The sequence below is a fragment of the Glycine max genome, chromosome 1 (assembly GCF_000004515.6).
Source record: "Glycine max cultivar Williams 82 chromosome 1, Glycine_max_v4.0, whole genome shotgun sequence".
Taxonomy (NCBI): domain Eukaryota; kingdom Viridiplantae; phylum Streptophyta; class Magnoliopsida; order Fabales; family Fabaceae; genus Glycine; species Glycine max.
Window position 1 is genome coordinate 18,673,132 of NC_016088.4, and position 72,089 is coordinate 18,745,220.

Sequence of the window (72,089 nt, forward strand, 5' to 3'; positions counted from 1 at the left end):
AATTTCAACATTTAGATACACTGGTAATTGATTACCAATATATTGTAATCAATTACACCATTTAAAAATCATTTGGAACGTTGCAAATTCAGTTAAAAGCTTTTTGAAATCAAATTTTATCACTGGTAATCGATTACAGGAAACTGGTAATCGATTACCAGAGAATAAATACTCTGGTAACTTAGAAAAATTTGAGAAAACTCTTTTGTAAAACAAAAATTGTGCTATGTTTGGTTTTTGAAAAATCTTTTTCAATACTTTCCTTTGTGAAATCTTCTTGATTTCTTCTCTTGAATCTTGAATTCATCTTCTCTTGAATCTTGAAATCAACTTCTCTTAAATCTTGAACTTGTTGACTTAATCTTGAAGTCATTCTTTTGGACTTCTTGTCATCATCAAAACTACTTGATTCATACTTGAATCATTATCATGAAGCTTTCTTTTACAATTTGATGTCAAGTTTTTCAATTTTGAATTACTTTATACTTATTTAATACTTTTTGAGTAATTTATTAAATGCATTTTCATGTATATTGACACTATCAAATTCTATTGAAAACAATTATATTTTATCCTCTAAAAATATTATTGAACGATATATTATACAAGTTCTTTTAATATTTTATCTTTAGTAACTAGTTTATATTTCTCATTTTATATATGGTAAAATATTTTAAATTATATTTCTCATTTTATATATTATAAAATATTTTAAATTATCTTTGAATAGAATTTTATTAATTAAAATAAATTTTTACATTTTTAAAATAAAATTTTAAAATGTATTCACTACATGAAATAATTAAAAAAACGTTAGTAATTAAAATGTGTCAATAATGTATAGTGAAATAAAATTTTGATATTTTAAAAATATTTATAATTTTATTATTTTAATTTAATTTAATTTATATTTTAAAATTTGAAAAATATTTAATTTCTAATTTTGTTATTCATTCTTTGACTATTTTCATTCACTTTTATTATTTATAATTTACAATAATTTAAGTATTTTTGGATCATTTATGAAATTCATTTTATTATATATATAGACATTATTAAATTATGTTTACAGATTCTTTTTTGCATTAGAAAATAATTTATTTTTTCCATAATAAAATATTTGTATATTATCTTTAAAATTAAATTTTATTAATTAAATTATTGTTAAAATTTTTTAAATTAAAATTTTAAATGTATATATTTTAATATCTTATGTATTTTCTTATCAGAAAAATAATTTTATTTTGATTAAACTAATTTTACAAAATATTTTTTATTCTCTTCAATGTATTTTCCCATGGAATGAGGCAATTATTTTCAAAGAAATTTAAGTCTTTTTACAAAACAAAATTTAATTTATATGGAGCTTTAAAACTAAGAAAAAGGAAATTATTAATAAACTTCTATTTTATTTTTAAAGATATGATTTTTAATATTTAACTTTGAAGTAGCTTTTAAGAAAAAAGGGGGCCAAATATAACATTAGTGTTTAACCGTGTCTTGAACACAATTATTATTATTATTATATAAAAAAGGGTACCTGTGGCAATTGAAATAAAAAAAATTTATGTTATAGTATTTAAGTGTTCAAATACATTTATCTCAAATTGGTAGAATAGGTTATTTTGAAACGGCATTTTGAAAAAATAAAAATGTTCATTTTGAAAAATGAGCTTAGACCATGTCATTTTTCCAATTTGCGTTAACAAAAAAATCTCATACAAACGGACTCTTATGTATTGGTCTAATATTCAAGCCTAAATATTTAATACAAAAAATTAAAGCATCGGAAATCTTTAATCATGAGTCCAACAACATGAAACTTTCAATTTGCTTTATATAATATTTTTTATTACCGTACATTTGAAGCAATTGATTATTAATTTCTGTCAAGAAAATCTGACTGATCATCTTTAATCGAGTTTTTCTTTTTAATCATGTTTTTTTTCCATTCACAAGATTTAATCTCGAAACTTTACTTAAGGGGATTGAATTCAAGACCACTTAAACTAATGACTGGTTGATTGCTTTATATAATATTAACAAAAACACAAAAAAAATACTTCCTACAATGTGAATCAGCTTTTGAATTAGTAAGAAAAAAAATGTGGTGAGAAAGTTATGTGTAGGTGAAAAAAAAAATGTAATAAAAACGTTATATGTGTAGGTGAGAAAGTTAAGCCCTCATTTATAATGATAATTTTGAAAATGAAATATTATTCATTAATGGAGAGAAATGTTAAAAAATTATCATTTTCAATCACTAACATATGTAAACTCATACATAATCTGTTTATGACAGTGCAATCTTGCAGAAGATATTGTCTAGAGGATGATGAATACCTGAACATGTCTCGTACCTAAAATTCAAACATCTGATTTGTCGTATTCTTTGAAGATAGTGAGGCACAAATCTCTCCGATGGATTAAGCATATTCTTTTAAATTGCCCAGTGGAATATTTTTACTTTGGAGCAATTAATTAAGAACCCGCGCAATTTCCTCGTTAGTTCTCTATAAATACCACACTTGCCATTGCATGTTCCTCACACCATAAATCACACTTAACTACCAACTACCTAAGAAACTAACAAAAATCTTAGTGGTTGTGATAACATGGCTCTTACACTTCAACGTGCATTATCTGAACTACTCACCCTAATAGCTATTCTCTCAATATTCCTAGTGATCCCTTCCTTTTGTTTCAACCCCAAAAAGCTTTATAATGCTTCATATTATTCTCCATCTAGTTCAGATTGGTCACCTGCAGTGGCCACTTGGTATGGACCTGCCAATGGAGATGGAAGTGAAGGTAATAATACAAAAACTTAGTTTTTCTCTTCATGCAAATTAAAGATGTATATTAGAGATCTCACTTTAACTAGTGATATATATGATCAAATTAAAGTATATAAATAAAAGTATTTCTCACCTTATAAATGGGGTTTTCTGGGATTGAGTTAGGTTAAAAATTAAATTTTAGTTTTAATGATTAATATATCTGATATTTATGTATGTAGGTGGAGCTTGTGGATATGGTAACGCTGTTGGGCAACCTCCATTTTCTTCTTTAATATCCGCGGGAAGCCCTCTTATATATGACTCTGGCAAAGGATGTGGTTCTTGTTATGAGGTGCGAATAATGAACATGTATAGTTAAACATCTTTCAGAACAGGAAGGCTCTATCAGCCTATCACACTTCTAACACACTATGCTCTTTATTATTTTCGGACTTGTGAAATGATGTGTAATGAGTCACACTATAATTTTATATGTTTCCTGAATTCCAATCAACAACTAAATTAAAAAACAGTGAGAGACTTTTTATACTATTTTGAAATTATCACAATATAATACTATACATCTCTTAAATAAGGTTTAATTTTGAGTGTTGTAAATAGAAAAAAAATATGATTGAAAAAAAGTTTCACCGAAAAAATTAGTCATGAACACCGTAAGTAAATTGTTCAACTAAATTAAAAAAGAGTAAGAGACTTTTTATACTATTTTGAAATTATCACAATATAATATTATATATCTTTTAAGTAAGGTTTAATTTTGAGTGTTATAAATAGAAAAAAAAATATGATTGAAAGAAAGTTTGATTGGAAAAATTAGTCATGAACAACATAAGTGAATTGTTCACATCAATGTCATGATGACTAAAAAAACTCATTATATGTGACAAGTTCATTGACTTTCTATAATGACTCTTAAGATGATTTCTAATTAATTAGAACTATATAAAACTTTTACATTCACTCACAGTTGTAAAACTCTAACATTATGTTAGATGGAATTCAAAATGATAACAAATACTTCTGGTTTTTGTTTCACTTTCAGGTGAAATGCACAGGGAATTCTGCATGCTCAGGCAACCCCGTGAAAGTAGTCATCACTGATGAGTGTGCTGGGTGTGGCTCAGATGCTCAATATCATTTTGATCTGAGTGGCAATGCTTTTGGAGCAATGGCAATTTCGGGCCAAGATGAGAATCTACGCAATGCAGGAAAAATAAACATTCAGCACAGAAGGTAGGTTCTAAACTTATAATTAATTCCTCCCATAGTCAAATTGACTAATTAATAATATATTCCTAGTGAGACAATTCTTGATTTACAACTTTCCTAATAAATACTTCAACTTTCTTGACTTTCAGTTGTATTTTTTTGACATAAATGGTTTTATGTTTTTGTCCTCAATTACCATATTTTCTTTTTTCAACATTTTGGTTACAATATTGTAACTAACAAAAGTTGATTTTTTTTTTCCTTCGCAGAATTGAATGCAACTATCCCGGTAGGTCAATAGCTTTCCACGTGGATTCTGGCTCAAACCAAGAATATTTTGCTACCTTGGTTGAATATGAGGATGGGGATGGTGACCTTGCCAAGGTTGAACTCAAGGAAGCACTTGATTCAGGGTCATGGGATTCCATGCAACAATCATGGGGTGCAGTTTGGAAATTTGACAAGGGCTCACCACTGAGAGCACCATTCTCTATCAAGCTAACCACACTTGAGTCTGGCCAGACCATTGTGGCCAACAATGTGATCCCTGCAGGGTGGACTCCTGGTCAGACTTACAGATCGATTGTGAATTTTGCAACCTAAGGATGTGTCCATCATTTTGCATCACCAGCTTGTAGCTATACCCTAATTATAATATTATATATGTAGCTGAAGATGTATAATCAAATGTCATCCTATTAGTGGACTTTTGATTGTCTTCTGTAATCAATTATGAATGCATTGTGCTAGTTACTATGTTAATTATTATGTTTATGGGTTAATATCTGATTTTTTTTTATGAAATAAAGGGAAACCACTCCAGAAAAGTACTATAAATCATGCGGAAACACGGTAGACTTTATCTCCGCCATTACGACGTTTAAAAGAAAAGCAGGAACAAAATTTAAATCCTTCAACTGCTTTTGATCTTCTAAAGAATGTCCAAACTTGGACAAAACATCAGCAACTTAATTCCCCTCATGAAGAGAATGCAACTACAAACTAAATATCTGATTTTACCTATGGTGAAAGGAATATCAGTATATCAAATTCATTATTGAATGAATGGACTAATTAATTAATTAAGTAAAATTAAAAAGACTTAATTCTGTAATTGGAAGAATTTATTTTTGTTATATATATATATATATATATATATATATATATATATATAGAGAGAGAGAGAGAGAGAGAGAGAGAGAGAGAGAGAGAGAGAGAGAGAGAGAGAGAGAGAGAGAGAGAGAGAGAGAGAGAGAGAGAGAGAGAGAGAGAGAGAGAGAGAGAGAGAGAGAGAGAGAGAGGACATTTAAGGTGAAAAAAATATTAATATGAGAGATATTGAGAGTGTTGGATAATAATCGTTGGATCTTAATTTACGGTTCAAATTAGATTTCTAACTAAAAAAGGTCACCCCTCTCCTCTAAACCCACGCATGTTGTCTCTTCTTTCACGAACTTCCCTTCCCTTCATTTCACGATTTTGGCTTGACGCACGCACTGCTTCATGTTACGATCGTTGTGGCTTGTTGCGCAGACTGGTGGTGGTGAAGAAAGGAAATTCAAGCACACACGTTCTTCTTCCCTCTTCCCTCTTCTCTCCCTTCCCTTCTTTACCATACAATTTTGTCACACCATCCAGACCTCTTTGTCTAACAAATGATAGTTTCAATATTCTTTTCTTTGCCTATTTTGTTATTCTAATTATTATGTTTACTAGAGGTGCCATGTCATTGGTGGAAAATCAGTTTTGTTAGGTATATTTTGTTTTTATTTTGGGATGGTGTCGTGATTCAAGTATAGAGTAAACAACTACTGGAATTGTGTTGGATTATGCATAACAATCATTGAGGGCGCGGAAAATTGCAAATTGCATATTGCACTTTTTAATAGATATTCTTTAATTATAATATCCAATATATTCATATGCTAATTTTTTTATTTATATGATCATTGTACAGGTCACTGTTATGGAAGAGGTGCAAAATCCTCTGCCCCATGCCACTTCTAACACCAACCCAACAAGTCTTATGTCACCGACATGTGTGGTAACCTCTATCAAACCATTAATCACATGTTATATTGTTATTAACAACATATTAATTTTTTAAAATAATTTTGTTTATATTATGTGTGTTTTTAGGCAAATGATTCGTTACCAAATGCAAATTGTGATGAAGACTAAAGTTGGACAATCACTACTAGAAAAAGTAGTTTTCATAACATAGCAACGACATCGGTCAAAAATAACTGCTGTAGTATAACACGTGGTGGCAGTTTCGTAATTATCAGTTAAAAAATGACAACGGTGCTGTAGATGCCCGTACTCGAATAAGAAAGCTGAAACTTCCACAACGTTTGTTTCATGGAGACCGATGTGGTGTGCACGGCATGTAGATGGTCACGTGACACTCAGTGATCTCACTCGCGTTTCTGTGGACCTCACTCACGTTTCAGACCTCACCGAGGACCTAGCTTCTTCACTCAATTGCCCTACACAACTTTTGCCACTGCTTCAGTCACCTCTTCGGTACTCTCCCTTCCGTGTCGGCCAGCACACCCCGTGACTCAAAGGTGAAACGTATTTGGCCGCTGTTCGTGAGAGGCTTGAGCAGTTACAATAAACCTCGTAATCATTCTCGAAGAAGGCCGGACTAAATCCTAGCCTTCTCATCTTGTAAGGTTTCTTTTTTCTTCTCTTTGATTTTTCTATGTGTTTCATTTTCTACTTTCTTAATAGCTTTATCATAAGTTAGTTTTAGCTTTTGGACAAGTGCATGTGTAGAACCTTATGTTTTAGCTTCTGAATGAGAAGTGTGCAAACCATAAAATGACAGACATTGAGGGTTAGATAAGCTGCAGAAAAATAAAGGCTAAAAGAAGATGTCATTTTCTGTCACTCAAGGACGGGCACTGCCTGTTGCTCTATTTGAGCCCTTGTTTGGTGTTTTCCCTTTGTGTAATCATTCAAAGACACACCATTATGCTCCATTATCCATAGCCATTTGGGTTTCTCAAGCCTCAATGTCTTCAATTTCGTCCTTACCTACTTAGGGCTTCTATCACAATTTCTATCAAAACATCCAACCTCTATCTTCTGCCTAACCATATCTGCATATTTTACGATTTGCTATTATATCTGATTTCTGGATCCGGGTATATTTCCTCTTCCTTAATTTGGTTATGTCATGATGTGTTCTTTTTCTCTTCTTAGTAATTCCCCCTTTCAATGAGATTTATTCCTTTCTGATAAAAATAAAAACTAATTAAAGTATATATAGAAATTAAAGCCCAAAACTGGTTTCAAGTTTTGGGAGGTGGACACCATGTCTGTGTATTGGTAAAGAAGATAACGTTTTCATCATTCATAAGTTTCTAAAGTTGCAGATATAGGTATTTAGATCTGGGGTTGTTTTCGGTTTGATATTTTTATATTATTTTAATTTGCTACATAAAAAAATTTGGATCTCAGTACTTAATCACGCAAGAAAGGGTAAATGGATCTAGCAAGAAAGTTACTAATGTACTATATGTGTAAGAGCTACAGTATGCTACTCTATACTCTAGGATATAGGGCATCAACCCACAGAGTTCCTTTCTCTTGATCCTGTTTGTTGTTGCTTTTCTTTATTTAGAAAAAAAATTAATAAAAACGATAAAACAAATGTCTCAATTTTTTTTTGTGAATTTTATCATATAAGGATTTATGGATTTAGCAGTTAGCACACCAAAGATGTCTTTGACTGGTCTTGTCTGGTTTTGGTTTCTTCATCTCTTTCTCAACGGACATCGACTTAAGCCATTCCTCATGAACCCTTCTTTAGTGGACGTAGTGGTGGAAGAGACTTCCTTACTCCACCCTACTCTTCCTCCACCATGACTTAGGGAGTTTTTCTTTTCCTACCTCCTTCTTTGCTTTTATTACACTTGTCCGATTCTCTTTGATGATTTAATTGTTTTTAATCTTTTAATTGTGCTACATTGAGGACAATGTGTTGTTTAAGTATGGGGGGGAGTGTTCTTTAGGAAAACTGAAACAGAACACACACTAAACAAAATATCAAGATACTAAATGACACTAACACACATACTAACACAATACTAACAATTAAACATAAAACACGAAAGAATTAAACACACAACGCTAGCTATTATGAACCTTTGGACACTGCTCCCCGGCAACGGCGCCAAATTTGATCGAGGCCGTACCCGAATCAAATAAACATGAAAATGCAGTAACTAGGAAGTGATCCTAGGTCGTTTCCCAACGAGCAGTGACAAACCAAATGTTCATAATATACTTGCAGTAACAGTAATGATTGGGGGGGTTTGTTTGTTTTGTGATTAAAGAGCAGAACAAGTAAACTGGAATACGAAACTACTAATATTAAAAACAGGTTGTTTCTTCTGATTTAGAAGTCATTCTCTTATCCTGGGTTATGGAGAATTCGTCCCTAACAGTCAACCACTTAATCCAACCCTATTTCAATTTACTAAGCGAAAATCAACTTAGGGTTTTCAATATGTGATTAGGCACCACATACACCAGTTAGCCCTTCGTCCATTAAGCATGAACGCAAGTTAGGCTCAGAGGCAATTAATCGAACACGAAGCGTGCACTGATTAATATTCACGAATTTAGGATAACTGGTGAAGGGAAAACTGCCAGGAAACCACATTACAAGCGAAACCTCAAAGAGAGTTGGGCTTCATCCTCAAAAGGAAACAACACCAGAAAATCTAGCCTTGCATGGATTCAAACAGAAAACGCAAATGAAACATGAAGCAGAAACGTAAATGAATAGAAACGTAAATGAACAGAAACGTAAATGAACAAAAATGTAAATGAAATAGAAACGTAAATGAGAGTAGAAGAAGAAGCAAGAACGAAATTGTAATTAGAAGCAGAAAACGTAAAATTGCATTACGTGAACAGTAGCATCAAAGCAGAAAATGTAAAACCCTAAAACAAAAGCTCTGAATAATGAATAGCATAACAGAATGGCCTTGCATGAATCCCAAGGCTGCTATTTAAAAAGAGTCACTCAAAGTCACTAGGCCCTATTACAATACTCTGGCCCAAAACGAAATAAACACTGAACAACATAAAATAAAATTGTGAAATTTCCTAATTAGAAATTAACTAAGGTAAGCGCTGCTTTATTTGCCCTCTTCAAGTCCATAACCAAAATCCGGATTAAGCCCAATGTTTCATTAATTCCTGAAATTAGATTAGAAACATCAAATTAGCTAAATGAGCCCAAATAACAAAACTGCCTGATTAATTGACAATTAAGATCAATCAGTAATTAAAATGGTGCAAAAAGGGTTTAGAAAATAGAAGAAAATGATGGCACATCAATAAGAGATCAACATCGTTGCTTAATTTAAAAATGATGTAGAAAATAAGAGATCAACATCGTTGCTTAATTTAAGAACGATGTAGAAAATCTGCCTTCAAAGTCATTGTTGACGTGAGCAGCGTATTTGAAACTAAGGTTTCTACATCAGTCATTAGTATAACATCGATTTAGAAAAAAAACAGCTTACTACAACGTTCGCTTATGGACTGTTGTTGAAATTTTTAAGTTTCAACATCATTATAATCAAAAACGGTCAAGCACCATTGTTGAATCGCGATTCTGACCAATGTAGAATATGCATTTTCTAGTAGTGAATTATTTGTGACTTTAGACGAAGGTAAACAATTTTACATAGATTATATATACCATTGATGTTGGCTTTAGTGTGTGTCGTTTATCGAAGACTAAAGTTAATGAAGGGAATATACTGTGGAAGTATTTTGTTTGCTCAAAAGAAGGTTATAGACCAAATAAGAAAAAAGTGGTGGGCGAAGGCAAATCAACTGTTAAGACTAGAAGAAGGAGTTCTACTAGAGTAAGATGCAATGCAAAGGTTGTTTTCAAATGGGTAGATGAAGGCAAATATAAACTTGACCAATTTCATGAAAGTCATACACATTCACTTTCTTCACCTACGAAGAAACATTTTTTGAGATCAACAAGAATAGTTAATCCTATTCACAAGTGATTATTGTTTGCATTTAATTAATAGAACAAATGTTGGGGCTTCTAAAACATTTTTGTTATTCAAAGAGCAAGTTGGGGGCTATAAAATATTGGGTGTACACAAATGGATCTCCAAAATTATTCAAGAGATTTAAAAACCTTGCTTAAAGATTTTGTTGCACATGTTTTTATTGATAATTTCAAGAGGAAACAAAAAGCAAATCCATCATTCTATTATGCACATAAGGTAGATGGCGAAGGTAGACTAAAATATGTTTTTTGGGTAGATGGTAATTGTAGGAAGAATTATTCATTATTTGTGGATGTGATCTCATTTGATACTACATATAGAGCAAACAAATATTCAATGGTTTTTGCCTCATTTACCGGAGTAAATCACCATAGATAATGTGTTACTTTTGGAGTAGGCTTTTTAGTCGATGAGAAAATTGATTCATTCATATGGTTGTTTGAAAAGTTTTTGGAAGTAATGAGGGGACGTCAGCCAAATCTTATAATAACATATCAAGACCATGCTATGAAAGTTGGTATAGAGAAGGTTTAATTCTTCTTCTCATAGATTTTGTATGTGACATTATGAAAAAAGTTTATGAAAAAGCGGGTGTCACTTTGAATGCTAACAAGGATTTCAATGAGAATTTCAAGTCTTGTGTTTGGAAATCAAAGACACCAGATGATTTTGAGCCAACATGTGAATCTATAATTACTATGTTTAAGTTAGAAAAGAATGATTGGCTCTCACATATGTATGATATTCGAAGCATGTGGATCCCAACTTACTTTAAAGACATTTTTTTGCTGGGGTATTTAGAACAACATCATGATCAGAAAGTGAGAATTCTTTCTTTGGTAATGTTTTGAATCCGTATGTTAGCTTGGTTGAATTTTGGGTGAGGTTTGATTCTAAAATAGAAGCACAAAGGCAAGATTTATTGGCTGACAATAATTTGCTTCATTCCTTGCCGTCACTAAAGTCAGATCATAGTTTAAAGAAGCATACAAGAGATGTTTATACTCATGATAACTTTTATATTTTTCAAGATAAGTTCTGGATAAGATGTTTAAATTATGGAGTTAAAGGTATGAAAGAGGGAGATGGAGAGGAAATATTTCATGTAACTAATAACATTGAAAATAAGGGTAAACTATAAGAAGTTGTTATATAATCCTTCTAATCACACTACAATTTGTTCTTGTAGAATGTTTTAGTCTCAAGGCATACTTTGTCAGCTCATACTTTTTGTCTTGAAAGGGAAAGGTTTAAATGAGATACCAAGTAATTACATTGTGCATAGGTGGACTATGTTGGCGAATAGAAAACCTATTTTTGATATTGCTAACGATTTCCTAGAAAACGTTCTAAGCCAGAAAATGAGAGCAAGATGATTTCAGATGTATGGAACCACTTATTTATGTGTATGGACAAGGCTGGACATTGTAAGGAAAAATTGCTTCTCATGATGAATGGAGCTATGAACATTGAAAAGAAATTGGCTGAGTATGACTAATGATTTGAAGGTCATTATTGGCTACAATATTCCTATAGATGTGGAAATTCTTCAACCACAATTGTCCAAGACAAAAGGAAGTGGTAAGTGAATCAAGGGTGGTGAGGAGAAAGCTATTGAACAAAATAAAAAATAACTCCGCTATGTAAAGCATATGGTCAATATGCATTTCATGATAGTTTTAATTGTCCCCAAAAGTCATCTCCCTATTTTTGGTAAGTTTTCTTGTCAATTTGAGCATGTTGTCAAATTATTGTACATTGTCAACTATGACTTGCTGTCTAATATAACATTTGTTGTCAAAATTTGTGTTTTTATTGTGGATATCAGGTTGGAGGAATGGCATAGGGTGTTCTTGAAGAGGGTTACACAAAGACAATTGCAAAATGTCGCAACCTACCCTTCAACGGGAGGGCGAGGCGAAATAAAATGAGTCGTCTTACAAAAAGGAAAATGCGTGGGAGTCGCCACCAACATTTATTCGAGGAAAATGTTAAAAAAACCAAAAAGAGGTCTACGGATTTTGAAAATAAGGGTTCGAGAGTTGTTTATGCATGGGGAAGGTATTAGCACTCCACGCGCCCATCACAAGGGACGACAACCTTTAATCGATTGTGCAAAACATGACTTCAAAATTGTGTATTTTCCCTTTTTATATATTTTTTTGGGGTCAACAAGGGTGTTGCCCTTACTCCTACATATCCTCAGGTGCGATGAGGAATTCAGACCTACGTAGTTCTTTAAAGAAAGAAAGTTGTGTGTTGAATTGGTTTTAGGCTTTTGAAAGATCCATTTTAATTAACAAAAACAAAAAACGGTCATGAAGGCATTGGACATTGAATGATCTCAAGTAGCTTTAATGGAGATAAATTTGGTTATATATTGATTTTATCTCGGTTTTGTTTATTAACTTTCAATCTCTTTAAAAGATGACTCGCGACATTAATTATCGGTTACAATTTACTTTACAAAAGAAAAGAGATTACCGATGATAGAAGAAGAAGATGAAGATGCACAAAACAACAAAGAGGACCCCTAAGGTTGCATAGATCATGTTCAAATCTCTAAAAACAAATACTAACCAAATGACGAACGCAGAACACGGAGCGGTAAACGGCGTAGGGATTGATTACGATTGTGATTCGGCAGTGCCTCGACCTTGTTTTCCTCTTCTTTCTTCTTCTTCTCTCTTATTTCTCTCAATTTCTTCCTTCCTCAATGTTGGAATGCCTCCTCAACCTCCCTAGCATGCCAATTTATAGGAAAATGAGCACTTGGGGAAATGACAACTCGCCCAGGCGAGCCAAGACTTACTCCTGAAGTAATTGGCTCGCCCAGGCGAGCTGGTTTCTTTAGGCTGAAGTCTTTTGGGGGCCCAGGCAAGCCAGAGGCTAGCCTGGGCGAGCTAGGGTCTAGGAAATTCAATGAAAAGACCCTTTTGCCCCTCTTTTTTGGTATTTTTTGCATTCTTGATCAAAACATTGAATGATTTTTCGTCTTGTGCGGTAACTGGCGTTTAACATCATAAGTTGACTAGCAAGGATCAAAAGATCAATGAACGATAGTCCCCGGATGAAATTAAGGTATGATAGTTGCCTCTTTTTACTTATCTTTTATTGGAAATAAAAGGGAAGTAAAGATAAGGACACAAATTTCGTTCGAGTGACCTTGCTATTCGATCGGGCAACTGGCGAAAACCAAGGAAGTGAAACTAAAAAAACAAGAGGACATTGAAGCCTTATGAAACATAAAATGGAGGACATGGTAGTCCTGTAAAGTAGAAGACATTTGAAGTTTTCTTTTTCGAAGTGTAGAAACAGAGGACACTGAGTCCTAATAAGCACAAAGATAAGGACATTGAGTCCTATAAAAGAAAGAAGAAGTTGAAGTCTTATAAAGTGTAAAAGACAGAAGATATTTAAGTCTTGTAAATGTAAAAGACAAAAGACATTGAAATATGAATGAAGATATTGTAGTCTTTTGAAAGCGTAAATGACTGAAGACATTGAAGTCTTTGAAATGTAAATGATAGAGAACTGTGAGTCCTACGAAAGAGTAAAGACAAAGGACTTTGAGTCCCATGAAAGATAAAGGAGAGGACTTTGAGTCCTATGAAAGATAAAAGCGAGGACTTTGAGTCCTATGAAAGATAAAGGAGAGGACTTTGAGTCCCGTGAAAGATAAAAGCGAGGACTTTGAGTCCTGTGAAAGATAAAAGCGAGGACTTTGAGTCCTGTGAAAGATAAAAGCGAGGAATTTGAGTCGTATGAAAGATAAAAGTGAGGACTTTGAGTCTTGTGAAAGATAAAAGCAAGGACTTTGAGTCCTGCAAAAGATAAAAGCAAGGAAGTCCTATGAAAGATAAAAGCGAGGACTTTGAGTCCTGTGAAAGATAAAGGCGAGGACTTTGAGTCCTATGAAAGATAAAAGCGAGGACTTTGAGTCCCATGAAAGATAAAGGCGAGGACATTGAGTCCTATGAAAGATAAACGCGAGGACTTTGAGACCTACGAAACAAGCCAATACGTACCAGTACCAAAGGGCTTAACCTTATTAGAAATCAAGATGTTGAATTTTTGAGAGGGCGGTCTCTTATCCTAAACTCAAAAGATAGGACATTAGATTTGGGAAATTGGTATATAAAGAGAAATGTATGCACTTATAGCCTAATATGAACATGATTTTTGGGATGCAGATGCATGCAACCTTCATCTTAAAATGCAGTAAATGTAGGCTTTGTATCCAGTAATGCAAAAGGTTTTGAATCATGAAAATTGTGTAATGCTCATGACATTCTTTCCTATTTTTGTGATTTTGATTTTGATTTGATTTGATTTTTTTTATTTTTGTGGAAAAAATAGATGGACTGTCTCTTTTTGAAAGACGTGATAACTCATCCTATCTTTTTGCAAATCTCTTCGGGGACTCCCTCAGAGTGCATGTTTTGTTTGATTTAGTCACTTGACAATTTTGGAGTGACGACAATGGAGCCGTTTGACATTTAATCAATCAATCGAAATATTGATCCTAGGGTTTGTCCCTTTTTTTTTGTTTAAAACCTTCTATTATTCTACACAGCAAGGAAACATAAGGCTTTGGGATTGATCGTGTCCCCCATTGAAGGATGGCAATGGATTGTCATACTTTGGTATGTGACCAAGTGAAACTTTCCTGATTTAAGGTCATAGAGTGATGCCAAGGGTCTGTCGATCCCGTTGAAACTTTATGACATGAGTTGATCACGAAAGAATTTATATAACGAAGCTACCCTTGGATTTGAAAAGAATCCCAAAGAGTTTGCATGAGAGACTAACATTAGATGTACCTTACTATCACAATTGTCTTTGGGCATCTTCCACGAGCTCCTGGTCAAATGAGTTTTCTTTTCAAATGTGCGAGTGCAAACCTCAGGGTTTTTTTTTATATATATTTTTTCAACAATCACAAGAGTGTGCGGGTTCCATTCTAGAATCCAAACTTTAAAAGCAAAATTAGTCATTCCTTAATCCACATGGGCTTTATTGGGCTTGTAACGTGGTCAGGGGTAAGAAGGCTATGAAAGAAAAGATCAGAGAGGCCCAAAGAATGTTTAAGGGTTATATTGAGTAAGAACCTCGAGAGCATCGCTTGTACTTTTATTCATTTCAACTTTTGGGTTGGGCCTTACTCCTTTTGTCTTATACATTAATCCTTATTGCACTTTGTGCCTTCCTTATAAAATTTGGAGATCTTTTGTCTCTCTTTTTCTTCACTCTCTGGCGGATTTTTTTCTTAATTTTTTTTTCATTGTTGCCCAATTTCATGCATGTGTAGTTTGCATTGCTCTTCCCGTCGGTTTAGCGGTGGTTCCTACTTGGGGTTTCTATTTTGTTTTTTTTGTATTGTTTTTAGAAAAAAAATATGCTTTGGATCGGAGGGGGTAACAAGGGATAAAGTAGTGTTTGGGATGTTGAAACATGACCATGTGTCATTTCAAATCTTGACTTAGATCCTTTTGTAGTTTGGATTTCGGGACCAATCCCCTGATAAACACGCTCCTGATTGTTTTTTCCTTTTTTATTTTTTTACTAACCCTAATTTTTGCCTAGGCCGCCCTTTCGGGTTTTCGACCTATCAGGTAAGAACTTCTAATCTGCCCCTAGGTTCGCTTCAGACTCATGCATGGTGCCTCTCATTGCCCCAATGTAGGGCTCTAAGGTATCTGTTGTTGTCTTTTGTCCTGACCTTGTAGCAATATAAGAAACTGTGCAGGTTCTTGAAAATTAATTTTCAAGGACGAGAAATATTTAAAAGATTTTCAATTGACAATTAAGTCAAATGACTCTTGTTCTTGATAACTCACTTTTCTCTCAAAAAGAAAACTTTTAAGAATGATAAAATGAGGTCACATGAATGTCTGTACTTCTTATTTTTGATTTGGAACACAGTCAATCATACTCAGGAGCACCCTCACCAAACGTGGAGAACGAGCAATTTCTGATTGAACAGACTTGGAGATCAACTCAGGAGCGCAGGTCACTTGAGCAAACAAACCAACGGCTTATATTCACATTCCAGTGAAAGTTAAATAAGCAAAGATGTAATTGTGAGAGAATGAGAGACAAGGACATCAAATTTATCCATATTATTAGCATTATGACTGTTGTTTACAGTAATGGCATAAACCTGAAAATCCTAATGAGTCATTGGAGACATCTAACAACAACCTTCAAATTGTTCCAAGCATCATACAAAGTATTGCTTGACGACATCAAAATTCACGAGCGATTTTCCTCCTCGAATCTCAGGCAGCCTGCATCAATCAGACTTTGCACCTTATGTTTCAGGGTCATACAATGCTCAATGGAATGCCCCGGAACTCCCCCATGATAAGCACATGCCACATTGGGGTTGTATCCTCTGGGAAATAGAGGTTGAGAAATCTTTGCTCGGCTTATAACTGCCATTGCATTATCGAGCAGATAGAGGAGTAAGTCAGCATATGGCATTGGAATTGGGGTGAATTCTATAGGCTTATTTTCTGGAAAATTCCTTCCCTGGTTGGTGTTTTGATTGGTATTAGGGGTGGTATTTGGTCTTGGAGGTGCATCGGGTGGATTTTGTGGTCGATTTGGGGATGGCCTTTGTTGATGATTGGGCGTTCTTGGCTAGCAAGGTAATGAGAAGGACTGATATTGGCAGAGTATTGATATTGGTGGGCTAATGAGAAATTTGGCCATGTAGGAACGAAAGCCACAACATGTTTTTTTCCCTCCTTCTTATTCTCTCCATTTGCCCCAGGCTTCATCAAAGCAGGAAAATCAAATTTGCCTCTTCTTAGACCCACTTCGATCCTTTCACCGGTGAAAACTAAATCGGCAAAGCTTGAAGGCATGTAACCCACCATTCTCTCCTTTTGGTATTTTTCGCATTCTTGATCAAAATATTGAACGATCTTTCGTCTTGTGTGGTAACTGGCGTTTAACACCGTAAGTCGACTAGCAAGGATCAAAAGATCAATGAATGATAGTCCCCGGACGAAATTAGGGTATGACACAAAATATCAAGTGAAGACTGAAATATAGAGTTAAAAGCATATTGGAATAACTAGTAGTATTAGGGTATTTTGTTTAGCATTTATCGTACATTAGTGTTTAGAGAATTAAAACAGCCAGTTAACTTTTGAGGTTTTGGATTTGGACTAATTAAAATAATTGCCTACTTATATTTAGTTCTTCCATTGTTTATTGCAAGGTGTAGTTTATAATTTGAAAACTTTCATGTCATCTTCTTTACTATCCCTTGACTTAATATTTTTAATGAGCTAGTTTATGTTATTGACAATTTTGGTTTTATGCTATGTGATTTTGCTGTGATTCAACATAAATGAATATTAGGATGGGATGAGGTTCAATGGCAGATCATTATGTTAGTAATGTTTGGAGGCTAGTATGTTAGATCAAAGTTTGAAGCCCTTAGTTTTTAGTTTTGGTTTGATAATTTTGCAATGCCTGACATGTTTAATAGATAAGGCTTTTGTATTGAATGTTTTAGACTAGGCATGTGTGTGATATATTCTTAGTCTTTTTCATGCTTAGGGATTGATCAAATATGAAGTGGATGAAGTATTCTTATTCTCTAAGTCTCTTACGAACTTACTTCTACTTGAAATTTGGCTAGCAACATTGAATTAATTGATTGTCTCATTTGGTAACTGATAATGACTGCTGAATCATTCCAAAAACAAATAAAACTAGGAAATTATGCAGTACAAGACTAACCTAGGTTGAATCATAAATACAATTCAATTTGGTTCATACCTCAATTCACTTATAACAACAGGGGGGAATTTCAACGAATAGTTTGTAGGTGAATGTAAAGGAATGTGAAAACACAAAAATAAAGATGAAGAAACAGAACATAACAAAAATAGAATACGAATCAAATTTAATAGCATCAATCCAATTCACCAAACTGATGCAAATTGAATTATCACAGTTACTACAAATGATGTCCAGAGTGTGAAAGTTCAATCAAATGCATTAGAGATAGTTTAATCGAATCAAACCCTAAATTGTTTGAGATCGCAAATTAGGTTGCAAAATCATCCAAACAATCTGTGATTAAATTTGAAATTAGGAAATGAATCCATAACCTAATCCATTTTCAATCCTAAGAATAATCATAATCATGAAAATCGAAAATAGGATTGAAGAAAAAGATGAACATTCACAAAGATTAGAAATACTAAACTATAACTCAAGTTCAGCCTTGCTTGGAATGGATCATTGGATTGATTAAGTGTTTAGCCTTTCATGATCATCACCAATGGAAAAGCCATGAAATTTGTGCAAGAGAAAGGAAGAACATCAATGAAAAGAGGAAGAAGAATTAAGAACAATTGAGAGAAAAAGAGAGAAGAAAGTTTGATCCTAAAGATTGTACAACAAGTAACTAAATCTATTTTTGTACAAAATAAAGTAACTAACTAACTAACTAACTAACTAATTTGCACTAATATATAGAGTGACTAATCAGAAGGAAGGGATTGATGCAATCTTACCCCCCAAGGGCATTAGATAGAAGACTCCAAAAAGATTGGACCAGAGATGCAGAAGACCCTAGGGTTCTCATGAGCCTTAGGGTAGATTTTGTGTTCAAGGGCTAAGTATGAGCCAACTTATCTTTGTACATAATAGATTAGGGTTTCATTATTTTTTGGGCCTTGTATTTAGGGCTCCATAGAGTAGGGAGGGGACCCTAGTAATGTAGGATTTTTCAGCCCTTATATTTTAGGGCACCTAGACTAGTTTTTGTATTAGGGGTAGTTTTGTAATTTCACATGCATTAAGTGCCATATTTGATGTGTTGGGAGAGAAATTTAATTGAATTTGGAGAAGCCCAATCCAATTAAATTTCAGACCAGCCTAAGGGGGAGGTGAGCATTTCTTGCTACACCCCATTGCCACATCATATAGTCACACTTTGTGCATGTCCTTCATGCTTTACATGCCTCATGACACCTAAGCACACTTAGTGGAGAATCTTGGATTTGATCTTGGATTAGTGGGCTGAACCATAGCTGAAATTCACTAATCATAATTAGTGATATTTTGGCTCAAAATTTGGCCTCGAAAATTAAAATTCAAGTGAAATTTGAATAGAAATTCAAATTTTCCTCCAATTTTGTGACACTTAGGCTATAAATAGAAACCTTGTGTGTGCATTTTGCAACTTTGACCATTTGAGAAATTAGACTTCAAAATTAAAACCTCATTTGAGGCATAAATTTCATTCCCCCCTCACTCCCTTTCCCTCCACTCATCTTCTCCTACCTTTAAGATCTTATCCATGACTTGCTATGGTGGTGAGCTTGTTCTGGACTCATCTTCTCCTTTAAGTGGTGTCTCCAATCACCTTTCTTCCTTCTCCATTCCACTGCCATTGATCTTCAAGAAGCAAAGGACTCCATTGATGAAGAAGATCCAAGGCCTACAAGCTCTACATGGAGCTACATTAGGGATGAGCCTTGATTAAGCCCATCTAATCTACCTAATTAAACTAATTACACAAATCAAAGCCCAAACTTGTAGCCCAATTATTCAACTGTAGAGGTTCTGACTTCCAATCCCAATTTGAACCTTGAAATGGCAGAATTGACCCAAGCTTATTTATGAAAAAATTGAAGATATTTTTCTTATCTTTCCAGGGACTATTCACATGCTCCATTTGGTGTTTTTTAGTATCCTATAAGCCCTAAGCAAGGCAGATAGGTCAAGTAAGCGTAAAATCTGAAAATAAGCTACAATTCTCAATTAAGTTCAATCAATTGCCTAAGACCAAAACCGAGTTAAGGTGAGAAAGTAAGGGTCAAAGAGATGTCAATTGAGCTAATAAGAATAGAAAAAAAAAATACTAAACTAAAAATGCTCAATCAGTAATCAAATGCCCAAGCCAATTTCAAAAGAAGGAAGGATCTGCAGCTTAGGATAATCGATTGCCCCATTTGATAATCGACTACCAAGCTCCTCGAAACAAAGAAAAGCTCTCTGTGTGATTCTATAATCGATCACCAAACATGATAATCAATTATCCATTCAGCATATAAGGAACAAGAATTCTCAAATTGGAACGAATTAATCGATTACCCTTTTTGATAATCGATTAACCAATTTGTAGAAATGCAGAACCAAGGGGATTTTGACAAATTAATCGATTACCTGATTTTACAATCGATTAGATTTGTTTTAACTGTAAAAAATTTATAAGTACTTGATTCTTTATGAGAGACTCTTGATTTCTTTAGTTTTTGAGAAAAACATGTCAAGAGAGTCTTCTAAAAGAATAACACTGTAGTTAATCTGAAGATTAAAGTTGATCAAAGAATCATTCATTTTACCATAATGAATTGACCATCTTGTGAAAAAATATTGAAGATTAAAGATCTACACATTTCAGGTGTATTTAATCCTTTATCTTTATTCTTTTAGATTGTGGTTCTTGGTTAGGGTTACCAGGGATGTTAAAAAATTGATAAAGTTTCAATTTTGGATCTTTTCTTGTAGGGTTCAAGAGAAACATTTGATTTCTACTAGAGAATTGTGTGTGCATAGTGTTTGTACTTGGGTTCTCTATATAGTGGAAGTTCCAAGAGGACTAAGAACAACTGAATGTCGCTCTGGATTGGACTGAACTAGTATAAACTCTTGTTTGTTTCTCTTGTTCTCTTTAACTCCGAGTCCTATAATCATCTTGGTAGTGGATTTGATCTTAAGGGCCATTATAATAGTTTCTGTTAAGAATAAATTGTAATGTTTTTGAAATAATCTATTCAACCTCCCTTCTAGATTCTCGGCCTGCTCCAACAATTGGTATTAGAGCTTGGGTCTTGAAAGTTAATCAAGATTTTGAAAAAACTTTCTGATCATGGCTAGGAATCAATTGCCATCCACTGAGGGTGTATCCATTAATAGAGCACCATTGTGTTGTGGCCCAAACTACCCTTTTTGGAAAGCTCAGATGAAAATCTTCATGGAGTATGTTAATAGAGGCATTTGGAGTGCTATAGTTAATGGATATACCATTCTAACCCATGTAGTTGATAACAAGACTGTAGAGAAACCTTATGAATCTTTGTCATAAGAAGAGATTAAAAAAGATGAATATGATTCCTAGGTGTCGGAACCTACCCTACAACGGGAGTGCGGGCGAAAAGCCAAAGGTGCATCTTCCAAAAAGGAAAATGTGTGGGAGTCGCCACCAACGTTTATTCGAGGAAAGTGTTAGAAAAACCAAAAGAGAGGTCTGCACATTTTGAAAATAAGGGTTCGGGAGTTGTTTACTCATAGGGAAGGTATTAGCACCCCACGCGCCCGTCAAAAGGGACGGTAACCTTTAATCGAGTGTGCAAAAACGTAACTTCAATATTGATGCAATCCTACCCCCCAAGGGCATTGGATAGAAGACTCCAAGAAGATTGGGCCAAAAATGCAAGAGAAGGCCCTAGGGTTCTCATGAGCCTTAGGGTAGATTTCGGGCCCATGGGCTAAGTATGAGCCCACTTATCTTGGTACATATTAGATTAAGGTTTCATTAATTTTGGGCCTTGTATTTAGGGCTCCATAATGTAGGTAGGGTACCCTAGAAATATAGAATTTTTCAGCCCTTGTATTTTTGGGCACCTAGACTAGTTTTTGTATTATGGGTAGTTTTGTAATTTCACATGTAATAAGTGGATATTTGATGTGTGTGGTTGGAAATAAATTTAATTGAATTGGTAGAAGCCCAATCCAATTAAATTTTAGAGGGGGAGGTGAGCCTTTGCTTACTACACCCCATTGCCACATCATATAGTCACACTTTGTGCATGTCCTTCATGCTTTTCATGCCTCATGACACCTAAGCACACTTAGTGGAGAATCTTGGAATTGATCTTGGATTAGTGGGCTGAACCATAACTAAAATTCACTAATCATAATTAGTGAAATTTTGGCTCCAAAGTTTGGCTCCACAAATTCAATTTCAAATTCAAGTGAAATTTGAATTTCCCTCCAATTTTGTGTGACACTTAGGCTATAAATAGAGGTCATGTGTGTGCATTTTTTTGAACTTTGATCATTTGAATATTAAACTTCAGATTTCAAAGCTCATTTGGAGCACAAAATTTCGTGCTCTTCTCTCCCTCTCCCTTCATTCATCTCCTTCTTCCTCCAAGCTCTTATCCATGGCCTCCTATGGTGGTGAGCTTCTTCTAGACTCATCTTCTCCTTGAAGTGGTGTCTCCTCTCTCTCTTCCTTTCTTCATTCCGCTGCCATTCATCTTCCAAGAAGCAAAGGAATCCATTGATGAAGAAGATCCTAGGCCTACAAGCTCCAATGGAGCTTGCATCATGTGGTATCAGAGCATCTTCATCTAGGTGATGTTCTTTTGCTTCCTCTATCTTTTTGTTCGGTGAATTCTCTTTAATCCCTTGTTCTTCATCTTATTCTCCATGTATATCCTCCATTGTCTTGTGGTTTGGTGCTGTTTAGAGTAGATTCAAAAAAAAAATAAACCGATTAAATCTTAGATCTACACTTGTTCTTGCATTTCTATGGTTCAAATTTTGTAGATCTACTCTTGAATCTTGTTTTTGTATTGATTTTAGGTTCTATCAATTTTCATTCATAATATTCTTGTGCTGAACCTTTAGATCTAAATTTTGTTCCAAAATATTGATTAGAAAAAAAAACACAAAAATCTAAGTGTAAATCACTTAATCCATGTTGTCTTAGAGTCATGTTTAGTCATAGTAATTGTCACATTATGCTCTAAGTTTGTGTTGAATTTTTATTTTATTTTAATTGAATTCTAGATACATTTGTTCATGTATTCTTGTCATTCTTAGCCTATCTTTTGAATTTTGAGTCTAATTCATGCATGTTATTTAATTCATAACATGTTCTAAACCAATTCCTAGAAGTAGTCTTGTTGTTGAACTCTTTTTTTGTTTTCTAAGATTCCTACATGATGCCTATGATGAAGTTGAGTTGTGGTGCTGAGTTGTGGCTGGATTTGTGAATCAAATAAGTCTTAAGCTCTCTTGAATTGTGTTATTCAAGATAATTGAGCATAAGCAAACACAAATTGTAACTATCCAAGCCTTAAGCAACATAAACACTACTCTTGATTTCTAGGTTGAAATCGCTGGTGCTGGCAGCTTGAACATACAAAATTGTATAAATTACTGGGAATTGGTCACTACGAGTTTTGAGCTTAAATTTTTACTGAATTTTCTAGACATCTGGAAAAAATTATAAAAAAAGAACCAAGTGATTTGGATTAAAGGAAAAAATAAGAAAAATCACACAAGTTGGCAGAAAAATCAGTGTCCAGGAAAAAAAAAGTGAAAGGGAAGTGTGCTTGTTGTTTTGGCTCAAAAATTTGTTCTATAATTGGTGCCTATTTTATACCAATCCTAGTTCTGAAATTTAAATTGAAAATTATTGTGAAAACAAGTGCCAAAACTAGAGGTTTCTTGAGTCTTTTTTTATAGTTTTTCTACTCTACTCTAGAGCCATTCTAGGTTTCTCTTTGAGTCCTAGCTTGCTTTTTTGAGCTTTTCATTGCTTTAATTGTTGAATAATCCTTGAAAATTTGTCTTGTTAAAACTCTATTGGTTTAGCTTTCATTTCATTTTTTTTTTGGTCTTTGGTTATTGCTTGTCTCTTTGTTTCCTTGTTTGTGAGTTGCCATATAGGGAATTGGAAAGGAGGATTGGTGCCATATCTTGAAGAATTTGAGTCAAGAAGAAAGGGGCCAACCACCTTAAGAGCTATTGGACTAAGAAGCACTCCAAATTGAGTGAAACACTAAAGAGAGAATAGCCACCACAATTGAGGACTTTTTTTTTCTTTGTAATTTTGTAATTGGCAATTTGCTTTGCTTTCAAATTTTGTAACAAAAAGGCCTTTCATTGGAAGTAAGTTGGGAGCCTCCAATAGGTCACCCTACTTCCATTTATGTGTAATAATTTTAGGCAATTTTCCCTTAGGATAGTGAGTGTTTTGTTGGGAACCTTAAATGAGGTCATCCAAACACTCTTAGGATCCGCCTAGTTTGCATTTCTTGCACTTTAATTTCTTGCTTACTTTCATAGCTTATTTCCTTTACCCTCCATCGTCAAACCGCCTAGATAGCTTGCCTTTTACCAAATATTTTTTACCTTATCTTTCACACCTCTTTTAGTGTTTATTTTGGCTAGTTTCAACCATAGTTTCTTTTACCTTTTTTTCAAACCCCCAACAAGAAAGAACTGTAACATCCTGGAAATTTCTACCCGGAATTTTTGGAAACGATGTATTTTGAATGATTATATATATATATACATATATATATATATATATATGTATTATTCAGTGTATATGCCTATATGTTCTTGGTAGAAGTAGGAATAGTGGGGGCAAGATACGCGGGTTAGGCTAATTAAGGAAGAGAAATCCATAACTGGGAGGTTATGGGTTAATTCTTAATTAATTAGTTTAAAAATCATCGTTTTGCGTGCGACTTAGAATTTAACAAAACCAACCTCTGAACCACGCTCGGGGTTTTATTCTGAGCGTTTTGATATATATATATATATTGCCTACTTTCGAAAACTGGCCCCGGCGGATGCAGAGAAACACGAGGAACTGGAACCAGAGAAACGGCACGCAAACCGAGGCAGGATTTTAGCGTTTTAAAGGTCAGATTTTCTCACTTTTTGTGGCTGAGTATGAGTCACAATCAAAAGAGAAAGTGGGCCCTTTTTGCTCCACTCAAATGGAGACATGTGGCATTGCTTAAATAAAATAATAGAAAAAGAGGAAAAAGCCTTTTTAAAACCAAAAAGCAACTCTCTCTCTCCTCACTCAGCCCCACATTTTCAGAAGCTCTCTCTCCCTCTCCCTCACGTTGCTTTTCTTCCTCCCTCATTCTCCATTGAAGCTCCAAACAAAGCTTCAACCTTTGGTGCCCATTTCTGCACCAAATCGCGAAAGGAGGGCATTTTCGGAGTCGTGAAGTGCGTGTCTACGAGTGGGACTTCGAAATTTCAGGTTTGGGTGGACTTCTTTCTCCTTTGATTTTCGTGGGTATGGGGTTTTGGGAGGTATGATGGGTAGTTTTGCTAGTTTTCTGCTTCATGATAGTTATTTGTGAAGACACTTGTTGAAAGCATGTTGAACTTGCCATGTTTGGATGAGTTGAACATACCCATTCTGTTTTAGGGTTTTTATGATGATGCTTGTGATGTTTATGTACTGAAATTGCCTATGGAAAACTGTTAGAGATGAAGGGTAGAATTAACTTAGGGTTAGAAAGTGAGAATGTGGTGTTATGAGTGGAAAAAGAGTGAATTTTTGAGGGCTGGAAGGCCAAATCTGGAATTGGTAGTATTTAGAGGTTAGAGTGAGTTAATCTTGGCCTTAAATGCCATTTGGGACTTATGAGAAAGGTTAGGCTGTGCTAGAGAGAAAAACAAATGACCAAAGTGAACCAAGAGCCATTTCTAGGGCAAAATTGGGTGTTGAGGAGTCAAATTTTGATTCGGTGGAATTTTAGGTTTAAATCCAGTTTGAGCAAGTTTAGATTGATGTTATGGACTGGTGTGAGGTGAGAGTTTGCTTCAAATTTACCTCATTCTCAATTTCACTTTTCAAACCTAGAAAACCCATTGAATTGAGGGGTGTTGGACACCTAGATTCTGTGTTGCTGTGCTTTAAAGCTTGACTTTGGTTTAGACATGATTGATACATGATTTGGGACTTGTAGGATTTGATTTGGGCAAGATTGGATGAGAGGAAGAGTGATTTTCGAAATCTGCACTTATGCAGAATTTTGCTGTCAAAATAGGTGCAGCAGGATTTTGGCTTTGTGCAGAAAAATGCTTGTGTGTGGTTGGCTGTGGAAAGAGTAGTGCAGAATGAGTTATGGATGTTTGCTAGCAGATCCCAACGGTCAAAATGTAGGCTTATGTACTAGAGACTTCCAGTAAAAGTTTCGAGTTGATCCAACGGTTAACGAATGGGAACGAAGGAAATGTTTCTGGGGTATTTGTATTTGAAAAGCTGTGATTTTGGTTGGTGTTTTGGGCAGAGTTTTCTGCCTTTGCCCTGTTTTGCTTGGCTGTGATAGCTTGTGCTGTTTGAATGTTGTATTACTTTGATGTTGGGGAAGCTTGGGAGGATTGATGGGGACCCGGTGTTGAGAGAAACGAGGTTATGGGCTACGTGGGAGTACGTGAGCTCAGTTGGAGGTGGGCAACAGGGGATGGTGGGTTTATGCACGCTTTGTGGATGTGGAAAACTTGTTGTGCACCATCGCCCGACTGCCACCTAGTACCACATGTGATGGGTACCCCATAATCCTACAAGCTTGAGATGAGGAAGTGTAGAAGGGTGAACTTCCTGCTTTTATTCGTTGACCACAGAGTGGTACCTGGAGATATGTCGCGGGGGTCAGGAGACCTTGGGGACGTCAGGTGGGGTGCTATTGCCCAAAACCAAGCTTGACCAATCCCGACCCAACCCGGGCATAGTCAGTCAGTGAGAACCTGTGATGTACCTAAACAGGCGAGCTCCTGGCAGTCAACAGATAAAAAGAACAAAGACCACAAAGCAAGGAGGCTTGTGGTGGCTGGCCAGCTGTGAACTTTGATTGATATGTGAGATTTGGGCTCTGGTAATCGATTACCAAAGGGGTGTAATCGATTACCAGGCTTAAAAACGAGGTCGGGAAGCTAGGAGAGCTTCTGGTAATCGATTACCAAGGGGGTGTAATCGATTACCAGGCTTAGAAATGGGACTGGAACATTGTGGAGGCCTCTGGTAATCGATTACCAGTATGTGTAATCGATTACACAGAGGAATGGGTCACTGGTAATCGATTACCAGGTATGTGTAATCGATTACACAGTGCATTTTTGCAGATTTCATGTTCTGAGGCTGTGTAATTCGAGTTTAGCCTCTGGTAATCGATTACCAAGTCTGTGTAATCGATTACCAGAGATGAAAAGCCTTAAGATACTCCTTTTACTTGCATGTAATGGTTATGAGACGCATTGTGTTGCGGCATAGTTAGATTCTTGTGAAAGAGTCTACCCCTTTCTTTTCCTTCTTGTAGATCGTGATGGCGGCACAGCTAATCCATGATCGAGTGGAGATGGAGTGCCTAGAGGGAGCTTGGGAGACCCTCAAAGGCAACACGAGGTGCCGATTTCGGGGCACCATTCGATTCACGGCTACTTCTTTGGTGCATCCAGATGAACCTGCACGGACACTTCAGCGCACGGTGGAATGGATACTACCCACGCCTACACCATATCGTCTAGTGGAGCCCGTCCAAGTGATCGAGGTAACGTCATCCGAGGAAGACCCTGAGGAGGATCTGGAGGAGCTACCTCCTGAGCCTGCTGTGGATGCCCTTGACTTTCTAGAGGGTGATGAGGATCCACTTCTTGAGGTGGATTCTCCCGAGGAAGTCATGTCAGCATCTGAGGCAGACTCTACGGAGGATAGTGGCCCGGGGGAGATGGCGATCAGCGGAGGCTCTTCATCCTAGTGGACAACTCTTTGGATTCGTTTTGTATACTTTTGAGGGTGGGTGTATCTAGGACTGACTGTTAGGTTTACTCTTTTGTTTTTTTATGGGTAGACCTGATGTATAGGAATTTGATGATTGTATACATGTGGCTGAAGCCACCACTGTGGACACCTTTGCTCTGGATGACACTATATATTTTGTAAAACTCCCATATTTTGGACAGCTTTAAATGATGAATGCATTTATGATCGATCTTGTTATTTGAAAAGAAAGCATTAGCAACTTTATTCGTAAAAGAGTTTATCGACCGTATTTTATTCTTTTATTTTCACGTGACGACCTAAAGTAATGGCTGGTACATTCTTCCTTTTGAAACAGCAAAACAGTTTAGAGATTATGAGCGGTAAGAAAGAAATGACTCCGGATAGAGTTGTGAACTGGCCATTCAGGACTATATAGTGAGGATTTTCCTTCTAAACCTAGTTATGGTGAAAAGAGAAAGAAATGAAAAAGAAAAAGAAGAAAAAAGAAAAAAAAATTTACCATGGTTTTTGTTATTCAAATTATTACTATTAAACCAGTCATTAATTTAGGGACGCCACAAGAACCATAACTTAGGAACCAACATGAGTCTTCATTCTTCATCTAGTGTTAATGGTGAGGGTTCTACTCCTAAGGACCCCTTGTATAAGATATTAGATGAGTTGAGATCCCTTAAGTTGTGGAAAGAAAAACAAGAGAGAAAAGAAAAAGGTAAAAAAAGAGTGGAAGAAATAAGTCAAGATGAAAGAGAGAAAATAAGAGAGGAAGAAAGAAGAAAAATAATGAAAGAAATGAAAAGGGAAAAACATGCCTCCTATAGTAGTCATGACTCTTGCAAGAGTTTAAGTGAAGAACTTAGCGACTATTATAGAGGGCGTCATAGTTCACATACTAAACATCACTCCCAAAAAAGAGAAAAGGATAAAAGGCCTCAAAAGGTTAACATTAGCCTCCCATATTTCCATGGAAAAGATAATGTTGAGGCCTACTTAGATTGGGAAATGAAGGTTGAACAACTCTTTGCTTGCCATCATATTAGCGAAGAGAGAAAAGTTCCATTGGATATCCTTAGCTTTCAAGGGTATGCCCTCTATTGGTGGACTTCCCTTGTTAAAGAACGAAGGATTCATGGGGATCCTCCAGTAGAGTATTGGAATGATCTTAAGAGTGCCCTTAGGAAGAGGCACATTCCCTCCTACTATGAAATGGAGCTTATGGACAAGCTCCAAAGGCTTAGACAAGGGAGTATGAGTGTTGAAGAATATAGACAACAAATGGAACTACTCCTTTTAAGAGCTGGACTTAGGGAGGAGGAAAGAACAAGCATAGCTAGGTTCCTTAGTGGGCTCAATATGGAAGTGAGGGACAAGGTTGAACTCCTTCCATATAGGGACCTAGATGAGCTAGTCCAACTTTGTATAAGAGTGGAGCAACAACTTAAAATAAAGCCTTCTTCAAAATCTTATGGCTCCCACTCTTATCCAAGGAAGGACCAAGCCCATGGAATTTTAGGGGCTGCACCTTCAAAACCCAAGGAAGATAAGGGTAAGACCATAGAGAAATACACCCCTAAGACTAGTTCCCAAGAAAGGACTAGCAATATTAAATGCTTCAAATGTCTTGGGAGAGGTCACATTGCCTCTCAATGCCCCACAAAGAAAACCATGATCATGAGGGGTCAAGACATTTATAGTAGTCAAGAGAAGACTACTTCTTGCCCTTCCTCTAGTGGAAGTGAAGATGAAGTAAGGAGTGAAGAGTCTAGTGAGGAAGTCTACCCCCATGAAGAAGGTGACCTCTTAATGGTTAGAAGGCTCCTTGGAGGTCAATCTTGTGATCTATCTCAATCTGAAAGAGAGAACATCTTTCATACAAGATGCAAAATTTTAGATAAAACTTGTTCTCTCATTGTGGATAGTGGATCTTGTTGCAATTGTTGTAGCACAAGATTAGTTTCCAAGTTGAACCTCACTATCATTCCCCACCCAAAACCTTATAAACTTCAATGGCTCAATGAGCAAGGGGAAATGATAGTTAACCAACAAGTGAAGGTACCTTTCTCCATTGGGACATATAAGGATGAAGTTAATTGTGATATAGTTCCCATGGAGGCAGGACATATTCTTTTAGGAAGGCCATGGCAATTTGATAGGAAGATCATTTACAATGGCCTAACTAATGAAATTACCCTCACCCATCTTGGCACTAAATTTGTGTTGCATCCTCAAACACCTTCACAGGTGGCCAAAGATCAACTAACTATGAAAGATAAGAGGGATGAGGAAGAAAAACTAGAAAAACAAAAGAAAAAGAAGGATAGTAAGGCCTTGTGTTCAAAGGCCAAGGGGAAGGAAAAGGAGGAAAAAGGATTCCTCCAAGAAGATTGTTAACAAGGAAAATCATTTTGCAACAAAATGTGATATTAAAATAGCACTCCTTCTTAAACAATCTTTCTACCTTCTCCTATCAAGGGAAACATCCCTTAGCACCGCCATACCTCTTGAGCTTGAGGTTATTCCTCAAGTAAAAGAGTTGTTGGATGAGGGTTTGGTTCGCAAGAGCTTAAATCCTCGTGCTTTGTTGGTGCCTAAAATAGGTATTATTAGGCACCAAATCTCTATGATAGGTGGTATAATGAATGTGTTGAGTGGTGCAACACTCTTTTGTAAAATCACTCATGCACTCAACATCTTCATGATTTGTGTACATAGGGACTCATTAGGTAGGTTTGTTCTTATTTTTTGTTTCAATGCAAACCTAGGTGCTCATGTGGGACACCTTAGGTTTGTCGTATTTTTTTTTAGGAATAATCAACATGAAAATAAAGAAAAAGGTGTTGAGGAAAGAATCCATGAGTTTCAAGAACCTCTGGATTTGAGGTCAAATCCTTTTCAAGGGGGAGGGAATGATGCAATCCTACCCCCCAAGGGCATTGGATAGAAGACTCCAAGAAGATTGGGCCAAAAATGCAAGAGAAGGCCCTAGGGTTCTCATGAGCCTTAGGGTAGATTTCGGGCCCATGGGCTAAGTATGAGCCCACTTATCTTGGTACATATTAGATTAAGGTTTCATTAATTTTGGGCCTTGTATTTAGGGCTCCATAATGTAGGTAGGGTACCCTAGAAATATAGAATTTTTCAGCCCTTGTATTTTTGGGCACCTAGACTAGTTTTTGTATTATGGGTAGTTTTGTAATTTCACATGCAATAAGTGGATATTTGATGTGTGTGGTTGGAAATAAATTTAATTGAATTGGTAGAAGCCCAATCCAATTAAATTTTAGAGGGGGAGGTGAGCCTTTGCTTACTACACCCCATTGCCACATCATATAGTCACACTTTGTGCATGTCCTTCATGCTTTTCATGCCTCATGACACCTAAGCACACTTAGTGGAGAATCTTGGAATTGATCTTGGATTAGTGGGCTGAACCATAACTAAAATTCACTAATCATAATTAGTGAGATTTTGGCTCCAAAGTTTGGCTCCACAAATTCAATTTCAAATTCAAGTGAAATTTGAATTTCCCTCCAATTTTGTGTGACACTTAGGCTATAAATAGAGGTCATGTGTGTGCATTTTTTTGAACTTTGATCATTTGAATATTAAACTTCAGATTTCAAAGCTCATTTGGAGCACAAAATTTCGTGCTCTTCTCTCCCTCTCCCTTCATTCATCTCCTTCTTCCTCCAAGCTCTTATCCATGGCCTCCTATGGTGGTGAGCTTCTTCTAGACTCATCTTCTCCTTGAAGTGGCGTCTCCTCTCTCTCTTCCTTTCTTCATTCCGCTGCCATTCATCTTCCAAGAAGCAAAGGAATCCATTGATGATGAAGATCCTAGGCCTACAAGCTCCAATGGAGCTTGCATCAAATATTATTTAGTTTCCCTTTTTATATTTTTATTTTTATTTTTTTGGGGTCGACAAGGGTGTTGCCCTTGCTCCTACATATCCTTAGGTGTGATGATGAATTCAGACCTACATAGTTCTTTAAAGTCTGAATGTTGTGTGTTAGATTGATTTTTATGTTTTTGAAAGATTCCTTTTAATTGTGGACAAAAATTCATTTAAGGCATTGGACCTTGAAACAATGTTTTAAATTTGAAAAGCGGAGAGAATAGTTTAAGGCGTTGGACCTTGAAATGATATTTTGATTTTGAAAAGAGGAGAGAGTCGTTTAAGGCATTGGACCTTAAAATGATCTTTCGATTTTGAAAAGAGGAGAGAGCCGTTAAGGCGTTGGACCTTGAAACGATCTCAAGTGATATTTGATAAAAAAAGAAATTAGTCATGAGTTGGTTTTATCTTGGCTTCGTTTGATTAACCTTCAATCTTTTTAAAGACAACTTTACAACACTTAGTGATCGGTTAAGATTGAACTTTACCAAGAAAACAAGATCGCTGATGATAGATGGAGGAAATGAATATGCACAATAAAAAGGGGGACCCCTAAGGGTACATAGATCACATTCAAATATCAAAAACAAAACTAACTGACAGTCACACAAAGAACACCAAACAAGGAATGATGTAGGGTTCGATCACGGTTGCGATTCGGTGGTGCCTCGACTTTGTTTCCTCTTCTTTCTTCTTCTCTCTCAATTCTCTCAATATCCTTCAATGCTGAACCTTCCAACCCTTTCCTCAGCCCCTTTCACACCTATTTATAGCCAAAAATGGCATTTGGTGGACCTACAGCTTGCCCAGGTGAGCTGGTTGTTAGTCGATGAATACAACTAACTTTTGTGTAATAAATCTGTGCAAATTGTATCAAACTCCTCCCATTTATGATTATTTTGTAGTGTTGTAATTAATTTTTGTTAAATATAGGAAATAAATACTTAGTACTCCCATTTTGTATATTTAATAATCATTTCCTTTCAATTTCAGGTTAATTAGGCAAGTTTGTGAAGTGCTGATTTTGATTTGCTCGCTAAGCCAATTTTCCGGCTTAGCAAGCCATTCGCTGAGCGCACCACTCTTGCGGCTGAGCGCGAGGAAGAATTTAGAAGAAGGATGAGCTGGGCGCACGCACTAAGTGAGCACTCGTCCTGCTAAGTGCACCGCTTGCATGCATCCGCTAAGCGAGAAGGCAAGCGCCAAGCCGAAATTCACTTATGCGCGCTAAGTGAGCCAAACTTGCGCTAAGTGCGCAAGGACCAACAAGGCTACCTATTTAAGCCTGAAATCAAAAATGGAGATGGAGTTTGGGATTTTCTTTGAGCTTCTGCGTTTTTAGAGATTTCTAGAGAGAGAAAGGTCCAAGGTCCAAGGTCCAAGGTCCAAGGCTACCTGTTCATAGTCCACACATATCTTTTCATACTAGACACCTATTCACTGAATATAGCTTTACCAAGTAACACAAGTTCCCTGAGAGTTCGAAACTCGGTTCTTACCGTTTTATACTACTTGCACAATCCGGTGCACTTGTCGGGCTCGACCAAGTTTTTGGCGCCGTTGTCGGGGAACTTCTTTCTATTTGGAAAGTTAGTTCAGTCCTAGGTGTCTATTCTTTATTCTTTGATTAACTATGAATATTTGCTTTCAATTCACATTTGTTTTCCTCTTGAACTAGATAACCGTTGTTTCTGTTAGTGTTTTATATGCATAGATCTCCCACATGCAATTTAGTTCCTCTGGACTTGGAGATTGAAGCTACGTTAAGAAGGAACAGAGCCGAAAGAAGAAGAAAATTACTGCAAGATAGGACAGTAGCTTCCATTCTAGAGGAAGAAGCTCATTTTTCTGATTCTACATCATCTGACTCACCATCATCAAGGGAATCCACGACATATTTACCAGAAGCCGTTATCATGGTTGATGAACACTAGCAAATGGTTACCCTTGAGGACTACTCAAGTAGTTCAGTACCATAATTCTTTACCAACATCGCACGTCCGGAAGTCCAAGCTCACAAACATAAACTACCCTCATTCTTTAATTCATTTGATATAGGGGAACTTATTCCAAGGATTACTAAATGAGGAACCCTATGCACATTTGGCAACATTCATTGAAATTTGTAACACTATAAAGATTGCAAGCATACCAGATGAAGCCATCAAACTCAGCCTATTTTCATTTTCCTTGGTAGGAGAAGCCAAGAGGTGGCTTCATTCATTAAAGGGTAAAAGTCTAAAGACCTGGGAAGAAGTTGTTGAGAAATTTCTGAAGAAATACTTCCTCGAGTCAAAGACTGCGGAAGGGAAAGCTACAATTTCATCATTTCATCACTTCCCTGATGAATCCCTAAGTGAAGCATTGGAGAGGTTTAGAGGTTTGTTAAGAAAGACCCCCACCCATGGACTCTTTGAGCCAACCCAGCTTAACATATTCATAGATGGGTTGAGGCCACAATCTAAGCAACTGTTAGATGCTTCTGTAGGGGGAAAAATAAAACTGAAAACCCCTGAAGAAGCAACAGAGTTGATTGAAAACAGGTCTGCCAGTGATCATGCCATTCTATGTGATAGAGTTCATCAACCCACTAAGAAGAGTTTATTGGAGCTATCAACATTAGACGCTGTGTTGGCACAAAATAAGTTGCTCTCTAGGCAACTTGAGATCTTGACAGAAACCCTGAGTAAGTTGCCAACTAACTTGTCTAATGGTCAACCTTTACAGCCTTCTGTTTTGCAGGTCACAGGTTGTACCATACGTGGTGGTACTCATGAATCCGATCTTTGCATTCCTTTTGAAGAGAAAATGCAAGAGGTTAGCTACATGGGGAATCAACAAAGGCAGGGAGGTGGATTCTTAGGTTTCCACCAGGGTCCTTACAACCAACAAGGACAATAGAGATCATACCTTGGTAATCAATTTAACAAAGACCAGGGTGGACCTTCCAACAGGCCGCCTCAACAAGGGCCTAACATTTTTCAGTGGACAACCAAGCTGGAGGAGACTTTGACTCAATTCATGCAGGTAACCATGTCAAATCACAAAAGCACTGAGTCAACATTGAAGAACCTTAAGATCCAGGTAGGCCAACTAGCCAAACAATTAGCTGAAAAGTCATCCAATAGCTTTGGGGCGAACATAGAAAAGAATCCCAAAGAGGAATGCAATGTTGTGATGACAAGAAACAAGAAGTGTTTGGTAGTTGAGAATAGGGTGGCTTTGGAGAAACAAATTGTTGTAAAGGATGGCACCTGAGAAAAAGAAAGAGGAGGTAACAGATGTGACAAATCAGGAGAGTGAAAAACCAATAATGGCTGAGGAGAAAGAAATAAACGACTACGAAAAATAAAGAGGTAGAAAAAGAAAAAGAAAATGAAGAAAAATAAAAAGTTGAAAAAAATAAAGAAGGGAAAGAAAAGAGTAGAAGTGAAAAAGCAAGAGAGAAGAAGAAAGAAAAAGCTTCGAATGAGGATATAGAAGTACCATATCCTGTGGTACCTTCCAAGAAGGACATGGACCGTCATTTGGCGAGATTCCTTGATATTTTCAGGAAATTGGAAATAACTATGCCTTTTGGGGAAGATTTGCAACAAATGCCACTCTACTCAAAATTTCTGAAAGATATGTTGATAAGGAAAAACGGATACATCCACCAGAAGAATATTGTTGTGGAAGGCAACTGCAGTGCTGTAATACAGAGAATTCTTCCACCAAAACATAAAGACCCTGGAAGTGTTACTATTCCTTGTTTAATCAGTGAAGTGACTGTGGGAAAGGCTCTCATTGATTTGGGAGCTAGTATCAACCTAATGCCGCTCTCCATGTGTAGAAGGTTGGGAGAGTTGGAAATCATGCCCACAAGAATGACTTTACAACTTGCTGACCGATCCATCACAAGGCCTTACGGGGTAATTGAGGATGTTCTGATAAGAGTGAAACATATGGTCTTTCCAGCTGATTTTGTGGTCATGGATATGGAGGAAGACCATGAGGTTCCAGTCATTTTGGGATGTCCCTTTATGTCAACAACAAGTTGCATAATCGATATGGGAAGAAAGACATTGGAGATGGGTTTTGAAGATTAGAAGATCAATTTTGATCTTTTTGGAGAAAACAAGCCGGTGCCAGAGCATAATGTTTTCTTGCAGGTGATGGAGGTTAAAGAAGAAGTCCTGAAGGTGAGGACCAATATTTAATCACCCATTGAGGTAAAAGCGTCAAGCTAATGACGTTAAAGAAGCGCTTCCTGGGAGGCAACCCAGTTTTAATTTCTGCTATTCTTTTTTTTTATGCATTGCATAATGTGAAACTTGCTTCATTCATTACATTGGGGTATATCACCTTGTTTTTGAATGAGCATAATGTTCGTTAAGCACAAGCCTCGAGCTAAGCGCATCTTTTGTCATGCGCTAAGCAGAGAGTCTCTAGCGCTTAACGCTCAACCCTTGCATCTCAAGTTGATTTGGTCCACTAAGCGTTACCCTGCTGAGCTAAGCCCAATTCAATTCGATCTGGCTAAGCACATCATATTCATTGGCTAAGCGCAAGACATCGCCGTTAAGCCTATTTCCTTGCGGCCTAAACTGGGTTTTATTTAGCTAAGCGCCAATCATGTCAGCTAAGCCAAATTCCTTGCGGCCATAGCAGTGCTAAGCGGTCTATGATTCGCTAAGCGCAAGTCCTTTTGTATTCAAGATGCATTATTTTAGCTAAGCCGACCTAAAGCCAAGCTTAGCGAGAGTTGCAGGTATTATGATCTGCAGAATCCGCCAAGCGCCCCTTCTGTGCGCTAAGCCCAGCTTTATAAAAAAAAAAAATTCAGATTTTGAATTTCAAACTTTGGCTAAGGGCGCAGTTCCGCTAAGCGAACCACTTTGAGAAACCAAACGTTTCTCTAGCTCGCTTAGCGCTACGGTTAGCTAAGCGAGAGAGTTGAAAATTGCTTAAGTGAGTGTAACATCAGTTACACTCACATTTTCCTGAAATTTTCAGAACACTGCCTGCATCCTCTCTCTCTCCAAATTCGAGCATTTTTTCATTCATTCTTTCTACATCTTCAGCAATCAACAATCCAAGTAAGTTCCTCATTCCCTTTACTCTTTTACTTTGGTGAACCTTAGGGTAGAAAACCATAGAATTTAACTTTTAATTTTTAGGGTTTTAATGAAATTATATTAGTTTAAAATTAGGACATTGTGAATGATTGTACTGTGTAGATAGTTTTGACTGGTTTGCATGTTTGATATGCCTTTGAGAGGCTCAAAAAAAGAAGAAAACGAACTTCGTTTTCTATGTTTTTCAGGAAAACACAATGAATTCACTAAGCACGCATGCTGCGCTAAGCGAGTTCATCGATATTGCTTGAATATATGCGTTTTCAGATGAACTCGCTAAGTGCGCCTATCGCGCTAAGCGAGTTCATCTTTTGGGGATGAACATTCATCTCCCTGATGAGTTGCCTGTGGCTAAGCGGGGATGATTCGCTAAGCCCAGGTAACTTAGTCAATTTTTTGTTGAAAGTCGCGTGCTAAGCCGAGCATATCCGGGCTAAGCTCATTTCATTATGGCAGCCATTGGGCTAAGCGAGCCTAGCTCGCTAAGCCCCCATACTTAGTGAAATTTCTGAAATTATTGGTCCGCTAAGCTCAGCCCTTCTGAGCTTAGCGCATATTTGTTGCGGTTATCATTAGGCTTAGCAGGCAGTAGCTCGCTAAGCCGATTATGCAGAAGCAGAGTTTTCTGCAATATCCGCTAAGCGACCCCCCATGTCGCTAAGTGTTAGTCGGTGAATACGACTAACTTTTGTGTATAAAGCTTGTGTAAATTGTATCAAACTCTTCCAATTTATGGTTATTTTGTAGTGTTATAAGTATTTTTTTGTTAAGTATAGGTAATAAATACTAAGTACTTCCATTTTGTGTGTTTAATAATCATTTTCTCTCAATTTCAAGTTAATTAGGCAAGCTTTGAAAAGTGTTGTTTTTCACCTTCTCGCTAAGCTAATCTACTGGTTTAGCGAGCGTTCGCTAAGCACAACACTCATTGGCTAAGCGCGAGGAAGACTCTGGAAGAAGATGAGCTGTATAGGTTCTCTAAGTGCACCGCTTCAGTCCATCCGCTAAGCGAGAAAGGCACGCGCTAAGCCAAAATTCACTAATGTGCGCTAAGCGGTCCATAATTGCGCTAAGCGCACGAGCACGTACAAGGCCACCTATTTAAGCCAGAAATCAGATTTTGTGAAGGGAGTTTGGGCTGGGATTTAGAGCTTTACATGTCTAGAGATTCTAGAGAGAGAAAGGTCCAAGTTCCAGAGAGTTTTGAGAGATTTTGCTGTGTGAAGATCTGCAGAGACTAGAGCTTGAAGAAGGAGCCGGTTTGAGAGCTTGAGATGAGTTTGTGAGTGATTGTGAGATCCTAGAGGTGAATGAGACATCCTCACCACTTGTATTTTTGCAATCTTTCATCTTGTTCATCTCTTTGTTGTAAAGAAGGCTTCCTAGTTATGGAAAGCTAAATCCTCTGTTGGATCTTCCCTGTAGGTACCTGATGTAAATATATTTCTATCTATTTGATGGGGACAAGGGGTTGCATCAGTTACAATCCCATTCTTGCTATAAGACAACTTGGCTACCCTATGAGAGGGGCACCACTAGAGGAAGAGCTCGCACCTATTATTGCATGAGGTTTCAATAAGACCAACGTGGAGGCACTTCCGAAGGTCCGCAAGGCGTGGGAGATGGTGCAAAAGAAGGACAAAGAACTCAGAGGCAGTAACAACGTCGGTAGCTACCGTAAGTGGTTGAAAGCCCACATGCAAGGTTTGGATTGGCTCCCGAGTTTGAGAACCACTAAAGGGGAGGAAGTTGAGGCACCGGAGGAAGACGAAGAGGTGCAGGCCCTTAGAGCAGAACTCGAGCAAGCCCAAACAGTCAAAGAAAAGTTCAAATCAGCAGCTCTTAAGATCCGAAAGGAGAATGCCGAACTGAGAGATGTAAATATAGCTACCACCAAGGCCTTAGAACAAGAGACCAAAAGGGCTCGTAGGGAAGAACACGGCCGGAACAAATTCCGAGGGGCTCTGTGGGGCAGTAACAGTGAGCTTAAGCTTCGGAGAGAGGAAAGGGACCAATCACGAGTAGACAGTTTGATCTTGAAGGATGAGCTGAAGGTTTGCCTAAGGTCCAAGAGAAGCTTGTCTCAGCGTTTGTGCGAGACAGAGACCAACATGTTAGCCATCATCAGCAAGTACCAAGAAGAATTAGATCTAGCCACGACCCATGAGCACAAAGTGGCAGACGAGTACGCCCGAGCGTACGCGAAAAAAGAGGTTAGGGGAAGGGTGATCGACTTGTTACATCAAGAGGCAACAATGTGGATGGACCGATTTGCTCTTACTTTGAATGGAAGTGAAGAACTTCCCCGATTCCTAGCCAAGGCCAAAGCAATGGCGGACACCTACTCTGCCCCCGAGGAGATCCACAGACTTCCCAGCTATTGTCAGCATATGATAGACTTAATGGCCCATATAATTAGGAACCGCTAGGAAGTTTGTATTGTCACTCAGATCTTGACTAGTTATAACTTTTTGAATAAAATGAGTTTATCCCGCGTTTTTACTCCAAAAAAAAATCAGTGCAAATCAAACCACTCCCGCATTTTATCTCTAGCATGCATTCATTTTTCTTTACGTACTCCTCACGTTTGGTTTTTTGGGAAAAACACCATAACTAAACGTGCCCGAAGGCATCCCTATCACACCAGATCCAAATCTAGGACGATGGGTGACAAGAGGAGATATAGGAATATATGAAAGCCGACATGTCGACTTTGAAAGAGCAAATGGCTTCCATGATGGGTGCCATGCTAGGAATGAGACAACTTATGGAGAATAACGTGGCCACCGCTGCCGCTGTTAGTTCAGCTGCCGAAGCAGACCCAACTCTCCCAGCTACCGCCCATCCTCTCCCAAATGTGGTAGGACGAGAAAGAAGCACACTGGGGCACATCAGCAACCCCCATCTGGGATACAACTGAGTGGCTTACCCTTATGGATTACCACCTAATTACACGCCACCAGTCATGCGTGATGACGCGGGTCATGTCCCTTACCCCATCCTTGAAGGGGAGCCTCCTCGACAGTCGGACGAGGTTCACGAGGATCATAGAGAGTACGCCCTGTTGGATCATGTGGCCTCAGAATAATTAAGAAGGGGGGTTGAATTAATTATTCCTAAACCTTTACTAATTAAAAAATTATTCTTCTAAGGCTTTTACTTATGTTGTTAAGAGAATATGGAGTAGAAGAGAAACTTAACAGAAAGTAAAAGTGGAAATTAAATGCACAGCGGAAAGTAAAAGAGTAGGGAAGAAGGAAACAAACACACAAGAGTTTTTATACTGGTTCGGCAACAACCCGTGCCTACATCCAGTCCCCAAGCGACCTGCGGTCCTTGAGATTTCTTTCAACCTTGTAAAAATCCTTTTACAAGCAAAGATCCACAAGGGATGTACCCTCCCTTGTTCTCTTTGAAACCCTAGTGGATGTACCCTCCACTAGAATTGATCCACAAGAGATGTACCCTCTCTTGTTCTCAGTCAAACCCAAGTAGATGTACCCTCTACTTGTACCACAAAGGATGTACCCTCCAATGTGTTAAGACAAAGATCTCAGGTGGTTAAACCTTTGATACTTTGTGAATGGGGATACAAAAGAATTCTCAGGAGGTTAGTCCTTTGAACACTTTTGTATTAGGGAAGTGGAAGAATCAAAAGAATTCTCAGACTGTGTCGTTTTGAATTCTTTGACAAGGGAGAAGGGAGACACAAAAGAATTCAGGTGGTTAGTCCTTTGTTCTTTTGGAAAAGAGAGAAGAGAGACAAAAAAAGAATTCAGGCGGTTAGTCCTTGGCGAATTCTTTTTGGCAAAGGGAGAAGAGAATGAAAAGATGAATAGCACAAGTTTTCAAGGTTTAGAAAACCAGAAAACTTCAGAAAGCTTTTGGTACAAAGAAGAAGTAGAAGTTCAAAGAGATTCAAGGCTTGTAAAGGATTGTAAGAGATTGATTGAAAATGTATTCAAGATTATTGAAATTCAAAACAAAGCCTTCCTTTTATAGACTCTTCATGTCTGGTCAAGACAACCATTAAAAGAGTTATGACTTTTAGAAAAACTTAAAAACCAATTTGAAAAAGTCAAAAACTATTTGAAGAGTTACATCTTTTGATTTTATTCAGAAACAATCACTGGTAATCGATTACCAAATCAGTGTAATCTATTGCACAAAGCTTTTATGTGAAAGGATGCGACTCTTCACATTAGAATTTGAATTTCAACGTTCAAAGGCACTGGTAATCGATTACCAAAACATTGTAATCGATTATAGCTTTTTGACATTAATTGGAACGTTGTAAATTCAATTTGAAAACTTTTTCATAACAATTTTGCTACTGGTAATCGATTATAACAATTTGGTAATCGATTACCAGAGAGTAAAAACTCTTTGGTAAAACATGTTTTGAGAAAAATCATGTGCTACTCAATTTTTGAGAAAAACTTTTCATACTTTTCTTGATTAAGCCTTCTCTTGATTCTTGAATCTTGAATCTTAATCTTGATTCTTGAGATCTTGAACCTTGAATCTTGATTCTTGACTCTAAAATTTCTTCTTGAGTCTTGAATTCTTCTTGATTCTTATCTTGAACTCTTGAATTGTTCTTGATTCACTTGAGTTGTTGTTTGATTGATCTTTGAGCTTTTTGTCATCACCTTTGTCATCATCTTTTGTTATCATCAAAACATCTTTGAATCATTCTTGATTCACCATGAAGCTTTGCTTCTACACGCCCAAGGAGACATCGATTTCTACCCCCGGTCCCCGTCAAGGGGCTGGCATCCAACACACTGCCTCAGCCCAACCTCACGGGAGAACTTCAGAACCTCCCAGCACAGCCAATGTTCTTGTCCGCAGAAGGACCACCCCCGGTAGCGGAAGAAAAAAGGAAACTCAATCTCATCGAAGAGAGATTGAGAGCTATTGAAGGTTTTGGTGACTATCCGTTCGCAGACTTGGCGGATCTTTGCTTAGTACCGGACATCGTCATCCCCCCAAAATTCAAGGTATCTGATTTCGACAGGTACAAAGGGACGACTTGTCCTAAAAATCATCTCAAAATGTACTATCACAAGATGGGGGCACATTCTAGGAATGAAAAGTTGTTGATGCCCTTTTTCCAAGATAGCTTGGCTGGAGCCACGGTCATTTGGTACACTAATCTGGAAGCTTCCCACATCCGCACTTGGAAGGATCTGATTACTGCCTTCCTTAGGCAATATCAGTACAATTTCGATATGGCTTTCGATCGGACTCAGCTGCAGAACATGGTTAAAAAGGAAAGTGAGTCCTTTAAAGAGTACGCTCAATAGTGGAGGGACCTGGCAGCACAAGTGGCCCCTCCCATGGTCGAAAGGGAAATGATTACCATGATGGTAGACACCTTGCCGGTGTTTTACTATGAGAAATTAGTGGGCTACATGCCCTCCAGCTTTGCAGACTTGGTATTCGCCGGGGAAAGAATCGAAGTGGGCTTGAAGAGAGGGAAGTTCGATTACGTCTCCTCCACAGGTACCAATGCTAGAAGAATCGGAGCGACTGGGGCAAAGAGGAAGGAAGGAGATACCCATGTCGTCACTTCAGCGCCCGCATGGATCAAGCCGCCGTAGATCTCCCACGGTACCCATCAGTATGCGCAATATCACCCGAGCTTCTCAGCTCGCACCGGGGACTCCTCCAACTCAGCACCCGTATAACCTAGAGCGCCCACGCCCATCCAGAGGGAGGCCCCCCAAGCTCCGGCTCCAACCCCGACTCGCTTGGTCGGCAATGCCTACTTTGGCGCCGGTTCCAACGCGATAAGGAACTTTCCCCCGAGGCCAACTCCAGAATTCACCCTGATCCCAATGACGTACGAAGACCTCTTGCTGTCCCTCATCTCCAACCAGATGGCTGTGATATCTCCCGGGAAGATCTACCAACCTCATTTCCCAAAGTGGTATAACCCTGACGCAACCTGCGCATACCATGGGAAAACCCCGGGCCACTCCACCGAACGCTGCCTGGCCCTTAAATACAAGGTCCAACATTTGATAGACGCCGGATGGCTGACGTTTCAAGAGGACCAGCCCAACGTGAAAATGAACCCGCTCGCCAATCATGGAGGGGGAGCGGTTAATGCCGTCGAGTCGGGTAGGTCGTGCAGGTCCAAGCCTTTGAAGGACGTGACGACCCCCAGGAGGTTTATCTACGAGGCCCTACAAAAAGGGGGCGTAATTCCCCACGGTGGGCACGGGGAAGATTCCTGTTTGATGCATTCTGGCGCGCTACATAACATGGAAACATGTTTAATAGTGGAGGACCTATTGTAATAGATGATATACCGAGGCCGGTTGGAAGTCGGTGATGAGGGGAGTGAAGAGCAGTCTTCACTTTGAGATTCCGGTCCTCACTTTGTGCTTTAAACTATGTCCAGAATTTGATAACCTGAGCCTTTTTGCTCAGTCCATGGGATGCCCCAGGCGCTTAATTGAAACTGAACCTGACCAGCTTTCACTAAAAAGATTATTGCATTTGAAAACGCTCATGCATACTCATACGCATGCATATTTGTTATCTTATGACAGGAGCATAATCGTCTTAGGCGATGGTCAAATACTGGGCCAAATCCAAAGGCAGAGACAAATCGAGGTAAACGGTAACGCAGCCACAGTTTGCTGCGCAATGTCATTTCCTGCTTTCAGGTACTTAGGGACGGATGCGAGTAGAGGCTAGGCCCATGATCGATGGATCGTCGTCCCATGCCCAGCTCCGGACAAGCGGGAAACGCAGCTGGGAGGCAGCCTAGTATCCTTTAAATTCCTAGTTATTATACTGTTGTGTCTTTAAAGGTAATGGTCGGATGCCTAATCTACCCTAAGGGGGTTCGAGTAAGCGAACACCAACCCATAGAGAGCGCATACCTGTGTCTTCCCAAAAAAAAAGTAGGTGCATCTTGTAGGGTGCCGTTCTTCAAGAGAAAGATAGGTATAAATGTATGAATATCCTAGGAGAACCTGCACATTAACGTGAAATGGCTCCGAAGAAACTCTCCACGAAGAGGTCTAGAAGAGATGCCGCAGCAGAAGGGTCCAGTGCCACCCCCGAGTTTGATAGTCATCGTTTCCGGAGCGCCGAGCACCAACAACGCTTCGAGGCCATCAAAGGATGGTCGTTCCACAAAGAGGCGTGTCCAGCTCAGGGAGGATGAGTATACGGACTTTCAAGAGGAGATAGCTCACAGACGTTGGACGTCGCTGGTGACTCCCAAGGCTAAGTTTGACCCTGAGATAGTCCTAGAGTTCTATGCTAATGCTTGGCCCACAGAGGAGGGAGTGTGAGACATGCGTTCGTGGGTGAGGGGTCAGTGGATTCCCTTTGACGCAGATGCCCTCAGCCAATTCCTGGGTGACCCTCTAGTTTTGGAGGAAGGTCAGCAGTGTGAGTTCAGCTAGAGGAGGAACAGGGCCGATGGGTTCGATGAGGAAGCCATTGCCCAGCTGTTGTGCACACCGGGGCAGGATTTCGCCCGGACCGCCACAGGGAGGCGGGTGCGGATCATGCGCACCAGCATGACCACTTTGACCCTGGCATGGATGACACTGCTGCTCAACAATGTCTTGCCTAGCGATCACAACTCCGATCTCCCTCTGCCTAAGTGCTAGTTGGTGTATGCCATCCTGATGCGGATGAGCGTCCACGTGGCCCAAATGATTGCTGATGCCATTTATTTGTTTGCAGGTATGGCGCCTACCAGGCACCCTCTAGACCCAGATAAGTCCAACATGGCCCTGGGGTTTCCGACGCTGATCACGGGCCTTCATCGAGAAGTATTGCACGCCTAGGAAGGCACAGGGTGATGCACATCAGGCCGCAAATGCACCACCACCACCTTAGTAGGCCAATCCCATGGGATCACTAGGCATGGAGCGTTATCTACAGCATTTGGTTCGCCAGCAGGTGACCAACCACCGTGGGTAGGTGCAGATACATGAGTGTCTCTACCGGTTCAGCCTCAATCAGTAGGGGCAGGGTTCCGTCCCTTTTGCATGCCCTACTCCCGAGTAGTTTAGGGCTGAGGTTGCGTGGCCTGGAGACTGGCCCGAGGCCCAGGCAGGGGAGGAGCCTGCAGGATCCCCCGGTGAGGCAGATGAATCCTATATGGATGAAGAGATGACTGATCTGCTCGGTTTCTTGGGAGGGAGCGGAGCCACGTGACCAAGGTCACCGTACTTTTGTTACTAACATTACTGTTTTCAGTTACTTTTTTTGTTTCTGCTAAAATTTGGCATTATGGCTCTCGTTTATTTCGTCACCATTTTTTTTGCGACTTACCATTGCGTGCGTTTTTTCATTTACCTTGTGGTTAGACGTAAGTAGGTAGTGTGCGCCATCGACCGCACGACCTTTTCAGAGAGAAAAAGAAAAAAAGAAGGGAAATAAACAAATGATGATAACTTAAAAAAGAAAAAAAAAAGAAAAAAAAGGAGGAAAGAAAGAGAGAGAAAAAGGAAAATAAGTTGTCTAGCTAAAAAAACCAACCTACTTTTGAAAAGAGATAACTTCCAACTTTTCTATGAAAAATTCACTGATCATAACCAGTTTTTAAATGAAAATGTGTGTAACACACCTGAAGAGTGAATGCAGTGAAAATTTTCCCGAACGCCCAAAATAGACTCGGGTGAATGCATTAATTGATAAAAGAACATATTTTAGAAACACTAGGTTGACTTAAATAGGGAAAATGAATCCTGAGCCCTAGTGTCACATGACCATAAAAACTTGATGCTTGAGTGTCCACATAGGTGCATGCATGACCAGTTTTGCATAAAATTTCCTAATCATCATTGTTGCATGTGTATCATGGAAATAATGTGGGACATCCCCTTTACCCCCAAACCGCTGGCCAAAACTGACATATGTCATGTCCAGCCTTTCTACAAGCCTTGAGCCAAAATCCCAACTTACCATAAACCTTGACCCAGGGTGAGAATGTCAATCCTTGCCCTCGGAAGAAAGCAAAAAAAGAAAGGAAATTCCCAATCGAAGAGGGGGAGAAAGCAAAAAAGGAAAGGAAATTCCCAATCGAAGAGGGGAAAAAAAGGGAGGAAAGAAATTTCCCGATCAAGGATCGGAAGAAAACAGAAGAAATATGCAGAAAGGTCTTTGGACCAGACAATAGCTGAACAACACAGAATTGTCACCAAGTAAACAAGAAGAGAAGGGAAACCACGACCTGAAGTGGTCCTTTCCCTTTGATTGCCAACCAAAATCCTGTGCGTCGGTGACTTGTTCACCTCACACTAAACACAAACGGAAAAAGAAAAGTCCAAGAACACTTAAAGACAAAATTCCCACAAAGAACAAACCATTCCCAAGAAAAAGTCCTATTGATCCATGATCACGCATGTAATCTTTGATTTTATAGGAAATGATTTGCAAAACAAAGTCATGACATATCTATGGTTCAAAATTAGGATGAAACACTTACCCGTGTGAGATTGATACATTTTGAGTGATTTTCTTCTATTTTTGTTGGACCCAGTGTTTCCTCTAAATGGTCGGTTAGAAACGAAATGCTAACATCCAAAATCTCATTTATGGTTATGAGAAAATTCATCAGCATAGTCTCCTTCCCCGGTAGACACATTGTTTTTCATCCAAAAAGCACATGTTGCTCTAATTAGTTGGAAGTTTTGTCTCTTTACTAAAGCATGTTCACATTTTAGTGAAGAAAACACCGTGACTATTTTAGTCTTACAGTTATCCAGAACTACGTAGGTCTGAGTTACTCATCACAAATTGAGGATACGTAGGAGCAAGAGCCTCGCTTTTGTCGGCCGCCCCACAATCTGACCCTGAGGTCATGTGACATGCGGAGACAAATTATGGTCATCCGCACACCTTTTCGCCATCCAGAGACGATCGAGTTCGATGGCACGCAGAGACAAATTATGGTCATTCTGCACCTTTTGTCATCTAGAGGCGGCAAGCCCGATGACAGGCGAAGACAAATTATGGTCATCCGCGCACCTTTTCGCCATCCAGAGACGATCGAGTCCGATGGCACGCAGAGATAAATTATGGTCATTCTACACCTTTTTTCATCCAGAGGCGGCGAGTCCGATGACAGTGCGGAGACAAATTATGGCCATCCGTGCACCTTTTCGCCATCCAGAGACGATCGAGTTTGATGGCACGCAGAGACAAATTATGGTCATTCTGCACCTTTTGTCATCCAGAGGTGGCAAGCCCGATGACAGGCGGAGACAAATTATGGTCATCTGCGCACCTTTCGCCATCCAGAGACGATCGAGTTCGATGGCACGCAGAGATAAATTATGGTCATTCTGCACCTTTTGTCATCCAGAGGTGGCGAGCCCGATGACAGGCGGAGACAAATTATGGTCATGCACACACCTTTTCGCCATCCAGAGACGATCGAGTCCGATGGCACGCAGAGACAAATTATGGTCATTCTGCACCTGTTGTCATCCAGAGGTGGTGAGCCCGATGACAGGCAGAGACAAATTATGGTCATCCGTACACCTTTTTGTCAACTAGAGGCAAGCGAGCCTGTTGACACGCAGAGACAAATTATGGTTATCTGCACCTTTTGTCATCCAGAGACGGCGGGTCTGATGACATGCGGGGAAACCATATGGTCCCGCACCTTTTTTTCACTATCCAGAGACAATCAAGTCCGATAGCACGCAGAGACAAATTATGGTCATCTGCACGCTTTTGCTATCTGTAAGACATTATGCCTTATAACACGTAGAGACTAACGTCGTCTTCTGCGCCTTTTGTCATCCAAGCATAACAAGTCGGGTGGTGGGCAGAGATACCTTATGGTCATCCGCACCTTTCGTCGACTGAGAGGAACAAATTCGGCAGTATCAGGATGATGTTGGTCGTTCGGTGCTAATCATTTTCAAAATTTTTGCAGATTTTTTCACTCTCGTCGTCCGGAAACATTCAAGTCCAGCGACGCGCGAAATTCTTCTCTGCTGGGTAGACACGATTGGGTGCAATGGCAAAGGGAAGTGTCGTGGTTGTCAAACTTTGTCATTTTCAAAACACTGAAGTTTATTGACGCTTCTGATGCCTTTTCTTTTCTTACTGAACGACAGGTTCCACTGGCGGGGATATTGACCGGCCGAATGATGTTCCGCTCGAACGAAATTAGTGTCTTATCTTTACTTCCCTTTTATCTCCAATAAAAGACAAGTAAAGAGGGGCAACTGTCATACCCTAATTTCATCCCGGGACCATCTGTTTGGTGGGATGCGACCTTCGCTTGACCACTTTGAGGTACTTGACACCCATCATTAGGAAATCCGTGATGTTATGCAAGATATCGGTAGTCGAAAGGAAGCGTTAATGCGCAATCCGTAAAGTTCTGTAACATTCTAGAAGCCAAAGAGGGGACGGTTGCGTAATCCGTAAGGTTTCGTGACATTACGGAAAGAAAACAAGTATCGTTACGTAATTCGTAAAGTTTCGTAATGTTACAGAAAAAGAATCAGCAAAAAAGGGCAGATGGGGGTGTATTTAGTAAACAGGGGCGTGCAAATAGCAATCAAGCCCAGTTGGGTCTTGCAGGATGTTCCAACAGAAAGTGGTGCCTTATGGTGGAAGCAACCCAGCTTGCCTGGGCGAGCTGGGCGGCAACCACCTCCCTCTTTTCCCCTATAAATATGGGGAGGAGGGTAGAGCAAATTCGTTCAACCCTCCTGGTATCTGAGATTCACTTAAAATTAGTGATAAAAATTGTTTCCGTGAAGAAAATCCAAGCCGAGGCGCTTCCGTAACGCTTACGAGACGTTTCTATGGGCGATTTCGTGAAGATTTTCCACCGTTCTTCATCGTTCTTCGTTCGTTCTTCGTCGTTCTTCGGTCTTCAACCGGTAAGTTCCCAAAATTGAACCTTTCAATTCATTCTATGTGCCCTTAGTGGTCCCCACTTGTTTCGTGTGCTTTTATTTTTATTTCGTTTGCTTTCCGTACCCCATTTTGATGTGCTTTAGTCATTCATTTAAGTCATTTTCTCGCCTAATCAAAAAAATAAAATAAATTTCCACCGATCATTTGAGTTGTAACATCTTTTAATTTCTGTTAGAGTAAAATTTGACCGATCTTTCACGCCGTAATCACGTTTAAACCAAAAAGAGGCAAATAATAATATAATAACAAAAAAATATCTTTAAATAAAATAATAAAAAAAATCAATCGGACGTTTTTCGTTGGGATTTTCTTTCTTAATCAAATTGATTAATAACCAAAGTGAAACTAAGGCTAAAATCAATTCATAAATCAAGCTTTTGTCATCACCTAAAAACCATTTTTTTAAAGGTCCAACGCCTTGAATTGGTCCTTTTCGCTTTTATTGGTTAAACATGGACTTTTAAAGCCTAAAATCAACACATAGCTTTGTCACCTCTTTCAAAAATAAAAGCCAAGAGATCATTAATGGTCCAATGCCTTAATGTTTTCTCTCCTTTCAAAAGAATCGAAAGATCGTTTAATGGTCCAACACCTTAAATGACCTTTTTAATCAAAAAATATTCTGCAAAAAGAATAAAAACAACTTAACCACACGTTTAGTTCTCAAAGAACTACGTAGGTTTGATTTCCTTATCACAATTGAGGAATACATAGGAGCAAGGGAAACACCCTTGTCGACCACAAAAAGATAAAAAATATAAAAGGCATAAAAAGACATACAAAGCGTAAAAAAGGGAAGATAAAACAAATTGAAGTCATATTTGCACACTTGATTAAAGGCTGCCGTCCCTTGTGACGGACGCGTGGGGTGCTAATACCTTCCCCGTTCATAAATACAACTCCCGAATCTTTCACACTTAAAGTTCGTAGACCACGTCTTTTCCGGTTTTTCCGACGTTTTCCTCGAATAAACGTTGGTGGCGACTCCGCGCATTTTCCTTTCTTGGAAGACGAACACATGGGGCACTGCATCCCCAAATGTGCAAGTAAGAAGAGATGATTTTCCGGGCTCTCATGTCCGTAAATGCATCCATATCATGCATCGCATAAGCATCTCTTCATGGCATCGTAATGGACATATTGTTCCTGCATTTGTTGCTTATCATTTCATGCATTGCATTTTGCATAAGTCACTTCATCACCATGCATCTGCATCTAACATGTTTTTTGCATACCATTTGTTTTCATGTTTACTCATGCATGATCCTTGCATTTTCCTCTGCAAAACAAAAACAAAAAAGGAAGCATGAAAATTCACGCTGCATTCTTAGTTGCATATGGTCGGTACCATAAGCCAACCATGTTGGGATCATAAACCCGTTTCACTTAAAAACAAAATGATCAAACATGGTGCCTAATGCATGGTTAACTAAGACAAAATGTTTCTTCAGGCATCTCAATTTCATAATTACATTTGCCATGCATGGCTTAAGTATGCTCGAGTCATTCATCTCTGTGAAATGTTGTCAAATTATTGGCAATCGAAATTGCCATTCCTTGGATTATAGGGTTGAACCAAGCTCATGTTTCCTAGAAAAGGTTCATCAAGTCAAGGTTAAGTATGTGTCGCAACGTGCCCTTTCGCGGGCGAGCAAAGGCGAGGCTCACGGGTGCGCTTTCCAAAGGAGGAAAGATGCGCGGAGTCGCCACCAACGTTTATTTGTGGAAAACGTCGGGAAAACCGAAGGAAACCGGTCAAAATGAAAATTCTAAGTTCGGGAGTTGTATTTACGCTTGAGGGAGGTATTAGCACCTCTCACGTTTGTCTCAAAGGACAACAACCTATTTTTTTAGAATTGTGGAAATTGTGTTACCTTAACTTTTATTTCTTTTTATTTTTTGAGGTCGACAAAAGCGGGGCTCTTGCTCCTACGTACCCTCTATCGAAGAGGAAATCAGACCTACGTAGTTCTTTCTTAAGGGTGAATCACACGATTTCTTTTTACTTGAAAGGTGATCATTTAAAGGTGTTGGACCTTAAAAATGATCCATTAACTTGGTAAGAAAGACTGAGATAATAAACTTTCAAATCCCATTTTTTAGTGATTTTTTGTGGACGAGCTTGAATTGGCGAATTGATTTTAGCCTTAGTTTAACTTTAGTTATTAGTCAATTCAATTAAGAATGAGAAATCCCAAAGAGAAAACGTCCGATTGATTTTTTTTGGTTTATTTTACTAAAAGATATTTTTTTATTATTATATTATTATTTTACCTCTTTTTGGTTTAACCGTGATTACAACGTGAACGATCGGTTAGATTTTGTTTTAACAGCGATTAAACGAGATTACAACACAAATGATCGGATGAAATTCATTTTATCATTTATTAGGCGAGAAAACGGCTTAAATAAACGGTTAAAGCACATTAAAAACGGAAGAAAAGAAAACTGAAAGTAAACAAAATTAAAGTGAAAGTACACAAAACAAGAAATGAATTGAAAGTCTCGGATTCGAAAACTTACCCGTTGAAGAACGAAGAACGAACGAAGAACGGATGAAGAACGGTGAAGAACGACGAAGAACGGTGAAGAATTTCCACAGAATCGCTTACGAAAGCGTTACGGAAGCACTTCGACTCGATTTATCTTCACGAAAACGTGTTTTTTGCCCAAAATAGCCGAAATGCATAGCCAAAGGGGTCTTGAACATTTTGAAACAGCTCCCCCCCTCCCCTATTTATAGAAAAAAAAGGAGGTGCTTGCCGCCCAGAGACTTAATGAAGAAGATTTCTAAGTGCACCCGAATTACTAAGTTCACCCCCCTTTTCGTATTTTACGGAAAAGTTACGGAAGCCTTACGGAAGTGTTTTCGAATTTGATTTTCATCTTTTTTCTCTTCCCTTTCACCAATGTTAAGGGGAATATGCTTACCCAAGGTTTTCGGAAATTTTACGGAAGTATTACGGAAGCCGCGGAAGCCCCGGAAACCATTTTTCAAAAACGTGGAGGAGCTTGCCGCCCAATTTCTTCCTCCTTAAGCAACCCAACTTCCAAAATAGGACCTAGACCCAAATTGCTATTTACACCCCTATCTTGATAAGTTCACCCCACCTTCTTTCGTAATTTACGGAAAAGTTACGGAAGCCTTACAGAAGCATATATGACTTAACTTTCATCTTTTTTCTCTTCCCTTTCACCAATGTTAAGTGGAATATGCTTACCCAAGGTTTTCGGAAATTTTACGGAAGTATTACGGAAGCCGCGGAAGCCCCGGAAACCATTTTTCAAAAACGTGGAGGAGCTTGCCGCCCAGTTGCTTCCTCCTTAAGCAACCCAACTTCCAAAATGTTCCAGAAGGGCCTAGATTTGAATTTCTATTTACACCCCTATCTTGATAAGTTCACCCCCCTTCCCCTTTTTTGGTGATTCTTTTTCTGTAACGTTACGAAACTTTATGAATTTCTTAACGATACTTATTTTCTTTCCGTAAGGTTACGGATCCTTACGGATCATGTATTTACTCTTTTTTAGCTTTCGAAGAAGTTACGGAAACTCACGGATTGCGTAACAACACCTCCTTTTGGTTTCCGCCACATTACGGAATTTCACGGATCGCGTAAGCCTGCTTCCTTTTGATTTCCGGCATGTCTCGGGACTTCACATATTTTGAAACAAAGGATGCCAAGTATCTCAAAGCGGCCGATCAAAGGTTGCATATTATCAAGTAATAATCCCCGGACGAAATTAGGGTATGACAGTATGGAAGTAACCAACTTGCAAATTAGGGCAAAAGATGAATTGAGTTACATCACTACTTTGTTTACTGCCAAAAACATTTAGGACTATTGATGTCCCTGTTACTTCCAGTTTCACTTTGACCGAGATGTCATGGACCGTGTTGAAAATCTAAATTGATTCAACCCCATGTCCTACGTAAAAATTTGAAATACTTCAACTGTGTATCATTCGCATACATCCATGCTTTTCATTGGTTGCATTACTCATTGCATTCTTTTCTTGAAAAAAAAACGAACTCAATCATTGTTATAGAAAAGAAAAGAACACGCTTTACGATGCCCTTACCGAACCCATGCTAGAGCTAGAGTAATAGGTGAAGTAGAGGAGGTGTAAGAGCAGATGAAGGCCGACATGGAGGCCTTGAAAGGGCAAATGGCTACAATGATGGAGGCCATGATGAGCATAAAAGAGATAATGGAGGTCAATGAGGCTGCAATAGCCGCTACCAGCACCATTGATGAGGTGGACCTGACCCCCCATATGGCCTCAACCAAATAAATCATCCAACCTCAAATATGGTAGGTCTAGAAGGAAAAGAGTTGGGAGGTACTGGCGGCCCTCATTTAGTGCAAAAAGAAGCATGCCTTCCCACCATATGACTTGCCTCCCAACTATACACCACCCAATGTGGCATACACTCCCAGTGAGGATGTCAATAACTCCGCTCCCATACTCATTGAGAGCCAACAACCTCAATCTGATCATGCACATGTCTCTCAACCCATGGGGGAGACACATGAAATTCCACACCACAATCTAACTGACTTCAAGCCTTGCCTCGGATATGCCACTGAAGGGCAAACAGTTGGTGGTATACCCTTGCAAAACACTTTGGAGGGGCCTCAATTTCGCCCCCAACCACAACCCTTCTATGGAAAAATGGTGGGTTACACACCTTCAAGCTTTGCGAATTTGGTCTTCACTGGCGAAAGGATCAAAGTGGGTCTGGAAAGAGGTAAATTTGATCATCCTACTTTGATAAATGCAATAAATGGGGCAAGTGAAGAGGATGAGAATGAGGGAGAAACCCTTGCTATGACTATCATTCCAACACAGTCAAATTTCCCATCAGCCTAACAATGTCATTACTCAGCCTATAACAGTCCCTCTCACCCAATCATCCACAAAAGTCATCCCTAAATCAGCCACAAGGCATGCTTGCTTACCACATGCCCAATGCCCAAACACCACCTATAGCGCAAACCAAAAAGGAATTTTGCAGAAAAAAGCCTGTAGGATTCACCCCAAATTCCGGTGTCATATACTAACTTGCACCCATATCTACTTGATAATGCAATGGTAGCCATAACCCCTGCCAGGGTTCCTCAACCTCCATTTTTCTAAGGATACGACTCAAACGCAACATGTGCATATTATGAAGGAGTTCCTGGACATTCCATTGAGCACTGTATGACCTTGAAGCGTAAGGTGCAAAGTCTAATTGATGCGGGCTGGCTGAAATTTGAGGAGAACCGCTTGTGAATCCTAACATTGACAAGCGACACCACACATGGGGCAATTTTGAAAGCTGTTGTTAGATGTCTCTAATGACTCATCAGAATTTTCAAGTTTATGCCATTATTGTAAACCACAGTTACAAGGCTAAATAAAATGGATAAATTTGACATCTTTGTCCCTCATCCTCTCGTAATTACACCTGTGCTCCTAAGTTTTTTGACTTCCAAGACCGTTCAATCAGAGATTACTCGTCCTGCACGTTGGTGGGGGTGCCATAAAACGACGAGTAAAGTTCAAAATAATAAGTTTCAAAATAAAAGAAAAAAAAACATTTGATTGAGTGTGTCTCAAATAAAGTACAGACATTCATGTGACCTCATTTTATCATTCTTGAAAGTTTGTCTTTTTTGAGAGAGAATGTGAGTTTTCAAGAATAGGAATCATTTTACTTAATCTGTCAATTGAAAAAAATCCTTCAAATGTTTCTTGTCCTTGAAAATTCATTTTTGAGAACTTGTACACTTTCTTTCTTGCTACAAGGTCATGACATAAGACAAGGTTGATACCTGAAAGCCCTACACTGGGGCAATGAGGGGCACCGAGCATGAGCCTCAAGCGAACCTAGGGGCAGATCTGTTGGATCGAGTGGCCTCGGAATAATTAAGAAGGGGGGGGGTTGAATTAATTATTACTAGACCTTTACTAATTAAAAAATTACTCTTCTTAGGCTTTTACTATGTTGTTAAGTAAATGAAGAATAGAAAAGAAACTTAACCAAAAGTAAAAGCGGAAATTAAAGTGCACAACGGAAATTAAAAGAGTAGGGAAGAAGGAGACAAACACACAAGAGTTTTTATACTGGTTTGGCAACAACCCGTGCCTACATCTAGTCCCCAAGCGACCTGCAGTCCTTGAGATTTCTTTTCAACCTTGTAAAAATCCTTTTACAAGCAAAGATCCACAAGGGATGTACCCTCCCTTGTTCTCTTTGAACAACCTAGTGGATGTACCCTCCACTAGAACTGATCCACAAGAGATGTACCCTCTCTTGTTCTCAGTCAAACCCAAGTAGATGTACCCTCTACTTGTACCACAAAGGATGTACCCTCCAATGTGTTAAAACAAAGTTCTCAGGCGGTTAAACCTTTGAAACTTTGTGAATGGGGATACAAAAGAATTCTTAGGCGGTTAGTCCTTTGAAATATTTTGTAATGGGAAAGGGAAGAATCAAAAGAATTCTCAGACTGTGTCGTTTTGAATTCTTTGACAAGGGAGAAGGGAGACACAAAAGAATTCAGGCGGTTAGTCCTTTGTTCTTTTAGAAAAGGGAGAAGAGAGACACAAAAAGAATTCAGGCGGCTAGTCCTTGGTGAATTCTTTTTGGCAAAGGGAAAAGAGAATGAAAAGGATGTATAGCACAAGTTTTCAAGGTTTGGAAAACCAGAAAACTTTGGAAAGCTTTTGGCAAAAGGAAGAAGAAGAAGATGTTCAAAGAGATTCAAAAGTTGTAGAGAATTGTATTGTAAAGATTGTTCAAGATTATTGAAATGCAAAACAAAGCCTTTGCTTTTATAGACTCTTCATGTCTGGTCAAGAGAACCATTAGAAGAGTTATGACTTTTAGAAAACCTTAAAACCAATTTGAAAAAGTCAAAAACTATTTGAAGAGTTACATCTTTTGATTTGTTTAGAAACTATCACTGGTAATCGATTACCAAATCAGTGTAATCGATTACACAAAGCTTTTTTGTGAAAGAATGTGACTCTTCACATTTGGATTTGAATTTCAATGTTCAAGCACACTGATAATCGATTACCAAAACATTGTAATTGATTACAACATTTTGAAATCAATTGGAACGTTGTAAATTCAGTTGAAATCTTTTTCAAAAACATTTTTGCTACTGGTAATCGATTACAACAATCTGGTAATCGATTACCAGAGAGTAAAAACTCTTTGGTAAACAAGTTTTGAGAAAAATCCATGTGCTACTCGGTTTTTGAAAAAAAAATTTCATACTTATCTTGATTAAGTCTTCTCATGATTCTTGAATCTTGAGTCTTGAATCTTGATCTTGATTCTTGGAACTTGAATCTTGAAACTTGATTCTTGTTTCTTGAAATCAAATTTCCTCTTGAACCTTGAAGTCATTCTTTGATTCTTGAGATCATCATCTTTGTTATCATGAAGTGTTCTTGACCTTTGAGCTTTTTGTCATCACCTTTGTTATCATCAAAACTTCTTTGAATCAATCTTGATTCATCATGAAGCTTGCTTCTACAAGATCATAAGTACTTACGCGTCGATGTTTTTAAACAAAAAAAGGGGGGGACAAACCTTGGGATTTCAATGGTTTGATTAAACGTCAAACGACTCCATTGTCGTCACTCCAAAATGGTCAAGTGACTAAATCAAACAGAACATACACTCTGAGGGAGTTCCACGAGAGATTTGCAAAAGATAGGATAAGGTTGCATGAACTATCACCTCTTTCAAAAGGACAGTCAATCTGTGTTTTCCGAAACAATCAAATAAAAATCAAAATCACAAAATAGGGAAAGAATGCCATGAACATTGTACAACTTTTCATTACATTGCATTGTTGCATACGAAGTCTGCATTTACCGCATTTCAAGACAAAGGTTGCATGCATCTGCATCCCTAAAAATCATGTTAACTGCATAGATTTCCTACATCTAATGTCCAATCTTGTGAATTTGGGATGACCGGCCCTCTCGATGAGTCGATCTCTTGCTTTCTCATAAGGGTGGACCCTTGGGTACTAGTACCTATCACCTTAAGAGGGTTGGACACCCTCGCCTTCAGAGGGCTGCACGTCCTCACCTTTAGAGGGCTCCATGTCCTCGCCTTAAGAGGGCTGCACGCCCTCGCCTATTGCAGGACATTCTCATTCAGATCATATCGAAGACCACATCATGGTGGAAGAGCCAAGAAAAGTCACCCTGGAAGATTATTCAAGTTCTAATGTGCCACAATTTTTCACCAGCATTGCTCAACCAGAAGTTCAAGCACAAACCATTACATATCCACTGTCGCAACCTACCCTTCGGCTGGAGGGCGACACGAGGCTCATGGGTGCATCTTCCAAGGAAGGAAAACGCGCGGAGTCGCCACCAACGTTTATTTGAGGAAAACGTCGAAAAAATCGAAAAAGGCGTGGTCTACGAACTTTAAGTATGAAAGTTTCAGGAATTGTATTTATGCACGAGGAAGGTTTTAGCACCCCATGCATCCGTCACGAGGGACGGCAACCTTCTAATCAACTGTGCAAACATGACTTCAATTTGTTTTATTTTCCCTATTTTTATGTCTTTTTATGCCTTTTTGTATTTTTTATCTTTTTGTGGTCGACAATGGTGTTTCCCTTGCCCCTACGTATTCGTCAATTGTGATAAGGAAATCAGACCTACGTAGTTCTTTGAGAACTAAACGTTGGTTAAGTTATTTTTATCCTTTTTTGCAAGATATATTTTGATTGAATGAAAGGTCATTTAAGACGTTGGACCATTAAACGATCTTTCGATTCTTTTGAAAGGAGAGAAAACATTAAGGCATTGGACCATTAATGATCTCTTGTTGTTTTTTTTTTGAAAGAGGTGACAAAGTTATGCGTTGGCTTTAGGCTTTCAAAAGTTCATGTTTTAACCAAATAAAAGCAAAGAAGACCATTTCAAGGCGTTGGACATCAAAAACGATTTTTTGGTGATGACAAAAAGTTTGATTTTATGAGTTGATTTTAGCCTCGGTTTCGCTTTGGTTATTAGTCAATTCGATTAAGAAAGAAAATCCCCAAAGAAAAACGTCCGATTGATTTTTTCTTTATTATTTTATTTAAAGATATTTTTTATTATTATATTATTATTTTTCCTCTTTTTGGTTTTAAACGTGGTTACTGCGTGAAAGATCGGTCGGATTTTATTCTAACAGAAATTAAAAGATGTTACAATTCAAATGATCGGTGGAAATTTATTTTATTCTTGATTAGGCGAGAAAATGACTTAAATAAATGATTAAAGCACGTCAAAAGGGGGTACGGAAAGTAAATGAAATAAAAATAAAAGCATGTGAAACATGTGGGGACCACTAAGGGTACATAGAATGAATTGAAAGGTTCGATTTCGGGAACTTACTGGTTGAAGACCGAAGAGCGATGAAGAACGAACGAAGAACGATGAAGAAAGGTGGAAAACCTTCGCGAAATCGCCCACGAAAACGTCTCAGAAGCATTATGGAAGCGCCTCGGCTTAGATTTTCTTCATGTAAACAATTTTCCTCACTAATTTTAAGTGATTCTCAGATACCAGGAGGGTTGAACCAATTTCTTCTGCCCTCCTTCCCCTATTTATAGGGGTAAAGAGGGAGGTGGTTGCCGCCTAGCTCGCCCAGGCGAGCTGGGTTGCTTCCACCAGAAGGCACCGCCTTCTGTTGGAACATCCTGGAAGGCCCAAGTGGGCCTGATTGCTATTTGCACACCCTTATTTACTAAATAAACCCCCTCTGTCTTTTTTTTGCTGATTCTTTTTTCGTAACGTTATGGAACTTTACGAATTACGTAACAATACTTGTTTTATTTTCGTAATGTCACGAAACCTTATGGATTATACAATCATCCACTCTTTGGCTTCCGGAATGTTACGGAACTTTACGAATTGCGCATTAACACTTCCTTTGAACTCCCGACATGTTGCGGAATTTCACGGATTGCCTAACGATGGGTGCCAAGTACCTCAAAGTGGTCAAGCGAAGGTCCCGTCCCACCAAGCAGATGGTCCCCGAACGAAATTAGGGTATGACAGTGGCCCCTCTTTACTTGTCTTTTATTGGAGATAAAAGGGAAGTAAAGATAAGACACTAATTTCGTTCGAGTGGAACATCATTTGGCCGGTCAATATCCCCGCCAGCGAAACCTGCAAAAGTTTTGAAAATGATTAGCACCGAACGACCAACATCATCCTGACACTGCCGAATTCATTCCTCTCGGTTGATGAAAGGCGCGGATGACCATAAGGTATATCCGCATGTCATCAGGCTTGCCGCCTCTGGATGACAAAAGGTGCAGAATGACCATAATTTGTCTCTGCATGTCATCGGGCTCGCCGCCTCTGGATGACAAAAGGTGCGGAATGACCATAATATGTCTCTGCATGTCAACGGACTTGATCGTCTCTAGTTGGCAAAAAGGTGTGCGGAATGACCATAATTTGTCTATGCGTGCCGCCGACACGATCGTCTCCGGATGGCGAAAAGGTGTGCAGAATTACCATAATTTGTCTCCGCATGTCATCGGGCTCGCCGCCTCTGGATGACAAAAGGCGCAGAATGACCATAATTTGTCTCTGCATGCCATCAGACACGATCGTCTCCGGATGGCTAAAAGGTGTGTGGAATGACCATAATTTGTCTCCGCATGTCATCGGGCTCGCCACCTCTGGTTGACAAAAGGCGTAGAATGACCATAATTTGTCTCTGCATGCCATCGGACACGATCGTATTTGGATGGAAAAAGGTGGGGAATGACCATAATTTGTCTCCGCATGTCATCGGGCTCATCGCCTCTGGATGACAAAAGGCGCAGAATGACCATAATTTGTCTCTGCGTGCCATCGGACACGATCGTATCTGGATGGCCAAAGGTGTGCGGAATGACCATAATTTGTCTCCACATGTCATCGGGCTCATCGCCTCGGGATGACAAAAGGCGTAGAATGACCATAATTTGTCTCTACGTGCCATCAGACACGATCGTATCTGGATGGAAAAAGGTGTGCAGAATGACCATAATTTGTCTCCGCATGTCACATGACCTCAGGGTCAGTATGACAGAGATTGTGGGGCGGCCGAAAAAAGCGAGGCTCTTGCTCCTATGTATCCTCAATTTGAGATGAGGAACTCAGACCTACGTAGTTCTGGATAACTGTGAGACTAAAATAGTCTCGGTGTTTTCTTCCCTAAAAATGCGAACATGCTTTAGTAAAGAGACAAAACTTCCAACTGATTAGAGCAACATATGTTTTTCGGATGAAAAACAATGTGTCTACCGAGAAAGGAGAGTATGCTGATAGAATTTTCTCATAACCATAAATGAGATTTTGGACGTTAGCATTTCGCTTCTAAATGACCATTTAGAGGAAACACTGGGTTCAACAAAAATAGAAGAAAATCACTCAAAGTGTATCAATCTCACACGGGTAAGTGTTTCATCCTAATTCCGAACCATAGATATGTCATGACTTGATTTTGCAAATCATTTCCTATCAAATCAAAGATTACATGCGTGATCATGGATCAATAGGACTTTTCCTTGGGAATGGTTTGTTTCCTTGGTGGGAAATTTGGCTTTGAGTGTTTTTGGCCTTTTCCTTTTCTGTTTTTGTTTAGTGTGAGGCGAACAAGTCGCCGGCGCACAGGATTTTGGTTGGCAACCAAAGGGAGAGGACCACTTTAGGTCGTGGTTTCCTTTCTTTTTTTTGTTTACTTGGTGACAATTTTGTATTGTTCAGATGTTGTCTGGTCCAAAAACCTTTCTGCATATTTCTTCTGTCTTCTTCCAATCTTTGATCGGGAATTTTCTTTCTTTTTGCTTTCTCCCCCTCTTTTGATTGGGAATTTTCTTTTTCTTTTTTGTTTTCTTCCGAGGGCAAGGATTGACATTCTCACCCTGGGTCAAGGTTTATGGTAAGTTGGGATTTTGGCTCAAGGCTTGTAGAACGGCTGGACATGATATATGTCAGGGTTTGGCCAGTGGTTTAGGGATAAAGGAGATATCCCACATTATTTCCATGATACTCATGCAACAATGATGGTTAGGAAATTTTATGCAAACCTGGTCATGCATGCACCCATGTGGACACTCAAGCATCAAGTTTATATGGTCATGTGACACTAGGGCTCAGGATTCATTTTCTCTATTTAAGTCAACCCAGTGTTTCCAAAATATGTTCTTTTATCAATTCATGCGTTCATTTGAGTCCATTTTGGGCGTTCAGGAAAATTTTCACAGCATTCACCCTTCCTGTGTATACACACATTTTCTTCAAAAACTGGTTATGATCAGTGAATTTTTCAAAGAAAAGCTGGAAGTTACTCTTTTCAAAAGCATGTTGATTTTTTAGCTAGACAACTTATTATTATTTTTTTCTTTCCTTTTCTTTTTCTTCTATTATCATTTGCTCATTTCCTCCCCCCTTTTTTCTTTTTCTCTCTAAAAAGGTCGTGCGGACGGGGGCATGCACTACCTACTTACGTCTAACCACAAGGTAAACAAAAAAATGTACAAAATGGTAAGTCGCAAAAACGGTGACGAAATAACTGAGAGCCATAACGCCACATTCTAATAGAAACAAAAAATAATAACAACAATGTTAGTAACCATATAGACAATAACAGAAAACAATTATGTCAATAACAAACTAACAGAAAACAGTAATGTCAATAACAAAAGTGCGGTGACCTTGGTCACGTGGCTCCGCTTCCTCCCAAGAAATCGAGCAAGTCAGTCATTTCTTCATCCATATGGGCCTCCTTTGCCTCACTGGGGGATCCTGCGGGCTCCTCCCCTGCCTGGGCCTCGGGCCAGTCTCCAGGCCATGCGACCTCAGCCCCAAACTGCTTTGGAGTAGGGCATGCAAAAGGAGCGGAACCCTACCCCTGCTGACTGAGGCTGAACTGGTAGAGACACTCATGTATCTGGACCTGCCCACGGTGGTTGGCCGCCTGCTGGCGAACCAAGTGTTGTAGATAACGCTCCATGCCTAGTGATCCAGCGGGATCGGCCTGCCTCGGTGGTGGCGGTGCATCTGCAGCCTGATGTGCCTCACCTCTCGGCGGCTGCCGTTGAAGGCACGGACTACCATGCAACTTGGCCTTAGATGGGAAGCATTAAACGACAATTTCTCCAACGTGCTTTTGGGCATTATGTTTAAATTGGAACCGTTATCGATGAGGGGTGGCCACGACGTGGTCCATGCATTTGACTGACACATGCAAAGCCCTGTTATGCCCTCTCCCCTCGGCAGGGATTTCTTCTTCAACGAAGGCGAGATAGTTGTTGGCGGTGATGTCATTGAAAAGTCCTCCAAATCCTTCCACAGAGATGTCTTGGGCTACATGAGCTTCGTTCAAGACCTTTACTAGCAAACCCCGATGAGGCTCAGAGTTCATAAGCAGTTCCAAAAGAGAGACTCTGGCCGGGGTTTTGTTGAGCTGCTCAATGACCTTGAACTCGCTTTGCTGAATAATGCGGAGGAACTCACCTGCCTCCTCTAGCGATACTTCTTTCTTGCCACAACCATCCTTTTTCTCCGGAAGACCTTTCACTGGAATATTCTCGTTCGAAGTGGGGATTATTTTGTCATCTTGTCCTTCTGTTATCTTTGCCTTCCCTTTAACGTTTGCGGGTTGTGTCGGCAGGTCAGGGGGTGCAAATATGCGACCACTGCGGGTCACGCTGCTCAGCCCCGTGATATTGGTTACCTTGGCCGACAACGAGCTGATGTCGGTGGCTTCTTCCTTCCTTTCGCTTGGAGGCACATACCTCCACGGAACTGCGTGACTATTTCAGTATGGAAACGGAACAGGTTTAACTTCCGAAGGGTATCAGAGCGTTTGGGGAGCTGCGTCTCTGGTGAAATATACCACCAAAGGCTTAGGCCTTCCAAAACTTCTCTCATCTGCGGACTGCATACATATATGCTGCTCTTCACTCCCCTCATTGCCGACTTCCAGTCGGCCTCAATCTATCATCTGTTGCAACAGGTCCTCCACTGCTAAACATGTTTCCATGTTATGTAGCTCGCCGAGATGCATCAAACAGGAATCTTCTCTGTGCCCACCGTGGGGAATTACGCCTCCCTTTTGTAGGGCCTCGTAGATAAATCTCTTGGGGGTCGTCACGTCCTTTAAAGGCTTGGACCTGCGCGGCCTACCCGACTCGACGACATTAACTGCTCCCCCTCCATGATTGGCGAGCGGGTTCATCTTCACATTGGGCTAGTCCTCTTGAAACGTCAGCCATCCGGCGTCTATCAAATGTTGGACCTTGTATTTAAGGGCCAGGAATTTTTCGGTGGAGTGGCCTGGGGTTTTCCCATGGTATGCGCAGGTTGCGTCAGGGTTGTACCACTTTGGAAAGGGAGGTTGGTAGATCTTCCCGAGAGATATCACAGTCATCTGGTTGGCGATGAGGGATGGCAAGAGGTCTTCGTACATCATTGGGATCGGGGTGAATTTTGGAGTTGGCCTCGGGGGAAAGTTCCTTATCGCATTGGAACCGATGCCAAAGTGGGCGTTGCCAGCCGGGTGAGTCGAGGTTGAAGCCGGAGCTTGGGGGGCCTCCATCTGGATGGGCACGGGCGCTCTAGGTTGTATTGGTGCTGAATTGAAAGAGTCCCCGGCGCGAGCCGAGAAGCTCGGATGATGTTGCACGTACTGATGGGTTCCGTGAGAAGTCTGCGGTGGCTTGATCCATGCGGGCGCTGAAGGGACAACATGGGTATCTCCTTCCTTCCTTTTTGACCCAGTTGCTCCGATCCTCCTAGCGTTGGTACTAGTGGAGGAGACGTAATCGAATTTCCCTCTCTTCAAACCTACTTCAATTCTTTCCCCGGCGAATACCAAGTTTGCGAAGCTGGAGGGCATGCAGCCCACTAACTTCTCATAGTAAAACACCAGCAAGGTGTCTACCATCATGGTAATCATTTCCCTTTCGACCATGGGAGGGGCCACTTGTGCTTCCAGGTCCCTCCACCGCTGAGCATACTCTTTAAAGGTCTCACTTTCCTTTTTAACCATGTTCTACAGCGGAGTGCGATCGGGAGCCATATCGGAATTGTACTGATATTGCCTAAGGAAGGCAGTAATCAGATCCTTCCAAGTGCGGATGCGGGAAGCTTCCAGATTAGTGTACCAAATGACCGCGGCTCCAGCCAAGCTATCTTGGAAAAAGTGCATTAACAACTTTTCATCCCTAGAATGCACCCCCATCTTGCGACAATACATCTTGAGATGGTTCTTAGGACAAGTCGTCCCTTTGTACTTGTCGAAATCAAGTACCTTGAATTTTGGGGGGATGACGACGTCTGGTACTAAGCAAAGATTCGCCATGTCCGCGAACGGATAATCACCAAAGCCTTCAACAGCTCTCAATCTCTCTTTGATGAGATCGAGTTTCCTTCTTTCTTCCGTTGCCGGGGATGGTCCTTCTATGGACAAGAATATTGGCTGTGCTGGGAGGTTGGGCTGAGGCAGTATGTTGGGTGCCGGCCCCTCGATGGGGACCAGGGGGTAGAAATCGATGTCTCCTTGGTCATGATCCTCGTGAACCTCATCCGACTGTCGAGGAGGCTCCCCTTCAAGGACGGGGGAAGGGACATGACCCGTGTCATCACGCATGACTGGTGGCATGTAATTAGGTGGTAATCCATAAGGGTAAGCCACCCAGTTGTATCCCAAATTGGGGGTTGCTGATGTGCCCCAGTGTGATCTTTTCTCGTCCTACCGCGTTTGGGAGAGGATGGTGCGCGATAGCTGGGAGAGTTGGGTCTGCTTCGACAGCCAAACTAACAGTGGTAGCGGTGGCCACGTTATTCTCTATAAGTTGTCTCATTCCTAACATGGCATCCATCATGGAAGCCATTAGCTCTTTCAAAGCTGACATGTCGACTTTCATCTGTTCCTCTATCTCCTCTTGGTCACCCATCGTCCTAGATTTGGATCTGGGGCGCGTTTAGTTATGGTGTTTTTCCTAAAAGCCAAACGTGAGGAGTAGGTAAAGAAAAATGAATGCATGCAAGAGATAAAATGCGGGATAAACTCATTTTATTCAGAAAGTTATAACTAGTCAAGATCTGAGTGACAATACAAACTTCCTAGCGGTTTCTAATTATATGGGCCATTAAATCTATCATATGCTGACAATAGCTGAGAAGTCCGTGGATCTCCTCGGGGGCGGAGTAAGTGTCCGCCATTGCTTTGGCTTTTGCTAGCAATCGGGGAAGTTCTTGACTCCCGTTCAAAGTAAGAGCAAATCAGTCCATCCACATTGTTGCCTCTTGATGTAACGAGTCAATCACCCTTCATCTAGCCTCTTTTTCCGCGTACACTCGGGCATACTCGTCCGCCACTTTGTGCTTGTGAGCCGTGGTTAGATTTAATTCTTCTTGGTACTTGCTGATGATCGCTAACATGTTGGTCTCTGTCTCGCATAAATGCGGAGACAAGCTTGTCTTGGACCTTAAGCAAGCAGCTAACTCCTCTTTCAAGACCATGCTATGTGCTCGTGACTGGTCTATCTCTTCCCTTCCAAGCTTGAGCTCATTGTTGCTGCCCCATAAAGCTCCACGGAATTTGTCTCGGCCATGCTCTTCCTTGCGAGCCCTCTTGGTTTCTCGTTCAAGGGCTCTTGCGGTAGCTGCATTTTCTTCTCGTAACCTGGCACACTCTTTCCGGACGTCTGTAGCGACTAACTTGAATTTTTCTTTGGCAAGTCTTGCTTTTCCTAGTTCTGTTTTTGGAGCTCGAACTTCTTCATCCTCTTCCGGAGCTTCGAAGTTCTCCTCGTTGATAATTTTCAACTTGGAGAGCCAATCTAACCCTCGTGTACGAACTTTCAGCCATTCATGATAACTACCGATGATGCCATTACAGATGCCCCTAAGTTCTTTATCTTTCCTTAACGGGTTTTCCCACGCCTTATGTACTCTTTGTATAATCTTGAAACTTTGCGTGCCAAAATCTCTCACAAGGAAAGGAGAGAGGCTCTCTTCCGCCGGTGCTCCCCTCATTGGGTACCCTAACTGTCTTATAGCAAGTACGGGATTGTAGTTAATACAACCCCTCGTCCCTATCAACGGGATGTTTGGGTAGTCCCCACATGAGAAGAGGACTCCCTTCTTTTCTTCCTTCCATCGAGGAAACCAGCTGATTGTTCTGCCTCATATCCCAGCCAAATGTTGGTCCAAATCTACTCTTCTCTTTTCGACACACGAGCGATGGCTTCGGAGCGGACATGGGTGCCTTATGTCTTGTTGGAATAGGTGCGAAACCAACCATACACAAAGAGCGGGAAAGCTACAGATGATCCGTGCGCTAGTCTTCTCGCACCTTCAGTCAAATGTATCAAATAAGTCTGCCAAGATAGCTACCACCGGGCTTTCTTTGCTATGGTGATATGCAAGGAAAGCATCAATTGCGGCTAGGTCCACCAAACCGTCCACGTTTGGAAAGAGGACAACCCCAAAGATTAGCAATGCTAATACATCCATAAATGGGATCCACTCCTCTTGATTCACCATATCCCTTGCCTTGCCTTCTAAGTACTTCCGTGGTAGGCCCACTACGCCATTTCGAGTTTGCTTTACACGATCCAACTCTCTTGCCGAATCCCTGACCACAACTGCAATCTTGCTCAAGGAGGGAAGAAACCCGGAGAAAAGATACGGTTTTCTTCCCCCAAGAGGACATCCTAGAATCTCCTCAAATTCTTCAACAGTCGGTACTAATTGGAAGTCTCCAAACGTGAAGCATCTCAAAGGCTGGTCATAGTATTGGGTGAGTGATACAATGGCTTCCGTGAATATCTCCGCTATGGTCAAATCTAAAATCTTTCCGTACGCCTTGCGGAAAGCTTGCATTTGGAGAGGTCCCATCAACCGCCCCAACTCCTTAAGGCTGGTGACATCTAGGTCCTTAATCTTGACTTGATATAATCTTTTTCCAGTTTGATTTGTTCTCATGTTTTACTAAAGTGAAACAAAACCCAGTGCGAATCAAAACTATGACATCTATCATGGGTGGAATGGATGAATGCATGAAGAAATGCATATGACACAGATGCAATTTTATGAATACGGGAGCCCAGGAAATTGTCCCCTTCTTAGATACAACATTTGGGCAGGAATGGCGCTCGATGTATGTATTTAAGAAGGCGACATGGACCCTCCGTTGGTTTGCCAAAGTGAGGGGATCAAGACAAAACCCGTGCATGATAAGGCACAACACGAGAATGTACATAGTACGAAAATATCCACAAACAAATATGATCAAAGGGGTACACGACTTTTGACTACATGCATGGCAGTGTGAAAAATGGCACGTAGCGTGTTTGCTTCGTGCCCCTATTTTAGGGACCTACATGGGAGGGAGCTAAAAAGAGTTTTTAGTGATAATTTCCAAGGTGGTCATATCTCTCTTGATGGTCTCTAGAGGTATCATCCCCTTCGAAGAACATATTGTGGCAGTATGGACTACTAGCAACAATATGTTATCAAAGAGAAAAACTCTAGATGTTCACTGTAATCAAGCAAGTCGGAGACCTAGCATGACCACAGATTCACCTCCACTCCTTATGTTCCCATGGACCCGGGTATAAGGCCCCTTTTCAACTCACCGTGTGTGCAAATAGGGTTAGTGTTTGTGTGCATCAAATGAATAAATATTTACCTCATGCATACATTTTAAAACACACTAAAAAGAATCAAAAGAGTTTATATATACAAGAACATAAGAAAAAAAGACAAAGAAAAAGAACAAAAGGGAAGTCATAGTAAGGAAAACACATTGATTGATTGGCCTAACTCTCTAACAAAGGTCCCCAGTGGAGTCGCCAACTGTCGCAACCTACCCTTCGGCAGGAGGGCGACGCGAGGCTCACAGGTGCATCTTCCAAGGAAGGAAAACGCGCGGAGTCGCCACCAACGTTTATTCGAGGAAAATGTCGGAAAAACCGGAAAAGGCGTGGTCTACGAACTTTAAGTATGAAAGGTTCGGGAGTTGTATTTACGCACGGGGAAGGTATTAGCACCCCACGCGTCCGTCACGAGGGACAACAGCCTTTTAATCAAGTGTGCAAACATGACTTCAATTTGTTTTATTTTCCCTTTTTTATGTCTTTTTATGCCTTTTTAAATTTTTTATCTTTGTGTGGTCGACACGGGTGTTTCCCTTGCTCCTATGTATTCCTCAATTGTGATAAGGAAATAAGACCTACGTAGTTCGTTGAGAACTAAACGTTGGTTAAGTTGTTTTTATCCTTTTTTGCAAGATATATTTTGATTGAATGAAAGGTCATTTAAGGCATTGGACCATTAAACGATCTTTCGATTCTTTTGAAAGGAGAGAAAACATTAAGGCATTGGACCATTAATGATCTCTTATTGTTTTTTATTTTTGAAAGAGGTGACAAAGTTATGCGTTGGCTTTAGGCTTTCAAAAGTCCATGTTTTAACCAAATAAAAGCAAAGAGGACCATTTCAAGGCGTTGGACCTCAAAAACGATTTTTTGGTGATGACAAAAAGTTTGATTTTATGAGTTGATTTTAGCCTCGGTTTCGCTTTGGTTATTAGTCAATTCGATTAAGAAAGAAAATCCCCAAAGAAAAACGTCCGATTGATTTTTTTTATTATTTTATTTAAAGATATTTTTTTATTATTATATTATTATTTTTCCTCTTTTTGGCTTTAAACGTGGTTACGGCGTGAAAAATCGATCAGATTTTATTCTAACAGAAATTAAAAGATGTTACAATTCAAATGATCGGTGGAAATTTATTTTATTTTTGATTAGGCGAGAAAATGACTTAAATAAATGATTAAAGCACGTCAAAAAGGGGTACGGAAAGTAAATGAAATAAAAATAAAAGCATGCGAAACAAGTGGGGACCACTAAGGGTACATAGAATGAATTGAAAGGTTCGATTTCGGGAACTTACCGATTGAAGACCGAAGAACGACGAAGAACGAACGAAGAATGATGAAGAATGGTGGCAAACCTTCGCGAAATTGCCCATAGAAATGTCTCGGAAGCGTTACGGAAGCGCCTCGGCTTAGGTTTTCTTCACGGAAACAATTTTCCTCACTAATTTTAAGTGATTCTCAGATACCAGAAGGGTTGAATGAATTTGTTCTGCCCTCCTTCCCCTATTTATAGGGGAAAAGAGGGAGGTGGTTGCCTCCCAGCTCGCCCAGGCGTGCTCAGCTTGCCTAGGTGAGCTGGGTTGCTTCCACCAGAAGGCACCGCCTTATGTTGGAACATCCTGGAAGGCCCAAGTGGGCCTGATTGCTATTTGCACACGCTTGTTTACTAAATACACCCACTCTGCCCTTTTTTTGCTGATTTTTTTTCCGTAATGTTACGGAACTTTACGAATTACGTAAAGATACTTGTTTTCTTTTCATAATGTCACGAAACCTTATGGATTATGCAATCGTCCCCTCTTTGGCTTCCGGAATGTTACGGAACTTTACGGATTGCGCATTAACACTTCCTTTCAACTCCCGACATGTCACAGAATTTCACGGATTGCCTAACGATTGTTGCCAAGTACCTCGAAGTGGTCAAGCGAAGGTCGCATTCCACGAAAAAGATGGTCCCCGGACGAAATTAGGGTATGACATCCACCATCAATTATTTAGTTGATTCAAAATAATTTGTTTCATGGTTTACCAAACGAAGACCCATATGCACACTTAGCCACCTACATAGAAATATGCAATACTATTAGGTTGGCTGGAGTGCCTGAAAATGCAATCCGATTGAGCTTGTTTTCATTTTTTATCGGGAGAAGCTAAGAGATGGCTTCACTCATTTAAAGGCAATAGTCTTAAGACATGGGATAAAGTTGTGGAGAAATTTCTCAAGAAATATTTTCCCGAGTCTAAGACTGCAGAAGGCAAAGCCACCATCTCTTCTTTTCACCAATTTCCTGATGAATCTTTGAGTGAGGCCTTGGAAAGATTCCGTGGTTTATTGAGAAAGACTCTCATGGATTCTCAGAACCGACACAACTCAACATTTTCATAGATGGGTTAAGACCACAGTCCAAGCAGCTATTGGATGCTTCTACAGGTGAAAAAATCAAATTGAAGACCGCTGGCGAAGCCATGGATCTCATTGAAAATATGGCTACAATTGACATTGCTATTTTAAGAGATAGAGCTCACATTCCTACTAAAAAGAGTTTATTGGAGCTAACCTCCCATGATGCATTGTTGTCACAAAATAAGTTGTTGTCTAAGCAACTTGAGGCATTGACTGAAACACTAAGTAAGTTGCCAACTCAAATTCATTCTGCTCATAATTCACATGCTTCTGTTTTGCAGGTTGCAGGATGTACCATCTGTGGGGGAGCTCATGAATTTGGACGTTGTATCCCTATTGAAGAACAACCCACTCATGAAGTCAATTACATGGGAAATCAGCCCATAAACAATTTTGACGCAGGAGGATTTTCTGGATTCCAACATGGCCAGCAATACAATCAACAACAGGGACAATGGAGGAACCACCCTGGTAATTAATTCAATAGAGATCAAGGTGGACCATCCACAAGGCCACAACAACAAGGGCCTAGTCTCTATGATCGCACAACAAAGCTGGAAGAGACTCTAGCTCAGTTCATGCAGGTTTCTATGTCCAACCAGAAGGGCACAGAGTCTGCCATAAAGAATCTGGAGGTCCAAGTAGGACAACTTGCAAAGCAACTGGCGGATAGATCATCAAGCAGTTTTACAGCTAATACAGAGAAAAATCCCAAGGAGGAGTGTAAAGATGTGATGACTAGAAGCATAATGGCAATCCATGTGGATGAGAGTGAAGCTGGAAAGAAGATGGAGGAACATAAACAACAATTGGCACCTAAGCCAGAACTTGAACCCATTATGATTTTGTAGAACTTGAAGAGATTAATGAGGAGATTAAAGATGATAAGGAAGAAGAGACACCAATAAAAGAGAAAGAAAAAGAAAGAATAAAAGAAGAAGAAAAATAAAAAGAAAAAAAGTTGAAAAATGAAAAAGAAAAAGAAAAAGTTGTTAATGATGAGATAAGGAAAGACAAGAGTAAGGCCAACACTGACAAGAAGAAGGATACTACTCCAAATGAAGGCAAGGAAGTACCTTATCCTTTGGTACTTTCTCGGAAAGAGAAAGAAAGACATTTGGCCAGATTTCTTGATATCTTCAAGAACTGGAAATTACTTTACTCTTTGGAGAAGCACTTCAACAAATGCCCTTCTATGCCAAATTTTTAAAAGATATGCTAACAAAGAAGAACCGGTACATCCACAGTGACAGAATTATGGTGGAAGGCAATTGTAGTGCTGTGATTCAACGCATTATTCCACCTAAGCACAAAGATCCTGGAGTTGTCACGATGTCGTGTTCCATTGGCGAGGTTGCTGTAGGAAAAGCTCTCATAGACTTGGGAGCTAGTATCAACTTAATGCCTCTCTCCATGTGCCGACGACTTGGGGAGATAGAGATAATGCCTACACGCATGACCCTCCAGTTAGCTGATCACTCCATCGCAAGACCATATAGAGTGATTGAAGATGTTTTGGTGAAGGTGAAACACCTTATATTTCCAGCTGATTTTGTGGTGATAGACATAGAAGAGGATGCTGATATTCCTCTCATTCTTGGCCACCCATTCATGTCTACTGCAAGCTTTGTAGTAGATATGGGAAAGAAGATGTTGCAAATGGGCATAGAAGATCAGAAAATCAGCTTTGATCTATTTTATGAAGATAAAGAACCACCTGACCAAAATGTCTATTTTAAAGTTCATGTGATGGAGGAAAGAAGACCTGAGAAGAAGGTCCTTGAAGTGGGAACATTATTGGATCCTGGATAACAGGATGATGCGTCAAGCTAGTGACGTTAAAGAAGCGCTTACTGGGAGGCAACCCAGCTTTTCTTTCCCTTCTCTATCTTCATTTTTATTCCTTGCATGTAGTTAGGACATCTTGCTTGTGATTGTGATTTATTTCAGTTTGTTTAGTAATGAACAAAAAGGGTTTTTAAATTATGTGTGAAGAGATAAGCAGAAAATGACTAAGAAAATTTTTTCAGATTGCTTATCCGCTAAGCGCAAACCTTGCGCTAAGCGCCATCTCTTCATGCGCTAAGCCGAGCTTGCTCACGTTAAGCGCAAAGACCCCTGATTGATTGGCTGAATGGTTCAGCTAAGCGCACATCGCTGCGCTAAGCCCAACATCTTCACTGTAAGTTGCACCTTAAGCAGTAGGCTTAGCGTGGATGATGCACTAAGTGCCACTTCCTCTCTGTGAAATTTTATTATACCTGCGCTAAGCATGCCATCCTACACTAAGCCCCAAATTCATTCTATAAGTTGAGCTTTCAAGCTGAGCTTAGCGGGAAAGGATACGCTAAGCACCAACATCGTTCTGTTTTGAAATCATTGGAATTGCGCTTAGCGCAGGTAGTGGCGCTAAGCCAG

At 39.5% G+C, this 72,089-nt stretch overlaps 2 protein-coding genes across 2 annotated transcripts; both read left to right on the forward strand.

The window, feature by feature from the left end:
* Window positions 1–2,587: 2,587 nt before the first annotated feature.
* On the forward strand, window positions 2,588–4,791 carry CIM1 (cytokinin induced message). The gene is made up of 4 exons (NM_001251731.1): window positions 2,588–2,811; window positions 3,020–3,132; window positions 3,844–4,034; window positions 4,280–4,791. Exons 1-4 carry the CDS (start codon window positions 2,616–2,618, stop codon window positions 4,611–4,613), a joined length of 834 nt encoding a protein of 277 aa, NP_001238660.1. The 5' UTR covers window positions 2,588–2,615; the 3' UTR covers window positions 4,614–4,791.
* Window positions 4,792–35,055: 30,264 nt separating this feature from the next.
* LOC102659360 (uncharacterized) lies at window positions 35,056–35,628 on the forward strand. Its single transcript, XM_006573984.1, has one exon. It carries the CDS (start codon window positions 35,056–35,058, stop codon window positions 35,626–35,628), a length of 573 nt encoding a protein of 190 aa, XP_006574047.1.
* The last annotated feature ends 36,461 nt before the right edge of the window (window positions 35,629–72,089 follow it).

What these genes read in the sequence shown, in the direction of transcription:
- CIM1 (NM_001251731.1), top strand. Translation starts at nt 2,616, where the DNA reads ATGGCTCTTACACTTCAACGTGCATTATCTGAACTACTCACCCTAATA. An exon ending in CAATGGAGATGGAAGTGAAG is followed by an intron (nt 2,812 to 3,019) that starts GTAATAATACAA and finishes TTATGTATGTAG; the next exon opens with GTGGAGCTTGTGGATATGGT. An exon ending in ATAAACATTCAGCACAGAAG is followed by an intron (nt 4,035 to 4,279) that starts GTAGGTTCTAAA and finishes TTTCCTTCGCAG; the next exon opens with AATTGAATGCAACTATCCCG.
- LOC102659360 (XM_006573984.1), top strand. Translation starts at nt 35,056, where the DNA reads ATGGACCGTCATTTGGCGAGATTCCTTGATATTTTCAGGAAATTGGAA.